Raw genomic sequence first — 72,089 nt, 5'->3', positions numbered from 1 at the left:
GATTTCCAATCCGAAATCTACAAAGTGTACCGCTTTTTTATTTAGCCTTTTATTGATTAACCACTACACTACTTGGGTTCCTGCAATTGATCCTCTGGCAGTGAAGCTGTTAAAGTAGCAGCAACAATTATAATGTACCTACCAATGTATCTAACTGGAAAACAGGATTTTAGCAGTGAAGAATAAGCTGATGTACATATTCCACGTGGGCCTATTTCATAAGAGAACACATGATGCAAAAAGTTTGGTAATCTATAGCAACCAATCAGGTTACAATTTTTCCCAAAGTGACAGAACATAATAAACCTGGGTGGTATAGTTACTTTACTGCATTCATCATGATGCCCATTTGCACTGCCCTAAAAATACAAAACCAAAGGATTGCAAGATCAAGTGGGGGGTTACGCTTGGGGAAAGAAAAAAATGTTATGAGGCATTAAAATAAATGATGTCACAGCAAATGTAAAAATGATGTTTTGGTAGTCTGACAGATTACAGTGAATCTCACAGCTGCATTAATGAGTACATTTATATGCCCATAGAGAACAGAGGATTTTAAAATGGTCAAGAAGCTGGTAGCAAGTGAGTTAAAGTTTATGGAGAGTTTCAAATTCTTCATACTGGAATGTTTGCTTTCCCAAACTTAAAACAAACTAAACATACACAGTCATGGAAAACGTTGCACATTTAAATGGTATTCCCAAACAAGTGTGAGTCATCCTTTGGGAAATGTTTCCATGTGTTTCATTGACCAGAATCCTCTCCTCTATACAGACACCTGAATACAAATATCAGGTTAAGGGCAAATTATAAATATAAAGAAACCTTTACTTTGAGATACAAGTAGCTTGCCATGTTTAAATCACCCTATCAAAATGCTTGTAAATATTACATTTGTCCCTTGGCTGTCATGCTGATCCAATGGCTTTAGCACCGAGTCAGTGACCTATGACATATGCAGTGAGATGTGTGGACTATAGTCTGACTTTCAAGGACTGGTCTGTTCTAGGACAGTGAATCAGATAGCACTGAATGAAAAGGGGACCTGACTATTGGCGGTTCCCATTGGTACAATGGCAAATCCACATTTCTCTCCGCAGAGGTTTCCATTACTACAGAAAGAGATGCAGTCTAATGCAGCAATAAATTGGCTACCTAGAGATGCCTTGAATGTCTGACATTCCCCAAACCAATGCACAACTAAGACTAAAAGCAAGTGCAAATAAATCCAACGATTCAAATTGGATTTCTGCACTAACATTATTTAACTGATGACTGTTCTATTGGAATCTTTTACCAGTATAAAGTTTGGCAACAGAAGGTTTACACCTGTAAACGTATTTAGCATTTTGTATATAATATGCTTTAACAACACATGGAGTTCATCTCCGGAAAAAACATACATATTGTTAAACACCTAAATCACAGCTCTTGATTACAGGTATGGAAGCGGCACAAAATCAGGCGCAGCACATCAGACCGGTCTCACTACCCTGTCCCAATATCCTGGTAAATCCAGATCCAGCCAACCCTGTATATAAGAAATGCATTCAGCTAATGGTCAGTTATTATTCCTGAAAAAAAAAGCTAGACCCTGTTCCAGAAAACATTACAAAATGCTTCAAGGAAAGATCAGAAGAGAATGTAAAAATACATGTAATGACAAAAAGCACCCCAGATCTGCAATCAATTCAGAGAATAGGGATAATATTTGGATATACCTACTGATAAAGCACAAAACCTGATTAATAAGGCATTGGGTCATCGACCTATTTGCAACCTCACTAAAAGGGTTGGGGCTTTAGAGCCTAATCATTATATCCACTAAAGCAGGAATGTTCAAATAACCACCAACTGCTGTTTTCTTGTGTGGCAGGTTTTTTAACATTGTTGAATGTTACGTACATTCATTTTAATTATAATAAAAAAAACAAAAAAAAATCCTTTTTTAAAATTGTTCTACATGGGACCACAAAAAACCCCAAAACCAACATGTTGTTACAAGGCCATGACTAGTGATGTGCGTAAAACCCTATTTTGGCATTTGGTTTGTGTATTTGGCCCCAAAGTTCTACTGTTATGCTTTGAAAACTTGATGTTAGCATGAAAAAGCATTAAGGTTTGAGCTATATACCTGCATTTGGAAAGTAAGATTATCTTAGAATCCACAATGTGCTCTATATGAATGATGGCAACAATACAGACAGCTTTGAGTAAAACAGAAAGGCTTCTTCATAGTAAATACATAATTACTAGACATGATCTATAGGTACAACCTTTTGTGCTGATTAACGGCTGTGGTGCAAAAAACAACTTTACAAAAAATGAACAATGTATTTCTATAATAAGTAAAAAAAATAAGTTTGAGCTTTTACCATTCTGATTGAAAGAAAAATGATTTTTAATAACAAAATACAAAAATGAATGCCACAAAAACAAAAAACAAAAAAGGACACACAGACCCTATAGCCCCCCAAGTATATTTTTATTGCCAGTGGGCAGATCTAAAAAACTGGCATATTTACACAGTTAAAACTGGCTGGTTTATACTAAAATAACCCAAAAATATAGAATTATTCAAAGATTTAATAAAGCACAAGTGTATAAGGCAAGTCTGATAAATCACATCTTTAATCCAGTTATAGATCAGTAAGTGACAAATATTATAAAGGTATAAAGAGGGTTTTCTATCAGTGCCAGCACCCCCTAGAGCACTGCTATGGTATTTAATAAGGCAAAAATATTTGTTAAAATGCAGGAACCCAACAAGTAAGGGAGACAATGTCCTTAAAACGTTTCTTTTAGCCACTGTGAATACTTAAAATACCCCAGGACTTCCAGGTATGGTGTAGCATATGATTGGTGCTTGGTCCTGTCATAAGGGCCTACTTAATGTACAGCGCTGCGTAATATGTTGGCGCTATATAAATCCTGTTTAAGAAAAATAATAATAATAATAATAATAATAAAAGGGCAGATAGAAAGTCGCCAGTACCATGCAACAGGGAGCTTACACAGAACTTTTTGTACAATCAGGGTGGCTAAACAGAGAAACCCATGTGTCAATTTAATTTTAGTAACCGCAGTTCTCTGCACTTAGTACTTTTAGCTACCGATCTTGAATACGTATGCAACTAGCGAGTCAGAATAAGGTTAAAACTCCAGCATTGTGTTGGGGTTTGGAGATAGTACTAAAGCCCAGAAAATGACCATACCAGCTAAGCAACAAGCATTTTTAAAGGGAGTGTTTAATACTACCGGTAGCAGACTACATTTTTAAATACAGCTTTTAGATTAAAAAATGCAGTCCCTAACATTATCATCTTTATTCTAGTTTTAACAGGGAAGACAACACAGCTACTTTAAATTGTCAACCTAAAAAACATGAAAATATTATCTGGTTCTTTTTTACCCTCAAGTTTCAAATTAGTGCATTAAGAAATGTCAGAGACCCAAATCTAAGTACATGTTCTTGGTCATTGATGCCATATACTATTGAATGCAGGGAACTAGCATTTTTAAAAATCAGAGCTTAATTGCTCCCTCCATTTTTTTCTCCAGCTATCAGACCCTGGATAAAATGGGTAACATGGACAGGACTATGCTACATAGCAAAGCCTAATTATCTTAAAAAGTGTATCCTCACGGTGTGTAGGGGACAGTGAAGATGAAGTTATATTTCAGCACTCGTACTAGTTATATTTTAAAACATATTCAATAATTCCATATTTGACTAAATCTGTCCTCCTCAAACACAGACAGATAGTCACATTACATGTACTAGCTCATTCCCCTGTTCACCTGTCAGAGCCCCAAGTATTCCCTTCTAAGCTTTGAGTTGGCTCAGGACAGAGCACTGCATCCTGGAAGGAAATCCCAATTTGCATGGTCTTGTTTTCGGGAAAGAAAAAGATTAGTTGCTCTGTAAGTATGTTGCCTCCACTGACAGAATATGTGATCAATGTCTGAACTATATGTTTCCATGGTATTTTATAATAAAACTAAAAACCATCATTTATAATATAATTGAGCCCTTACTAGGTATCAATGTCTTTATTAATCTCTCTCCATATTTAAAATAATTTTTAGGAACAAAACTAAGTTTCATGGATGATGGCATGAGATACTTTCATTAAACTTAGAAAACCTATTGCTGGTATTCTAACAGTAGGCCAGACACTCTACAAATGTTACAATAGCAGTGTTACAGTCTAAGAAGGCAACATGAATCTACCAAAAAACATATATAATAAAGGTCACATATCCATTTCATGTAAGGCAGCTTATATTATATAAAAATGTGAGCACCTTTCCACTCTGAATGAATGGATTCTCCCAAGGACAGCTGCTAGCACCATGATTACTGTAAACATTACAATAGTGCATGTTTGCAATGATTCAAGGGAGACACCACCACAAGCAGCATTGGATTCTTTACCAAATCCGTAAACAATACCTAGTAAGATACAGAGATAGATATATCAGCAACAAACACACTATTTTCACTATATAAAATGCAAAAAATATATCAATGGCTCTCCAAGAACTACAGAGCCCTGTGCACCCTAACAGACAGAGAAAGTAATGTACTAAAAAGCATAGAAAAGCCACACGCTATAACTGAGGAACATAAAAATACATCTTTAAAATGTGAACTATGAACAGTCAAACAAAGGAAATGCTGTTTGTTCACAAGAATTAGTAAACACTCCACTCAGAGCAGCTACTGGTCATTAGCAGTAATACTAGGTTTAAAGACAATTCCTGTTACCATCAAACACACAATGGCACATCTAATTATTTTGTAGCATCAGCCACATTGTTGCATTTATGTTGGGGAAACACAGTGAGATGAAAATGTTTGGCCTGAGCACCTGTGAAAAAGAAGTCTCACGGAGAGGGTGGGTAAATGATATAGTCTTATAGTTATTCTTTTCAATACATTCTGCGGTCATTTGAAACCCACCATCGGAAAATTTACCTACAGAGAATGCCAGATTCACTTAACATTGGCGTATCTTTAAAGTCTTTGTTAAAGGGACCTGGACAGCATATCCTAGACCTTTCATAAGTCATTAAGAAGTGTTAGGTTACTCTTCTGCAACGGACCATGTTTCTTCCACAAAAACACCCCATGTTTATCATAAATTTCTTTGACAAATCAAATACATGTTTCTTTAGAGTAACCACACAGAAATCCTTTCACATAGTCATAGACTTGCCTGTTTGAATTATAGAGCCAATTACGTAAACCGTGTGTGAAAGCAGGCACATTTTAAAATTTAGAGGGAATTTCCCAGCATTCTTGGCAAAGGTGAGCAAATTACCGAAATGCTTACATTGCATTGCTGTTTCTGCACCTTGCAACATTGGACAGGTTTCAAAAAAATAAATGCAGTCACACTAATTTTTACATTGATGCTATTTGTATTGGTTGTGGCTGCTAGAAGATGTACTCGTCTCTATGATATTAAATGTATAATTTTGGGGTGGACTCTGCCTTCTAGTTATGAGTACACAATATGGTAAGCTGAACAACTCCCAAGCTTCTTTTTATCATTGGAATCAGTGTTGAACTCTCACTTCCAGTACACTCTAATCTGCCCATATGTGATTGCATTGGGCATTACAAAGATGGTGTCACACTTTCTTCAATGAATTCTACATTACAAATAAACATTGGGGCGACCATCTGTAGGATACCAGTTAGTGCTAAGCCAGAATTCCATATGCATGGCCAATATATATTCCTCTCTTCCGCCACATAGCAATATTTTTTTTATTGTATAGTAGTAAAACTAAATTCCACAGGGTCTGCTTTTAGACCTCTAATTTCCCAAATTCTATGTTCCATCCAAACCAGACCAGGACCAAAACAAAATGTACATAAAATTTGTCTTGAGGAGCAATAGAAAAATATAAATGTATGCAGAATGAGGAAGAAAGGCAACTGATAACTAAGAGTAGGCTTTTATTTACCAAAATGTGAAAAGACCTTTTCAACCAGATTTCAGACTGACTGAAGACCATCAAATTATGTCAAAGTAAGAAACCAGAAATGCATGTGTGGCTATTCTAGTAGATGCTTTTATGACCTAAAACTATTGAATTTACCAATGACTTAGCTTTAACATTAACACACATGCCTATCAACAAAAACTAAACAGCAGCTTCAACTAAATCACATATAGGGTTATATAAAAATATATATATTAATGCCCATTATTAATAGCTATTACATTCCATTATTAATTACAAAATAGCTTTTTATTAAGAGGATAATTAAGCTTTTAAAGCACATTAGCTCCCTAATAAACAAAACAAGGTGACATTTTCTCCCCATACCCTTTTGTGAGCCACTTGAGGGGATCAATATAAATCAGTCTAGTAAACAGCCATGTATAAAATATGAGGATAATGTGGAATAGCATTACACCAAAAAGGCATAATGGTATCTTTTTGGATTAGAAAAAGCCTATTTAAATTTACCCAGCAGCAGTAACATCCCAACTGAAATGGCATAGGGGAAGCCTATTCTCAGTCCAAAACCTAAAACAGAGACGCTGTAGAGAAGAGTGCAGAAAAGATACGTCAGCAAGCCTTTGTTGATTCATAACCTAAAGACAGCAGCATGATAGGTGAAGATGAAGGTGCACGTATTTTTGAATTGCAGTATTTAAGGCTTGTGATTTAAAAAAGCCTTGAACTTAAAATACTTTGGAAAATTGAGTTTTGGTCAGTTTGTAAAATAATTGTGTGAAAGTAGTGGCCAATCACATAAATGCAGCAGACTGCAATTATAATTACAACACCTCAGTCAGTGCAATGTAGTGTAACCAACATTAACTAAATAGAGGCCCGATTAGTTAAAATTGTATAAGCTGCAGTCCACTTATTTAGGAATGAAGATGAAGTACAAGTAGGTGGTCTTGTGTGCAAAAGGGCACCTATTACTTTCAGAGGGCCACATATTGCAGAGATGAGTGGGATGGTGGTGCATTAAAAAATGTTAAAAACTGTGAATTCTATGTTTGAAGGGACATTACTGTAAAAACGACTAATAAGTTGTGACTACATTATAACACCTTTATTTTCAGCTTATGATTTTGTCTGGCAGACCGTATTCATTTCAGTTTTGCAACACCACAAAAGTTGACTATTTTTGAAGGAAGAAGTGGGGCATATCCAGTTTAAATGAAGGTCATTGGTAAATCCATTTATTGAGTTATACAGTACCATCTTACTGTAAATATAAAGTGCCTATATGTAGAATTTTTTACCTGTTATATGCCAGATGCCAGCCTCGTATAAAGCGAACAAGGCCAACATTAAACATGAAATCCACAGTTAATAGTTTTGACAAGTATCTTTCCTGAAACTTTTCCACTTATAAATCCAGTGGTGTCTGATATTAAAGCAACTCTTCCCAGGAGTAAAGCCATACCCAAATTGCCTATATGGGTAGAGATCAGTGTGGAGGAAAATGGATTTTTTGGCAGGCTGCATTTATAGCTTGCCTAAACGAAAATCCAATGAATTGGCATTGGGGGAGGGGGGAGTTGAGTCAGTGATTGTAAGGCTGGGAAGGAAAATACTAAATTATCATGGGCATTCTCAAGGCAGGAAGTAGGGTGAGCTCTATCAGACCTGATGCAACTTCTAATGTACACTGAGACTCATAATGTGCTCTTACCATGTGATAATATGCAGAGATGAATAAGGAGAGATGAACAAACAAACCGTTTTTAAAGCAGCATAGTTTAATACGTTTCAAGTTCTAGAAATTATTAATATACAAATGACATTGTGAATGTTAAGTATTTCAGGTTCTTTGAGCACATATTTGTCTGCGCATATGAAATGAGATTTAATCAAAATGCCTTAGCAGTACTGACTGAATAATAGATATAGTGCTTTTATTTGTTATATAAAATGTTTGTATTTTTTTATACATTAAATCAGGTGCTTTTTTGTAATAGGTTATAACTAAGATCTGTGACATGCTCCTATATAATCAACCTTTGAGATTTTACAAAATATTTTTTGGATAAATATACAAATAGGACAAAAAAAATAATAATAATACACCACAAGACAAAAAAAAAAAGTCTGGTTTACCCTCACACAAAATAGCTGTACTCCAGATCTTGTTCTGAAAACCACCAAGTCGTTTACATCCTACTGCTGGCTTTATTTATCCAAGCTTGCGGAGATCAGCGCTATTAACCTATTTGGAGTTGACAGACCAATCGTCTCCTACCTGTCTATGTCTCTAGCTCCATTGAAATGTAGATTTGGTGTTCCACCAAAGACAGCCATCTGTACTGGGAGCACTTGCTAACATATAGCCCAGTTCCTAATGTATCACAGAAGCAACTTTTTCCTGCTGCCCCCAAAAGCCACATTTGTTTTGGCCACAATAATTGAACGACACAAGGGGCAGGATTATACAATATATGGTAACTAAAAATGGCCCTGAAGACAGGTATCAGAGTAATAACACCTTTTGAAAATCAACCTTTGAGCTGTTTTGTTAAACATATGCAGAATGCGCAAACTAAAAGTGAATGCTACACAAACTCCATTTCAAATACCTTTTTTAATAGCTTAGCATATGGCCTCATACCTCAATATGTCCTTTTTACACGCTGATTGATAATGTTTGAAAAAAATGGTACGCCCCATGCAATATGACCATACAGACTACTCACATTCCCAACTAAATTATTCTACGAAGTCTGCAGGCATTGCTCCTGCCCTAAATAGGCTAAGATGCAAACGAGTTCCTCCTATAGCTATGTAGGAGAAAGACAGGATAACAAGTACAAAAAGCTGCAGTATTTTTTGCATTTCTATACATCTGCCTATTACATGCCCATGAAGTCAATGTCATATGGGCCTCAAAGTGCATCCAAAAAACCAATATGCTTTTGTTTGCTGCCAAAATGGTACATAATTTAATCAAAAGAATCTGGTTACTATGGACTATATGGTTCTTTAAGACTCACCAAACCATGTGTTCTTTATAGTTAAAGCAGGCGATAAAAGAAAGAAGAGAAAAATGAAAAAAAAAAAACAAAAAAAAAAACCCAAAAGATTCCTGTGTAAAACAGATTTAAATCTTAGTAGTTGATCTTCATAATATTGTACAGCCAAAACTGCTGACCGGCACCTAAACAGCCTTTCTCTAAACTGTCACATGACCTCAAAAGGAGGGAAACCAACAGGAAAGCAGCATTTAATGCAATATAATTTTTAGTTGGTAAACATGCAATTTAGTAAAACACTTGCATAGAAAGATAGAGCCATGTTCTTTGTACATCTATATATTTGGAATACAATATCTAAAGAAATAGTATTTAAAATATTTAACACATATATAAAAAGCTAAATATTGTGGGGCACTGTGACCACCTAAAGACAGACACCAGTACTAATGCCCAGGTATGTGCATGTATTTTTTCTTATAATTCACCTATAATCTACCTATACAAGGTTATCCAGATAGCAGCATGGATTAAACACTAAAAAAAGAACATACATTTTGCTACAGACTAGCAAATATAGCATGACTAATAATATTTGTAAAACAGTGCTCTAACTTTCCACAAAAGTTATATTCTCTTAAAAAAATAAACTTCTGTTATTTTAGGAGAAAATGTTATGCACCATTAGATCCAGGATTGGGTTTTATAAAGATATTGATATGATGCTGTGTAAGTCAAGGAAAGCCCATTTAGTTGGCAAAGTTCTATAGAATGATTAGGGAATTAGGAATGAATTTGCAACTGCATAAACAGAATGTGTGAGTTATTAAAAACCTTTTTCCTAACATAAAACATATACATACTACTTTCAATACAGTACATTTAGTGTTATTGCAAATTAATTTATTGCCAGGCTTGGTCAAGGTGTTCCTGATCTTATAGCAGAAGAAAACTAACTGTTATACAAGAGCCAGCCAAGACAATCAGAAAATATCTTATAGACCTAAAAAAAGAAATTACGGTAAATAGTCTTAGCAAAGGGCAAATCTCCTTCCTTGGTATACAGAATAAGAAACTAATATAACTAAACATGTAAAAAAAAAAGGTAGAATCCAGTTCAGGATGCAAGATATAGGTCTAAAATCTGCACTTAAACCTCGCTAACAAAACATTTTTTGTAGATTTTCTCCTGATACACGCGGACATTCACAAATATAGCGGTCTTGTTACAGAACAAGCAACCAAGTTTAAATTACTGTTAGGCACAAGAATTTAGGATCTAATTTTGCACACAAAAGAAAATCCCCGGAGTTTAAGCTACAGAATCTTTGCTTGTGTTATTCAATGGTTACTGCACAGTAAACTTGCTTCTAATATTTTAACCAGACCACACCAATATATTTATCTATATAACCACTTACATTTCCACCTGTTAATCTCTCCTAGAACCATACAGTTTCAGCTGACTGAACACAAACAATTTTTGTTCTGCTGAACAAAATGTGCCAGCGATTGTGAAATGTGAAAGCCTGCAAATCATTTTATTGATATGAAATATCAGGATCTGACTACAAGTTTAGCCTGGATTCAAAACAAGTGCTAACATGATACTTTTTATTCTAATTCAAACACAAAACAAACTGTTTTATTATTAAATTTGAACTAAAATTGCTAAAAATAGATTGATTAGCAAGTGGTGAAATGTAATTGTTTTTCCTACAATGCTCTGCTTGTATGCAAACTCATGGTAGGGTATTTACTTATTGATCCAAAGACTGTATTTAGACAGCACTGAGGTGTATCACACATGTATCAAACCACATGGTGGGCAACATTTGATGCTCTTCAGACCAAAAAGCCGCATACAAAAAGGGGTCCTAACTGCTCCCATTTATTTGAATAGGAAAGGTTGGGAGTGTGGTTGAGTCCACCCAAGAATGCCGTGATCTAAACGACCCTTACCATCTAGAATAGGGAAAATAAAAAAAAATAAAAAAAAAAACATCAAACACTTGCCTAAATTCTACAGTAAGCACTCACAATAACATGTGGGGTGACATGGTAGATCAGTGGCTTGCACTCATGCCTTTTACACATTAGGGACCCGGGTGTGAATCTTGGCCAGGTCAAGAGATGTGACTGTTACATGCGATTATGTTCTCATTTGTGTTTTTCCTCTGCTGTGCTCTCACATCCCAAATAACCCACTTCCCGAAAAAATTAGTCCTAGGCTACGTACACATCAGATGATTCATAATCAGGCTGATATCCGCCGAGAATCTGGGGTGTGAACGGAGCTCGTCACCCATCCTGGTTGAATCACCGACCACGAACGATCGTAATGAAAAAGAAGAAAGAGCACAACGAGTGCCGCTCTGTCGTTCTCCCCCCTTCATAGAACAGAATGGCGCTGTATGTTCAGCAGTCGTTCATGCATCGTTCAGTTCAGTTATTGAACACGTGTATGCAGCCTTAGACTGTTAATGACAGATGTCAATGGTGGAGACATTAGATTGTAAGCCCCTGTGAGTGACCATTACTGACATGACTATGTACTTTGCTACACAATATAAACACACTTACCTAAAAATACAAATTTAGCATTCCAGACAAAAGTGAAAGGGTGGTTCAAGAAATGCCTATAAAACATTCCTGCTGAACTTAAAGTTTTTTTTTTTCCTACTAGAGTGGAGTAGAGAGGAATGCATGCAGTGTGTATGGTGTGCATGTAGCCGAGGAACACAGCAGATTGTGATGTGTGCACTCTATACACAGGAATGCATTTTTTATGTTGTATTATTACCCTTATTATGTGTGCAAAGTCGAAGTCTACAATATATTTGATGATAAATTAATGTTATTTGAGATATTTGATGACAATGTTATTATTCACATTGATGGTCATGACATTTTTAGGTCAAAATATGGTTTTTAACCCAGAGTATACAGGCATTGTTTTTCTTGCTATAAAACTAAACAGAGGACAAAGCTCATCAGCCTCCATACCCATACCCACTTTTTGTGTGCTGCATTAACAGGAATTGTCTAAAGGTAGCCCTATTCATTTTAAATTAGATTGTAAGCTCTTCGGGGCAGGGTCCTCTCCTCCTGTATCACTGTCTGTATTAGTCTGTCATTTGCAATCCCTATTTAATGTACAGCGCTGCGTAATATGTTGGCGCTATATAAATCCTGTTTATTAATAATAATAATAATAATAAATGGGCTGCCAACACACAAGAATGGATGAAAAAAATGGACTGCTCCAGGGCATTGGGGTGAATTTAAATATATTGGTGTCTAACACACAAAATTAACACAACAGAGGTATTATTCAGCCCTGAAAGCTCCTGTTAATAGCATGACTATGCTGGAAACACTTCTCTGCATTTTTAGAGGCACGTGGTAGCATAATGCAGGTTACAGAACTAAAAGGTGATGTTTAATTTGGTGATATTTTGTCATTCCCAGTTTCTCATTTTTCTCCTCATTAATATTATTTGAGCACTTAATTAAAACTTTTATTTTGTACAGTAATAAAGACCTAGTAATGCAATCATACAATGCAGGGAGGCCATGGCTGGTAGAAGCAGCAGGCAGTATGCTATACATAATCTCATGAAATCTTTACAGCACTCCGACTCCTTATTCCCATCACTCTGAAAGCAGTGTCACAGCTCTGGGGAGAAATAATGCAAATATAAAAATGTCTTGACAGGTGGATGTCAATGTGGAGGAGTGGCCATTATTAGGCTGGCATTTGCATGTAAAAACCGGCCTGTGTAGCACATCCAGTGAATAAAAGCAGTTGCTCAGGGAAAAAGGGAAGGGAAGGGAAGGGAAGGGAAGGGAAGGAAAGGGATAGCTGATGCTGGATGTCCTAAAGTCAGGAAATCTCACTTTATGTTTATAATAGCATGCATTAGAAACTGCACGGTGTATTGTGAAATTGGAGCAATTATTATTATTATTATTATTATTATTAAACAGGATTTATATAGCGCCAACATATTACGCAGCGCTGTACATTAAATAGGGATGAACTTCAGTACAGAAAGAGAGCCTATACAACTGCAATACTGACTGCAGAGCCAGTATACAGAGCAACGGCCAGACAAAATGAATTTAAACTACATACTCAAAACCTCTTATATCCCAAATATAGCTTTTACATTTCCAGTCTTTTAAATAACACTTTCTTTTCTTACACCTGCAGGAACATTTAAACTTCCAAGCTTCCAAAATGTTGATTTGAGACATTCAAAACCAGAAAACCTCACATAACAGTGTGCTTTTACTAAAGATATCCATGTACTGGTATACTTTAATAGATTTACACATTACATTCGACAAAAACATAGAACTTTGTGTAAATCTATGGAAAACTAGGACATATCTGATTGATATACCAATCATAAATGCAAATGCTTTGTCTGAGCAGCAAACCAGTTAAGTGAATCACAGAAAGTACCTCTAACAACTAGAAGCCAATTGAAGAGTTGTCACTATCACTAAAAATGATCATTTAGCTCTGCTGGTTGGTAGGCCTTTACCTTTCAAAGTGGGCTTGGGCAGAGTGGAGAGGCACTCAAAACAGGGTGATTGATGGCTGCCTGGCAGTTACATCTTGTAAACAATATCAGGAAGATATGGTCTTGCATGCATTGAACCGTGTATGGCAACCTTTAAACAAAATAGACTTTTGAAGCAATTAGAACACATGCACCAATCTAGCTCAAACAGTAATGGCACTGAAAGGTTCCAATATTAAAGGGAAAATGATTCCATCAACATAAAGGACAGTCTATGACGTTTTTGTTTACGTTGTCCTATCTTTCAGTCAAAGATCTTCTGGCAACATACAAACTATACAAAATATCAAAAAGTACAGTGCAGCAATCAGCACTATACTCCTGTAAATACATTCAGAAGTCGGTTAGTTTCTGCCTACCATCCATTTTGTTTAAAGGTTACTTAATGTGAGCACAATTCATGCAGAAAACTAACCCCAATGAGCTGATTGGATTATTTTAGATCTATGTCTCATATGTAAGCATGTTTATACTATAAAATGGTCAGGAATTTTACTGTATGTAACAATACAGTAATGCCAATGTAACTGCATTGAATATGCTCACTTTATTACTAGTTTCCTAAGATTCAATCAAATTCACTGAAACTATTTTAACCAGCTAATATAAAATAGCGCAACATGTTGCTGAAAAAAAAAGGGTGCAGATTTATGGAAACGTTTCATTTTTTTTTTTTTTTAGGATAAGGTTAAAACCATCATAAGGCGTTTTTTTGCCATCTTTGTCTTATTAGGGAGATTTCCTGTACTACAGACTCAATATGAGGTAAGAGAAGATCTTGGTTTGCAAAAACTCAACATTTCTCATTTTGTGCTCGTGAGACATATTCACCAACTGTCCTGAACATCAAAGAAAGTTATACAAACCTAACCGTGGTTTTAACTCTTCAAGGGTACGTTTTGCCTTTACTTATATTTTAGGAAAGTATATTTGTAGGCCCCTTTCAGTGTTGCAGTAACCCTTAGTGTTGCACCTTATATGCTAAACTATGCTCCCACACAACTGTATGAAAGCAGATGAAGTCTACTCTGTGCAGCCATTTGCATGCAGTTGTGTTACTGTTCCTGGAAGCTCCCAGGTGTGTTAAGGAATTCCCAGGAGCACCTAACTACCTAGTCTTTTCAACCACAAGTGTGAAAGGGACCCAAGTACTAAATAATATCTAGTAGATTTTGGTCAGCAACAAACTTAAGTGCACCATAATAACGTTGTATTTTAACCTGATAAACCCTGGAGCAAATGAGAGAAACTTCCTCTAGAAATTTGAATCCCTTTAAAAAATGATGATCCTAAATCTGTCCCTAGCAGGGAGTGTAACAAATCCCTTTTAGTACTACAAAGTTCTAGGTTCACCCAACTGTACCTTACAATGCAGGGCATTATTGAAAAGCTATAATTGGTTACACTTCTGCTGAAAGAGAAACAAAAATTCTACTCGGCACTCAAAGATTTGGTGGATACAAAACCAAAATATGATTAATCATGAACCCAGGTATTATAGGATTATTACCCTAAGGTTGATGTCTGTCTTCAGTGGAGTAGATTTAAATTAACAGTCAACCTGTGGCTGCTTAACAGGATTCAGTTCCTAATCTTGACAAAAGGATCTGTACCACTAGAGAAAACCGCTACACCTACTGAAGCCAGCAAGTTAGCAAACTGGTTACTTCATGTTAGGATAAGTTGCAGTTTAGAACTATACTGAACAATAAAAAATATAGGCTTACATTGATGACCTTCCGAGAATTGTAGCTTCCTTGCTTTCATGCTGAATCAACAGCTTATTTAACATAGTAAATATTGTGGCAAACACCATTTTCTTACCCCCTCACCCCCCCCCCACAAAGCACAAACTAGTGTAAAATGTTGATGAACAAATAAATACTCAAACATATAAAGCTCTTCCAGTTGCAAAGAAACACCATAAGATTTTACATGATGATATAAAATAAACACCAATACACCTGCAATGGCTCTACTTGAGCATTAGAAATCAATCAAACTTTTGTCACCACACTGCTGGAAAAATTTATAGTCAAATGGGAAGGTATTGAATTTAAAATTAAAAGTTATAATAACCATATTCCTGTTAAAAAGGTAAGGCTGCCAAATGTGCAAACCCTAGTACCGTGTGGATGCCAGTGGACTAACCCATACATTTGTCATTGAAACCTTTAATAGATTCAACTTGCTAAGGCTCGTTGCTGGAATGGAAAGTTTAGCCACAACCACAGCCATTACAGGAGAAGCAAACTGTAATCTTACAAATTTTGTTGCCTTTTTAAAAACAGTGGAATTATCATGGAGACAACATTATCTTGTAATTGGTGTGAATTGTACAAAACTGAACATTCAGTTGCTGATGACCAACCATTAAAACCTTCAAATGATTTATAAAACTGGTATGATGCATACAGTAAATGCATACAAGTTTGCATAGACTTACGCCTAAAATTACAGAGAAACATCAGTAAACAAGATTGAGAGGGAAATATTGCAAGTGCTGGTTTTATAATTATAACTTATTCCCCTTCTCTCCATTGGGCATAAATTTCTGTACCTCCTTCATCCTCCAACTCTTCCTGCATGGTAAATGGTAAACCTATAAAAGTTTAGGGAAAACATGCAAGGTACAAGCAGGAAGAGCTTCAGTACGCCATTACAAAAAGCAAAAAGGGACTTTTTATACATGTGTGTGTGTGTGTGTGTGCATGCAAAGATCAACAAACCTGTAGGCTGGGCCTTTCCTTCAAACCAGCAAAACATAAAGTTATCTCCACAAAGACTCACACCAATCCAAAAATTGCAGTGACCAAGTAGCTTTCAAAATATATACGGCTGTATGCTGCCTTTATTAAAGAAGGTGACATATGAGAGAAAAAAAAAAGCCAAACAGAGAAGAGATTTTTAAAATATTCACGATACGGTCAAAAAAAAAAAAAAATACTTCAGCATTAGGCATACCAAGTGTTACAATTTATAATAAATTACCCAAAAAATTTATTTGGTCGTATATAGCACAAAAAAACTTATAAATAGGAAAATATCTATTGCTTTTTTTTGTTTTTACTTTAAATTCATTAATTTAAGAGGAAAAATACATTTGAACAATTATTGTCTAAAAACATTACCTCTTTAGGAACCTGCTGCACCTGCAATCACAGCCTACAGAACCAACCTGTATATCCCAGGCAAATGTGTGATAAAAAGCAGATATGCAAGCCAACTACACCATGACCATTTTTTGAAGCCTACAAATTCTCAAATACTTCACATATCAGATTAGTATACAACAGATGTGGGTGAACACACAAAGTCACTTTTTATACCTGGAACAAATAATAAATATTTTGACTTGAATTGAATGAACAGTCATTATTAGTCAGGTCATTGATCCTGAAAAAAGAAAACTGAATTATCACCAAAAGGCTCAAATAAGTGACATGATGCAAATTATACAATTGAAAAGTAGCACGGAACACCCAAAGATTAGATTTAATAAATATTTCTAGGGAGAGGCAGATATGGCCATGTCCAGGTCTATGCTGCATATTCCAACAGTGGAAGTTTTAGCAATAATTGCAGATTTAACAGGATATGAGGTGGTTGATTAAACACTTTATAAAAGTATCATGTAAATAATTTTTGTTGGATAATGTGGTTGGAAGCCTTGCAGTACCCACAGTCTTTAGGCAGTGCCAAAGCTCTTTGTGTGTGGGCACAATGAATCGTACTGAATGATATGAATCTCAGTTTACCATGTTTGCACCATGTGATTAAATAAACCAACAGGTTTTATACTGAATGCAACATATAAAAATGCCCTTCACAAACTAGAACACTAGCAGACAATGCAGTAAGGAAAGCCGATTGGTCCAAAATAAAATTAAAACCTTTGCGTTAGGTGTGTAAAGCATTAAGTACCAATCATTGCACAATTTTACCTCTAAAACACAATCCTCTGGCAAAATTCAGTGTTCAGTGATCTGTATTTTCACACCTTCCTTTCATAATTAAGGCCTTTATTATGGTTAAACCCAAACTTGCCAGAGGGGCCGACAATGTTCTGCGGGCATCTTTGGCATTAACGGGTTTAAATGTATTTATGCTTATTGCACTAAAAAGAGTAAAATAAAACATAAAATTTGTCAGATACACAGACGCACAGAGTTATTTTTTACAGATTAAAAAATATGGTTGCACAGAGTATGCTCTGAAACAATTAAATTAGTGTCATGACTAATAAATATAAAAAAAAAATAAAAGTATTAGAAAAGAATAACTTTCATGAAAATGAGTATTTTACATAGATGAAAAATGTTAATTTCCCCACCTTCCTGTAGCAGATTCCTACTTGATTCAGTAGGGTGCAAAATAATCTAGCTCCCCTGGAGTGCAGAGGTGGGGAAATTTGCAGCATACAGACTAATGTGATTCATAGATTTGATCAGACCATTTTGGTACAAGAATCATAAGCAGAGATTGGGATGTTAAAGTGGCAAAGGGATATTTGAGCTCTTTGAGGCCATTAGGCAAAAAAAAAAAAAATGCATGTAAAAGTATTGCCTCTATTTAAATTTTAAGTGCACTTTTGCACAACCCAACGCTTCTCATTCTAGCTAGTCATAAAAATCATAACTTACATGCCAACGTAGTGTCAAGCCAGCACATTGTGGTGTACTTTACAACTTTTACACTTGGAGGAACAACCCAGTACAAGCGTTGGCATATATTTCTCAGAGCTGGAAGAGCAGAAGAATAGCTCATGGCTAGCTAGCATAAGAAGACAGGGAGAAAGGATAAAATAAGTACAAAGTTTTTAAACTTTAAAGGATTAGTAAACCCAAAATTAGAGTTTTTTGTTATTGGTGAACATTGGTGGGCTGTATCACTGTTGTTACCCCCCAACATCCTAGGAGTGAGTATAGTTATCCAAAATACCTGGCCTAGCACCCTCTTCTGAATTATGACTTGTAATGTATATAACAAATTCCAACAAGATGAAAGAAACACCACTACAATGGGTAAGACAGGTGGTTGCACCATGGAATCAAGGGCTAATCTCACCATCAGAGTTCACTACAGCTTAAAAAAAAAGCTAGCGAGCAATTAAACTTACCAGCATTACCAAAATCTGAAATTGTTTAAAGTGTACTGACCCTTTTTAAAGTAAAACTAAACTTCAAAAACCCATAGCAGCCAGTAAAAAAACAACTTTTTTTAATTACACTAAGCAGCCAAAAGTATGGTTGCTATGGGTAAATAATCAGCCGTTTTTGTTGCAACATGTTATTAAATAGAGGCCTTTTAAGTAGTTATGCTAGTCTCTAGACTAAACACCATAGAGAACCTTGTGCTAGCTTTGGTTATCCTAAAGTGAATTAGAGTTCTGCCACCATACAGGTGATAAATGCCCAGTAACTTACATAAAAGGAAACTGCCAAGGCAGTTGACTCGTACGCCAAAGCTTCCACCCAGCACCCAAAGCTGTCACTTTTACCAACTTCCAGTTGAGCAATGGCAACCATAGCTGTGAAAATTACAACTATCTTATAAGTTCACTTTAGAAAACCAATTGCTTAGGCAGCTAAATGGGCTATCTAGGCACACACAACATTCTAGTACCAAATTAGATCTTGCTAAGTGGTGGTGAGGAGAGAATGAGCATGGACTACAAAGATGTGCTGTAAAAATAAAAAGCAAAAAAACAGCTGTGCCATAAATATAAACCCCATTTTTTTTGCACAACATCCTTATATTTTAGCTCTAATGTTCACTTGTACTCACAGACATACATATGTATACACATACATTTGTGTATACGGATACTAAATACCTGGGCACACAAGAGGCTGTTACCTCTGTACAGCTGGAGTGTTAAAAAACCACCAATTGGGCACAGAGGTTACATAGAACAGATATTAGTCTTTTCATAAATCACTTCCTGCTACAAGTACTATATTAAAAGCAATCAAAGAAATACAGCAGGTTAGGCCATACTGCTGTATCCCAAATACACAGTATTATACCTTTGTTGCCCATACAAAAGCCCCTGTGTGTACAGATATTCAGATATATTGTCACATAACCTTATAGTTTGCTTTGTCTTTTCATGATTTTTCTTCTTTTTTTTTGTAAGACAGCCAGTGCTGCAGAGCAATTTGAGGTAAAGGCATAAAAGGGTTAAATATTGGAAAGTAAAAGTAACACAAAACAATAGCAGTGCATCCAAGTGGAGGCTCCATTACAACAATCTAGCAGTTGGCTGGTTTCATATTGCATAATAGTGCTGTGTTCCTCAATGATCTTCCATTCCCAGGACTAGCCCGCCCCTCAATCATTGCGCTTGGGCTTCAGTGCAAGCCAGAAGAGAATGCTGGGGAGAGACGGGAGGTCTGGAGATGTCTGTGAAAGTGAACCACCCCATTGGGCCCTGGAAACCCACATGAGATCCTTCAGGTTCCTTGCAGTAATTCAAACCTTTGCATGTTTGGGGTCTACAGTTGCTCTCATGCAAAATACATGGTACGTAAGGTATCCTGGTGAATTTGCACCGCCTTGGCAAGGGCTTGTGGGTCCCGACCATTGCTTTGACCAGATACGTGGCTTCCTTCAGCACTGGAAATTATATGAATAAGTTTACATAAGAATATGTTTATGGCTATGGATCTTAAAGCAGACCTACCACTAAGAGATTATGTGAGTGGCCATTATTAAACTCCCAGTAAACCCGATAGTTTACTTTTAGTCATACACTTGAAACACACATGTAAATAACTGTGTGGCAATTAGATGAACGTGAGCAGCATACTAATTGTTGGTCAGTGATTTAGAAGGGATCCTAGGTAGAGGATCAGAACATCAACCAGGTAAGCAATAAATATTTAGAAACAAATTGGTAAATGTGGTTTACATTCTCTCAGCTAATGATCTGCTTTAAGATGGCCATACAAATTAGTGCAGATGGACGTGCAAGTATGATTCAACCATCTTGAAACTTCTTCCAGCACAGCATATATATATATATATATATATATATATATATATATATATATATATATATATATATAAATATATAAACATACATATTTACACATAGGGTTCTATTTTTACATTTTTTCCAATCAGTTCATTCTAGATACGCCTAAATGGATACAAGCTTTTCTTTTTATATACTATATGTGTGTAGCTGCTTGATGCAGTTTTCCTTTGAGTTTTACATTGTAGGATCTTTTAAAGTTATTTCTAAAAGGAAAGACAGTTCTTTTTACTAAAGCAATAATGTTGTGTATGTATGGGCATGCCAGTAAAGGTATGACATCCATTATTATATGGGGGTTCAGACTGTCATTTGAAACATGCTGCTAGAAGGCTTTTAACCCAAAATAATTGACGCTGGCTGGAAGATTTGCAAATGCCGTTAATACACCTTCTGTACACACTGTATTAGTCACACATCCATGTGAAAAACACTTTTTATGGAGCACAATGTTACATAGCCATAGCCTATATAGGCAAAACTAACAGAAGTCAACTCACCTGTCATGCTCTTTATCCACGAGATGGTACCTAGCTCTGAATGCCACAAGATGGGCATAGTATGCAGGAGCAGGGATGGAGACAGATCGAGTGCATCGCACGTATGTGTGGCACAACTGGTAAGTCAGCAGCTGGAGTTCATCAGCAGTGAAACAGTTGTCATCCCACAAGACATGATAGTGAGAAGGTCTGCTAGTACCCTAAAGGAGAAAAGCACTCTATTAAGGACATTTTCTATACACCGCTCTGTTGTGATTTGTCCATGGAGGTATTTATGGCTGACCAATAGCAAGGGGTTTATTGTTTGGCTATTAGGCATTTATTTTGTCATTCAAATTTGTGAAAGAATGAGAGATTAGCCAATTAAAAAATGTTAAGATCATCAACGACGGCCTGCATATTTCTCTTATGGGACAATACTCGTTAAAATGTGTGTAATGAGCAATTCCTTAATTTAAATTTACTGCCCAATGCACCACAACAGGCCAAAAATCATGTATGTAGCATTTTTACTTTCACACATTTAGAATAAATGTCACTAAACGTAACCAAAAAAGGTAATATTTATAGCAACAAGTTTTGTTTTGGACTGCATTGGTGTGCTAGTACAACTGCCCCTCACATGGGCCAATAAAGAACCACAGGTAGCAGAACAGTCAAACTACATTTAGCACCTACAGTTGTAGGTCTTTATTTGCAAAGCAGAGAGTTATGGTATCTGGGTCTATTTGGACAGATGAAAAACAAAGATGATATGCAGCCTGCTAGGATGTTTGTAATGTATGTGATACCAGTGTATGAGGATTTTTGCTAGCCAGTCATATGTTTGATTGATGTGATCACTGTTTCTCCCTGTTTACCCAGCTCAGGGCATATTTGCTTAGTAAAGCAAACTGTCTTTATTCCTTTAAGCAGATCAACCTCTATGTGTCAATATCAACCAGAAGTGTTCGCATGTACAACTATATCAAATGTAAAATCTCTTATATTTGATTTTTTATTGTTATTAATCATGATTAAAACAAACACAGGAAAGGCCTCTTACCTGTATTCCAGCATGACTGCAGAGGTAAAAGTCAAACTCATACGGATGAGTTATGTCTGTGTCTACCGTCGTCCCAGCTGGGATATTGCCACTTCTTCCAACCTGATGTAAATTAATGTACATAACAGAAAAATGAAATTGAAGTTTTTTTTTTTTATAATATTGGCATGCCAAACATAGTAATCCACAATCAGTGCATTGATTTTTGTATGACTAAATGTACATAACATAAAATGATTGTGAAACCAGACTTATTTCAGCAGAAATACTACATGTTCTTTTAAGAAAGTTAAAAATATTAATGAAATCTCTAATTTGCTAACTAGTGTAATATGTACTAGTAAAAAAGTAATTCAGAGGCACAAGTAGATAAAACCATCAGTGTTTTGATATCTTGTACCTTTGCATATTACCCAAACAAGGATTATGCACTGCACTAGGCTTTCACCACAGCTTGTTAGGAGATCCTGCACAGTTGTTTGGGAAGTAAGCACAAATATCACAGTGGTGGGAAAGTAATAAAATGTGAAGTAACCACCAACACCAGTGACCCTTCTAGCTCATCTGTAAGACAGGCAATGAATAAAAACTGTATTTCAAAAACCCCCGTAGAACCAGATATTTAGGCAGCTAGAAGTTGCACTTCAGCTTTACCTTCAAAAATCAGACTTCTTTCCGGCTTAATGTCCCCTAAACTGATTCTAGTGGTTCTTTAAAGCAGCTCACAGCCTCAGTGATCAATGGGGAGTTTTGGGAGAATGTAGGGCCAACAAAGATAAGATAGTAAAAATAAGGTTTACATCTGCTGCCAAGATCTCTCAAGTCTCTACTGACTATTTTGATGGTTTTCACAGAAGGCAACTTTTACTTTTGTATAGAAAGATGGAAATAAAGGATAAACCGTACAAAGGAACACATAGCTTTTTGACTTTGTCCCTTTTGCATCACCCGCTCAATATAATTTGTCCAGGCTTCCGACCATTTTACTTTAAATAAAATGTGTAACAGCCTTTATTACAACTTCAAAGAGTCATCTCCTTTGTATACTGTAAAAGGTTTTACACACATTTTACACTGGAAATGCTATTGGAAACAAAAGTATCCATTTAAGTCCTTAAACAATATCAACTAGAGCAACCACCAACATTTAAATATATTGTCTGGGATTATATTTTCCATATATTCCAATATATTGTCTGGGATTATATTTATCTTTATATAATACATAAAAAACACAAACACATAACATACTATCACAGTTCAAACAAAACATGCCCTATTACAAAACACATTTTTTGTGACCCACAAATTGCAACTATTACTATCCACCTTCTGGTAATAAAAAAAAAAACAAAACAAAAAAAAAAAAAAACCAAAATATTTTAAAGAAGGATATCAGATCAGAGGAGCATTACTGTTGATGCAAAACAGATGTATAAGAACTACAAACCTGTTTTAGGCTAAAGGTCACAAGGTCTTGCAACTTCTCTGCATGGTTACAATGAAACATGGGATTTTTGGCTGGAAACATTTTTCACTGGAGAGAATTTGGATGTTTATAGTCACAATTTGTAGACAGCATGGCTACACAAAATTCATTTTGTTAGGAGTACAATTAGTCAAAAGAATAAATTTTTTACTGTGATTGTATGTTATAAGTTGATTTGTGCACTTTGTAAACGTTTCAATAAAAAAATGCCATTTTGCTTGTATATAACACTTTTATGGTGTTTGGCATGCATGTGTATACCATACCTTTAGCTTTGCATTATGACTTGTTGCACTTTTGTGCAATAAATAAAAAAATGTAATAATAAAAAGTTTAATAGGTATATTATGCTCACCCTTTCAGTTCGGTCTGCGCAGAAAAGCCTTGTATGGTGTCTTTTCTGTACTACAATGTATGTGATTCCAGGCTGGTAGTCTTTCTCCAGACTAATGCAGGCTTCTCTGATTGCTAGCAGCTCATAGTACAACACCTGCTCACAAAACAAAATAGCGAGTACTTCAGTTCTAGCCAATGACCTTAATTTTACTAAAAAAATCTAACTTGAATTTAAACAGAAACATTGAGCATATGTAATACTCTGGGCCCCTCTTTTTCTCTCACAGCTCTCCAATCACATGCAATGGATGTAATTTTGACAACCAGGGTTCTATTTACAAAGTACAAGAGCTGCAGTGTTAGAATTGCTGTGTTGCAAATTATCTTGTTTATTCTTCATCATTGAAAGGGGTGACTTTCAAGTTGAAACACAATGTCAGTGAGGCGGACTATGCCATGTGTTTTGAAACCAAACATGCTTGGCTATTTGCATTGGCATGAATGGTGTTGAATTGGCTGTCCAACCCACCACATTGAACAGACATCATGCATGCTGTGCTTTTGAAACAGCACACTGCAACTTTAACCAGCCTTTCACATACTCGCCACAAAACAGTTTCTGAAGAGAACTTCTGCAAAAAAAAAAAAACACAGCAGCACTAACCTGTCTGAACTGTCCTTCTGACACTCCATCTCGGTAGAAGATTATTCTGGTGGGTTTGAACCTTGTAGATTTGTAGAACTGGATTAGAAGCTCCCTCACCATGGAAGCAAGATCGTGGATTATCTCCTGCCGGGGGCGCTGCACCCTAACTGTGGCGCAGTATCGGCTGGGGTGGGCATCCATACTGCCTACAACCTAACAAAGGTATGAAAATGTGAGGCATCTTTCAAAGTTGTAAAACAAATAAACTATTGACTAAGAACTTATTTGATCAAAAAATTTGATTTTATGAGTACTCCTTGTTCGGCAAACTCCATTTAAACGAAAAGAACAAATATGCTTCACTGAATGTAACAAAGCAATTCAGATCAATTCAGTGGGTCCGATTTATTAAAGCTCTCCAAGACTGGAGAAGATACACTTCCATCAGTAAACCTGAGTAATCCAGCAAACCTGGAATGGATCTGGTTCAGGATAACAAGGGGCTAACAGACCCCTTGGTAAAGCACTGTAATATACCGGCGCCAATTAAATATACATTAAAAATATTCATTCATTATGCATTCTACAAGGGAGTTCAGGATCTTCACCAGCCTTAGAGAGCTTTAATAAATCAGACCGACTCAGTGTGTTGAGTGATCATGTTTAAGGGACTGGAAGCATTAGTTTAGGTACACTTTATACAGTGTGTAGTGATAGACACACATCCGACCCCTTGCTATTGCACCCAACAATGCAATTTAAAAGCCACATAACTTTTGAAGTTTTTAGTAAAGACATGGGGGAAAAAAAGGGAAAGCTTATTATTTAAGGAAAAAGTGATATGAACAAGTGCACTGTACATCCTGTGATACACTTCAGCCGTTTTTCTTCATGTCTTCTACATTTCTGCTTAGTTTACAACATTGGTTTAATGAAACTCAATAGTTTTAAACTGATGCTATTGAAACAAGTCTACACTCTTTCATCACAGGCTTTCATGCATGTAAAATTTTTACTGAACAGCAAAAGCAACATAAGGTACACAAGTGTATATATCATCTAAGAATCAGCAATAATTCTTTTCATTACAAGAGCTAAAAAAAATAGGAATTAGACACTAACAGCAGCAATTGAAGGTTTTTTGCCATCACCAGCAGGTGGGTGAGTAACATCTGCTCCTAAGAAGATCACAGGTTGTTGGAAAACAGACGGTCTATGGAAATAAATAAAGACTCAATCAAGAAAAATATATACAAACTATTTCAAGTATAATCAAGTTTATGAACACAACATATGTTTATCAGTATGACGCAAACAATTAGAATAGATTTTATTTTCATCTTGCATCATGTCTATGAACTTTGTAAAGCACTGTAATATACCAGGCGCTATTTATACACGTTAAAAATAATCATACATTATGCAAAAACTTACCGTTGGTGTGGGACTAAGATATTGTTAATCCCTCCCAATTTTACATTAATTTTTAGGCACAAATTCGAGAGAGTTTGAGGAGATGTTTTTATTACATTCTTCACTTGGACACATTGAGTAGCCATACCCAGTAACGTGTCTCCAACACGCTTCACCTCCGCTGAAAGAAGAAAAAAAATTATTCATATTTTGTGATATAGTGAGAAACTCCATTATTCGAACTCAAACTTTGAAAAAGTGGAGGGATGCTTAAATCTGAATTGCAAATAAAAAAAAAAAAATTACAGAATTACTTAAACAAATTAAAGGAAGTTTAAGAACCAACTTGAAATAAACAAATAATTAAACAAAGTTTAACGAAAGTAATAAACAAAGTTTAAGGACCAACCTAAATTACTAGGAATCCAACATAAAACAGGAAAGTTACAATTGCAAAATGTGATAATATTGTTAGTGCTATCAAACACCTAAAAGGGCACAAGCAGAACTTTAAGGATTTTAGGGGTTGTATACCATTTTCATTCTTTAACCCCCCTAGCGGTAATCCCGAGTGTGACTTGGGGTGGGAAAACAATGCAAAAAGCAGTAACCCCGAGTCACACTTGGGGTAACTTTGGGGGTCCCCCTTACCTTAGCCCCACGCTCCAGTGGCGATCGCACGATCCCGCTGTGATGGCGGGGCGCTTCTCCGTCGGAGGGCGTGGCCGGGCGGGAAATTTAAAAGCAGATTACCGAGTATTTCTGCATGGTGCATCCCATCTAACTGCAGATGCGATCACCAATAGTAAATTCCAGGGTGATTTCCCGCTGGCAGCAACCCCTGAATCTACTGCAGCTGCTAGCATCACCCGGAGATCAGGGAGTTAATCCTAAGAATTACAGGCCCACAATATAAACAAAAATTTCTATGCAAAAAAAATAGGATCACTTTTTGCATCAAAAAACTGACAGAATTAGAACACTAGGGGGGTTAAGGGATGGATGGTATTTCAGAAAACTGTAGACAAAAATTCTGTGATTCCAAACCGTTAAAGAGGTCTATTAGTAATGCAAGTGTGCACTGCGCTGCCTGGTGAATGTGCAGCTGAAAAAGTTTCTATATCCTCTGAGCTGTAGTAAGAAAGAGTCACAATTGTACTAAAAGGGTAATGGGTCAGTTAAATTCCACATTAAAGGAGTTTTTTTCCTATGTATATTTGTATTTTGACAAAAATATGCTGAGCATAATTTGCATACTTAAAATTGTTTCTGAAATCAAAGTGAAAACCAAAAAGTAAAAAAAAAGTAACACAGGACACTTAGAAGGCTAATGTGCAAAGGTATTTAACCTCTATACATACTCTGCAATAATTAGCTAAATATTAAAATAGAACTAAACCTAGTTTAGGCTTACCCGAAAAGATCGCCAACAGATAGATGAAGCTGTTTTGTTGCAGAAGGGACATTGCTTGTCCTTTTCTGCAATAAAACTGTGTCAGAACGCAAATTTGTCCCTACACAACTACTTAAAGCCAGAAACCATAAAAAGTAATAATTCTTACCATAAACTGGTGTTTTTCCTGGCAGTATGACAATAATGAGCTGGAGCCCAGAGTAAGTGTTTTTGAGGTGCCTGAACATTGGCTCCACACTGTCCGCGCCCTGCGCGTATTTGCAGAAGCATGGCTGACCCTGGATGGGCATCCCTGCATCCTTTGAGATCTTCCTCAGCTGGTCTGTAAATCCCCTTTAAAAAAATAAATAAATACATTCAGTACATCATGGCTGGCATTTCTAGGATAAATATGAAAAGCAAAATGTAAACCACAGGTAATAATTACAGCTGAATATTCTGCACACATTATTTAGACAGCTCTTTATTATTTTAATCCAATAATAGAAGATCTTTACCATGAGGAGGCTTGTATGCTAAAGGGAGAAAGACAAACCCTGTTACATCCCATCCAAATAGGAAATATTACCATTGCCCCCAACCCCCCACCCCCACTGATTATTTAGTGATCTGCCAATACAGATTGCTAAACATCATTGAGCTGTACACACACTGTATTATTGTTCAAAATTATCATAAATTGATCACGCTGGGCATAAATTATTGGATAATCCATTTACAGAGTGGTACATCCACTCATTTACACAAATTTCTTACATATAGTATATTGATCATATGATGCCTTTAGGTACAAGCTACTAATTACATTATAATGGGCTTACAAGCAGGAATTTTGGTGGACAAACTACGGAAAGAGGGCAAAACATGTACAGGATGGCCACTTGATTGTTAAACCTAAGAATAAAATGCAAAAATCTTTTTATAAGCCTTTTGTCAGAATTAGTTACACATGAACTCTGGTAAAGTGTCAAGGAAAAATTAAACTGCATTCTTTAACAAAATAGTAATACATCATCGGAAACATTCTCTACATTATCATTGCCAGTTGGCAATTTTTAAAGCTTGAGTATGTAAATGTACATTTATTTATTTTTTAAGTATTTTACTGCATTTTTATGACTTACTTCAAGATTTCTTCTCTGCATTGCCTTTGTGTTGCAAAGCATGCAATAGCCCACATTTTGATCTCCACACCAGTGTGGAACTGTTTTCCCCGCATGTCCCAGACCCCATGACTTGGAGTTGCCACTGTGCGATTCTAAAGAATTAAAACATTTAAATAACAGAGAAGGGGATGGTTATAAACATATGTTATGAACACAGTTACACAAGAGTTTGCAAAACAAAAACAATCTGGCTTGTGAAATGAAGCAGAGTAAAGAAAAATGAAAAAGTCAGAAGTGCTGTGTGCCATAAGCAACTAAACTTCAATGCGGGCTATTTGACTATTTTAATGGTGTATGAGAAACAGGTTAGAAGGAGAAAAGAGAGGGGCTCTCTTGTAATTTATCAATCTCTTGTAATTTGTATATACAGTATATTACGCTTGTTATAAGCCCCTGAAGGCGAAACACGTCAGGTAACAAGACGTTGTTTTCATGTACACCTTCTTTCTAGCCTAGAATGCAACTGTTCAGCCTAGCCAACCACCACCCCATGATTCTACAATGGGGAATGGTCTTTTGTGATGCACTATTGTACTGATGAATGACACCAGACTGTTAAACTGCTTTTTGAAACAATACACAACTTAAAACAAGAGCCTGAAGCCCCTCTCTTTTATCCTTCTAACCGGTTTCTCATACATACACAAAGAGGAGCAACTCGCATATATTCCAATCATCTTTTAGGGCAAATGGAAAAGAAATTGCCCCGATACCCCTGAACTTCCTATTTTAATGATGTAATTTACTGCTACATCATGGTCTTACTGTGAGCATGTGTAGCTTTTGATTTTTTTTTAAAAAGCAGATAAACAATTGAAACAAGATAACGTGCAAGTTACTCAAATTAAAAAGGAAAAAATAATTAGGAGCACAATGTTCGTTCACATGTACAGCAGACAAATGCAATTATTTAATAGGGCAGTGCTAAATTAACATGCTTTCTACTTACCCTCCCACCATACTGTAACATTGGCGCTGGAAGTACTCTTCCTGTTACATGAGCCATTTCATCCCGAACCTTAAATTGGAATTCTTGAACAAAGGGATCTGCATCATAATTTGCACTTCTAACCTGAAAATTTTGAAAACATTTAGGTCACAAACGCAAAATCAGGAAAACTATCCATTCTTAAAGTTAGAAAGGTTTGTCAGCATACATTGTTACAGTTTTGGCCTACTGCACAATGTCTTCACTTCAGTTTTTAAACCTCAGCAAACAGTTAAAAACTAATTTCATATGGATATGGACTAGAAGTTTTATGTACCAAAGGAACAACATTTGCCCATTCATTCTTATTTGTATTATATTACACATGGCAAATTACAACTACCACTAACAGACTGATAAGGCATTTGTTCCCTTTTCTTATAAGCATGTGACTATCTTTCTACCAGCCTAAGTATTGCTGTAGAGGGGAACTTTATTCATGGGCACCTTCTGCCATTGATTGGGTACAGACATGCTCATTGAGGGATTTTCAGTGGAGGACAGGGGTTAGCATGGCACACAGCTGAAACACATTCCATGTGGCACATTACAATAATGGGCTTTCTGACCAACAGGAATGTGTGCGAGGCAGCTGAAAAAGGGAAAGCTCCACCACTTCCCAAAGTGTTGTAGCTTTGCTGATCAGCACACTCCTCGGAGTTTATGCAAACAGGGGGTCAATAAAAAGGACCACAGGTATGTGCAGACACCTCTAGCCTTCAAAACCTGTACAGAGGTTTCTTTTAGTGGTGGAATGTTCAAAAAAGCTGCTGCAGGGTTATTACAGTAAGGGCTTCCCAGTCCATCATAACAGCCCTACTTATTTCACTGCTGTTACACAGACAGAAAGTGAGGTCCGAAAGGAACAAAGAAAGCAAAACATATTTTAGGTAAATAAAACAGAATAGATACAAAAAAACATAAAAAAAAAAAATTGATGGAGCAAATTTTGATTTTTATAACTGGGCAAAATTTTATAACTCACCAGCCTGCTGATCTCCTCCTGTCTATCCGGAGCAGATCGAGCTGTTGCTTTGATCATAGTGGAGGTCTGATTGTCAGTAAGCTTCTTAATACATCGTTGGCCAGCTACAATGTTACAAACCTAGGTAGACAGAAAAAATAAATTCACTTGATTGTGTGATAAAGCAACGGAAAATTCACATATAAAGGACATTTTATTGGTCAAGGTAAAGAACAAGAATAATGTACGATTTGCTTCATCTGTGTGTGTGTAAGCGTGTGTATTTAAGCGTGTGTAAGTGTGTGTGTAGTCCCCGGGTTACAAACAGGATAGGGACTGTAGGTTTGTTCTTAAGTTGAATTTGTATGCAAGTTGGAACCGGTACATTATTTTATTTAATGGCAGCCTAGACATTTATTAACTTCTGGAGCAAGCCGTGCTTTGATATGCAAAAAGAAACAAATGCAGAGATTGTTCTGGTCCTTAAAGATTTACAAGAGGCTGCAGAAAGAGCTCACCCCCTAATATCACCCACAATCTCAGCTGTATTTAGCAAAAGATTTCTTCTGCAAGTCATGCAAACCGCCCCTCCCGCTTCCAAGCTCCCGCCCTGCACACAGCAAGCAGGGAAGCCCTCTTTGTATCTAGGAGGCGTCTGTATGTCGGATGTCTTTAACACAGGACAACCTGTAATGAGTATTTTTTTTTGGTAAATTGCCAGTTATTGCTGCTTACGTTTACTGCCCAAGACCACAAATAATTTTTTAAACAGTTTTACAATACAATTACTATACAATTTTCTACAATTTTACATGTGATGTTAAAAGGTATTATTAAAAAAAAAAAAAAAAAAAAAAAAAAAGAAGGCGGTAGCAAACAAAGTAAAACAAAAAGCTACTATAACACGGTGCAAGATTTTAGAATGGAAAAAAAAAAGGGTCAGTTTTAATAAATGTTATCAAAAATCAAAAATGTAAAACTTAAAATCTCTTCATCAAATTAACATCCACTTTCCTCAACTACCTAAACACTTGAATGGCTGGCATCAGGACCCTTCAAACTAAGGGTCTTCGTTTAGAAAAAATACAGTTTTCATTTCCCTTATCCTGGTGATCAATGTAGGATGCAAACCTTTGTTTCTTGAGACTTGAATAACATTTTGTAAAAGACAATATCAGCAATGCTTGCCTAATTTCAGAGGACAGACTTTTCTTTCAATACTTTTATTCTATTGATAATCGTTTTAGCTACTGTACAACAGTTATTTGGTGTAGTAAAAGATATGTACATCTTGTGAATTAGTGATTTTGAGAGTAATATCCATTCATAAAGCCAATAAAAAACAAACTAACCAAAAAAACATTTAAGCTGCTAGTGCTTACTTGGTTTTTAGGGATGCAAGTCCTTGGGTTGGCATACTAATCCTTACTGCACTATATGTTTAATTACCTCCAAGTAGACAGCTAGTGAAGTCAAAACAAATTTTACAATTGATCTAAAACTATGCAAATGTATGAAATGAGCAACAAAGGCCCAGTTTCTGTAATTGCCCCCCTTCCCATGGTTTTTGAAACCTATTAGGAATGTTTACAATAAACACTGGGGGCCTACATAGACCTTTGCAGAATGGTAATGTGCCTGGTAATGCACATGGTCACTTTAAATGGCAACCAACACACTACAATGTACCAATGTTAAGACTTACTGCAACTAACAGCAATGCACAGTAGTTCATTGTATTACCTTGGAAAAAGGGTTACATGCTACTTAAAGTGGAACTAAAGCCAAAAAATGCAAATGTAAAGGAGAAAGTACGGGCAATGTCCTTACAGCAACAGAATATCCTTCCTTGCCTGATCGCAAATTTTTAATTACACTGACCTGCCCTCACTTCACCATCTTCACCCAATCTTCCTGACGTTAAATCTTTTACCATCTTGATTGGCCAGGCCAATGACTCAACTCCCATGCAAGAGAGCAGAAATGTATTTACCCTCCCCCCCAGCAGCCTCAAGGGAAGCCAGAATGCTATCGCAGCATTCGGACAGAAGAAGACGACAGCAATCAGGCAGGCAAATGTGTTTTATAGCAGATGGGACACCATTTACCTTTTCCCTGCAATAAAGACCTGCTTGATCGCTCATTTTTTAGAATTTTAGTTTACCTTTAAGTACATTATGATGAATGATTAGTCAATTAATCTTGAATGGGCTACCTTATTGTAATGAACATAAAAACATATAGTGGAGCTGCACGAGTGGTATAACAAATACACTCTGTTTGCCTTTATCTACTATTATCTGTAAACCTTCATGGCAATTTTTTCTACAGAAGATAACCCACTAAAATATTGCTGACAAAACTCTGCTTGCCAACCAACAGAACACCAAAAAAATACACTGGGCACAAAGAACCCTTTTAGCATTATGGTATTTGCCCTAAATTTAAAGTCTTAAGAAAAGCTGAAAATAATGGATCTTATTAACATTTTGTCACCTGCAACCTGTAGATTAACATTCCTCTGCACAATGACAGCTAGAAGGCAACTATGTATGGCTGCTAGTCAGCAGACCAGGCTGCAGCCAAAAGCTCTGATCCCTAAATCACATAGTGGAGCCAGAGTGGTTTCTATTAATGAATTGTGACACGGATTTTATGCAAGCCAAAAACTCCTTTACAAAAAGAAAATAACCTTCAGCCTGCAGATACCACTGCAGCCAGAAGATGGCAGCAAGTCCATGTTTATTACAATACTAACAGATAACCCGTTGTTGGTATTTATTGCAATCCTTTTCTATATAGGAAAACAAATCAAATAAAGCTATAGTGATTTTCTTGTCTACGGTGTTGTTTCATTTTTTTTGCCTTTGATTGCACTCGGCCAATTGCCTTACGTTTTCTCGAAGGCATTATTACAGGCCAGAAATTAGTAAAAGAGTCCAAAAAAAAGTATGTAAAAATATAAGCAAAAGGCACACTGTCACTGAGCAATAATACAAACACACATACATGCAAAAATACCTCCGACATATACCACACCGCTGTACAAAGATCGGCGGTGCACTCACATGAGTGAGTCATATGTCTAGCAAGTTTGGTTTAAATGTCTCGATGCATTTCCAAGTGATGACATACACACATACATCCAATTTTATATATATATGGAGTTATATAGTTCTGACGCATACCATAGTGCTGTACAATGAAACACTGAGCTATACCTATCAGTCTCTGTACAGAGGAGCTGACATTCTAATGTCCTTCACAGTCACACACTGGTATACATTTATATACCTTTGACATATACCACAGCGCTGTACAAAGATCAGCGGTGTCATATGTCCAGTAAGTTTAGTTTAAATATCTCTATGCGTTTCCGAGTGATGGTGGAACATAGCAAGTTTGGTTGAAATGTCTCTATGCATTTCCTAGTGATCACCAAATCTACATATAACACATACATATATAACATATACCACAGCGCTGCATTAAGATCAGTGGTGAACTCACGAGTTTCAGTCATATGTCTAGCAAGTTTGGTTTAAATATCTTGATGTGTTTCCGAGTGATGACATACATACATCTAAATATAGCTCTGACATATAGCACAGCGCTGTACAAAGATGACTGGTGCACTCACATGAGTCTCAGGTCTTATATATGGCAAGTCATCTTTGTACAGCGCTGTGCTACATGTCAGAGATATATTTGGATGAAAGGCATGGACACATTTCAATCAAACTTACTAGACATTTGACTGAGACTCATGTGAGTACACCAGTCTTCTTTGTACAGCGCTGTGCTATATGTCAGAGCTGTATTTGGATGTGTGTATGTCATCACTAGGAAATTAATGGAGTCATTTAAACTAAACTTGCTAGACATATGACACTGCTGATCTTTGTACAGAGCTGTGGTATATGTCAGAGGTATATAAATGTATATTAATAGTGTGTGACTGTGGGGGGACATTAGAATGTCAGCTCCTCTGTACAAAGACTGATGGGTCCAGCTCAGTGTTTCATTGTATAGCGCTATGGTATATGTTAGAGCTATATAAATCTATATATATATATAAATTTGTATGTTTGTATGGCAAGTTTGGTTGAAATGTCTCCATGCGTTTTTGATTAATGGTGGTACATACACACACACACACACACATCCAATTTTATATATATATATATATATATATTGTATGACGGAATACTTACATATTTTTTTTTTTACACCCCTCCACCCTAAATTAAATAACAGCCCTAATATAGTTTGTTATATTTTGGAAAAGCACAGCAAAGGTGCAACACACGGCACCTACTGAGTTGGACCTACATAGCTCTGATCACAGCAAAATTCACGCTCCTTGCTAAAAAAATAATACAACTTCTCTCTAAAGTTTGAACACTTTATAATAAACTACATGGGGTTTAATTATAAAGTGAAAAAATGTTCTCACAGAGAATCAATTAATATCATTGAAATACATGAACCTATAAGATTCTCCACCACACCAAGGAAGGTTTCCGTAAATGTCAGATTTACTGCTTCATAAACATACCCACATATGTCCTGTTTATCTGCAAATATTCTGGCAAAAATGTTTAGCTGTACTTTAGGCACAAAACTTGGATGAAGTTACTACAAAGCACTTCCAAAAGCAAGTAGCAGTTTAACAGTTTGCTGATGCGCAATTACTTTGAAGGGAACAAAGCCGTGATATATGAATGATATATGTATTAAACTAATGTGACTAACTAATTCTGTTTTTTTTTTTTTGTTTTAGGCTCAACACCTTTTTTTTTTTAAAGGGTGCAACACTGCCTCCCTAATTCTCGATTGCCTAGGCAATCAAGAATGAATAGGAGCACAAAGCCTCCTGGGGTACCTCATCAGGCATCCCGGAAGGCTCTTGGGTGCTCCTTCTGCGCATGCCCGAGAATCTCAGTCATGCGGAGAAGCCTTTTCATGGGGTGAAAAAATGCAACAAAACCCCGGAGAGATCGGACTGCCCTGCGGGATTGAAGGTAAGTGTATTTTTTTTTTTAGCAGTTTTTAGTTTAGTTCCTCTTTAATATAAACCCTAATAAACTTTTATTTAAATTACAGGCTACTGCATGTAAAATGACTTGAACAAGTAAAACATTTTAAATAAATTTAAAACATGTAGACATATCCAGTAAACTTGTATACATTAAATAAAGGTAATAATTATCTCAGCATAAAATGAGGTGGTCCTTACTTCTAGAGGCAGGTATGTGTGTTTCTGTTCTTGTCCAACTTGCAGACAAGGCAAATGAGGATACTTCAGCTGGAGATTATACTTTTCTCTAAAGTACTGAGCGACTGTTCTTTCTACGGTCTGCCCATTTTCCAGCTGTAAAGGAAAGCTACAAAAGAAAAAAAAATAATTTAACCTATTTAGTTTAACAAACAAAGGTGGAGAGAAAGAAATGTTTTTTAAAGACTCAAATCTAAAAATATTTAGTATGCTTAATTTGTGTAGAGAACTTTTTGTGCAGAGTGCTAAAAACAAATGGAAAAGTTGCCCCACATATCCCTAACCTTAGAAAGTTTAAGAAATGTATTTCTGCTACCCCGGACTTTACTTTATTAAATGATTGTGCTGCAATACTCTGGTAGCATCTAATGTCATAGTGAGGGGACGCCTCTAATCTGCTGGGAAAAATGACAACCAGCATCCTAAACCAGTGGTCACTAACCTTTTCGGTCCCGCGGACCACTAAAATTACCAGACCCTGCATGCGCAGGGAGCCGGGTGTCACTCAAGGGGGAAGAAACTTACCCCATAGTGACGTCAAGATGCCATACCCCTACCTCACAGAGAAACACACCTGCCCGCTTCATTGAGCCTGCAATCCTTACAGGGGACATGGTCCCTGGCTCTGGCAGGTGCTCCCCCGCTGGGGGGTTCACCGGCCAGAACCACAGACCACCAAAACTTTCTCACGGACCACTGCGACTGCTGCTTCAAATCACTTTCTGAAACCCCACACAGCAATGGACTGAACGCTGCTCACTAAGCATTGCAAGAGTACTGGCCACTGGTACTACTTAGGAAGGAGGGGGGATTTATTAAAATGCAACCTATGTAACACTTACGTTTGATGGCTGGCAGGCCTCCTTGTCACATTACAAACACGGTATTTCCGTCTCATTGTTCCACAATGAGTCACTTCAACCTTCAGACCTGTACCAAAACATGAGTATTTGTAAAAAGTATTTGTCTAGTAGAAATAGCATTTATTTTGTAAAAAGATGTTTTTGTAAAAAAATTTTGTAAAAAAGAAAAACATGTTGAAATGTGAAAATTGTGATCACAGGCAATGTCCCTTCAGCAATAAAATATACTTACCTTCCTGATTGCTGTCAATCTGTGAAACACTGTGCTGTCAAGCATAGCGCATCCTGGCTTACCCTGCGAATGCCAGGACTGAATGAACTCCCATGACCATGCATTAGAGTTGCACCATCCCAGACAATAAAGATGGATGAAGATCAAAGGAAGAAAAGGAGAAAACAAAGATGGCGGCAATCACAACAGACAGGGACAAGGGAGTGTATTTAAAAGAATTGCAAATCACTCAAGTAAGGCCATATCCCTGTCTTACAATAAAGCTGGCAATATAGGAACTACCTGGTCACAATTTTTTTTTCCTCACTAGAGTTAAAAAGATCATGTTCACAGTTAACATAATTCTAAATAAACCACTTTTTGATTGGATAGTTTTGTTCTAGAAGTAGGGGAGTTAGCAGGTTTGGGAATTACCAACCTCAACTGTTATCAGTGTAACAACTTACTTGTGTCTTGCCAACCCACAAATAAATTGGTGTATTTTTTGTAGGTTATATTCAATTCATTTAACATACAGTATAAGCATAGCAAACTTCGGTAAAATAACAGACAATTTTGTCCCGAACCTCCCCACAAGCTGTCGGGGGGGGGCTAAGTGTTTTTCTGCTTCACTGCACATACACGATCTCAAGCGCAGTCTACATTTCGGGACACCAGTCCTTACCTTCTTAAAGCGCCATACTTGTCAGCCACAATCCAGCTTCCAGCTGCTCTATTTCCTAGACATCACCACCATATGGCACCCGTTCTCCACACTGGTACATGGTAAGCTCATTTCAATCATCTATAGATAAATTTACCTCCAGGCTTTTACTCATTATCCACTACACTTTACTCCCCCACTTTCCAGCTATTTAAAAAAGTTTCTTCTGAGCCTTCTCTCTTCCTTCAATCATAAATCCTGATGATTGCATGCTAAACTGTGAGTACTTACCCATACATGTGCATTACTATGTTTTACATGTATCAACTTTGTATTGCCATGCCTTATATACCTACCATTATCTTTATATTAATATACATTAATCTAGGATTAGAATATACTAGTTTCTATTTATAATAATTAAATGTATAGCTATGTATTAATTATTTATTACGCATATTGTATTGTGTTATTCCACCACCCGTACATATATATTTCTTACGTACTACACCTTAATGCACGGCCTTGTGTATGAATAGTGCATTATTGTGCAACTACCATTTTCTACCTTGAGAATCACACTTGCATGTTTCTATGTATATTTTCAACATTATTCTCATATGTAGCCTCTATCTTAACATAAATGGAAGCCCCGCTGTGGCTCCGACCCTAGTTTTACTATGTCCACAAATATGCATTTTTGAAACCGGACGGTAACTCATGACTTAACAGTTACCAACCTATATCTCCCTATTACTACAGAAATACGTGTACTTATCAATATAATCTGGTCATGAACATATTGTAATAATGACCTCATTTACACCATTTATATAAATATGTACATATTTTTATTATCACTTTGTGAAAGAGGCAAATACGGATTAGCTTATACTTACTAATATCATCCTTATATGCAGTAACTGTTCATGTAACTAAGTTTTAAAGTCCCCTGAAGAAGCCAATGCGGGTAAAACACATCGGGCCATCACATCATATCATGATTGTTTAAGCACCAATGCTTTAGGGTCAATAGTGTCTAGATCATTAGTCCCTTATCTACCTTGCCCCGCCCCCACAGTTTGTTGGGAGGTTCGGGACAAAATTGTCTTGTTATTTTACCAAAGTTTGCTATGTTTATATTGTATGTTTTATGAAGTGAATATAACCTACGTAAAATACACCAATTTATATTGCAAAAAAAACCCTGCTTTCTGTGCCCTTCTTTATACTTGTTCTAGAAGTAAACTAAAGGCATCTGTACCAGGTAGCAAACCCTGTGAAAACATACAAATGTCAAGATATGGTGGGGGGGGGGTGTTAAAAATGTCACCTTTACTGACTGAGCCAAATCCTCTTTCATGTACAGGAGGACTTTCATTAACAAAAGCAGTGGGCAGAACCAGGTGATCACTGCTAAGTCACAACCCTGTAGTTTGTCTATGTTATTTGCAAACTTTTTTATTTTTGCATCTAATTGTAGAGAAGCAAGCACAGCCTGAAAGTGACTACATTGTGATTAACTCTGAATTCAGAAACAGTACTGCATGGTAGCACACCACCACTGGAAGGTACCAATAGGTATTTATAAATGAACCCTGAACATTGTGCTGAAATAGACCTGGGTTTAAAACATTTTAGGCACTTACCCTTTATCTCTTTGGTGAATTTTACCCGGTGAGAATCGGTCAGAGGTCGTGGTTGTTCATCTATGTTATGAATATCTAGAACTTCACACATGAACTGGATAACTGGTTGTGCTTTGTAAAAGGCAGTGGCAGAAACTGCAATAAAACAGATCATAAATGAATTAGATGAGCATGATTTTGTATTGGAAATAATTTTCAGCTATTAAAAGCACATGACCATAAAGACATCTAAAAGCAAAAATACAAACTGAGGTTTAAGCATTTGACTATCTTTTCTGATTTTCAATATAATAGGAATCCTTGGGAAATCCCATTACATGCATTCATCTGTCAGGAAGTGATTTCTGTATTGTCCTTGATTAAGCATTAACTTCTTCCTGTAGTCTGTCAGCTTGATACAACAGACCTTCTCCTACACAAACCAAGAAGCTTTGGAAACAATTACAACTGTCAATGGCACAAAGGATTTTCTAGCTTAAATCACAAGAAAGGCATACATTAATTAGGATTGTAAATCTTGACAATATTCTGAACAAAAGTACCTTGGGTGCAACCACTCTAGAGCTTATTTCTAAATCAGCTGGGTGATTGAACTCAGCGGTAGCCAACCAGTAGACCGTGGCTCTGGCCAGTGCGCCCCCCCCCCAGCGGGGTCAGGAGAAGTAGGTGCACCCGCTGGGGGGAGAGGGGCGCGCACCAACCAGAGCCGTGGACCACGTCTCAATGGATTTTTTGTAGGCTCAGGGTGGCGGACAGGATGCGTCTCTGGACACAACCCACCCACTCTCTCATCTCAGGCTCAGACCTGCAATGGTAGAGTGGGGGGGTCCTGGCATTATTACGCCACTCTGGGGGGAGTTTCTTCACCATTTGAGTGACACGCGGCTCCCTAATGCATGTGTGGTCCGGAGTCTGTAGGTCTGAAAAGGTTGGCGACCACTGGTTGAGGCTACCGGGCTATGAATCTTCCCCTATGGAGGATGGTCTATGTCACAGACACAAAAAAATGTTGAAATACCGCAGATCATGTTGCGATTTTATCTAGCATGTATAACTGGTATGTAAAACCTAAAATACTGCTTTTTCTAGATAAAATTCTTTTCTATGAGACAACATGGGAAAAGTGAAAAAGATATCCCAGTTCAGGACTATTTTTTTTTTTTTTTAACAGAGCCCAGTTACCTTGAAAAAATCATGCAGGACTACAACATAAGATGGACAGTTTTTTTGTCCCTTCTGCCATAAAAGCTGAAAATGCTAAAATTGAATAACTCATTTTAGTGTACACTATTGCCCCCTTATCATATTTAATTGCCAACATTTCATACAGGCTATTCTAAATAACATTAAATGATTTGTTTAATTTTCTGAGATTTCTAAATACTGTCAATTCATGAGACACAGGTAGCTGGACAGTGATCAGAAATACAGGTGTACATTATAGAGTCCAAAAAAACAAAAACAAAAAAGGGTAGTTTTAATCTATGCTTGCGCTGAAATTAGAAGTGTCTGCATGGTTATGGTGACCATCATCAAGTGTGACTGCTTAAAGCAGAATTAAACTGAAAACAAAAACATTACATTTACCTTTAATCCCGCAGATCCCTTGATGGTGCTGGACCCTCCCTTTGATCTGGTCCCGCGTTGTCCCGGAATGCCTCTTAGTCCAGGCGCTACCATATTTTTTTCTCTTACGTCTATTTGTTTTCTTGGCATGTCACACGATTGCGCACTGCGCAGGTGCGAGATCAGATGATGTAACTGGTGTAAAGGGGAATGAGCCCAGAAGGAGTAACCAGGCTCTCCACTCCCATTCAGTCGCCGTGGCGATCAAGACTGAGATGGGGGTGCTGCACCCTTAAAAAAATAAAACCTATTTCACATTTTTGCTTTACATATAAGGGTTGTCTTCTTATGTAAAGTGAAATTGTTGAGTTTAGGTATGCTTTAGGTCAAGCAGGACTGACAGCTACCCTTTGATGTTTAAATAAAGCTAGTATTAACCTTTTAAGATTTTTCATGGGGGTGTGTGTATTTTGGCACCTCTGTATAACAACAATAAATCAGCAATATACCAAATACAAAAATGCAGTAATTTTTCAGTTACGGTTTTGTTTGTTTTTTTAATGAAATATATTACAAAAAATATCCATGAACACCTTCATGTCAATCCTAGTAGCCTTACTGCTTTTTGTGAAGAGGAAAAAGAAGTACTTCACAACCATATGTAAATGCAGCTGCCTATTAGATACTGAAAGACAACTTCTGACATATGTAGCATCCATTGGGGTGGTGGGTTGACAAATGTCTTCCAGCCATTTTTTAGAACCACCTCCAAATTCGTATTTGTTTTGAATGCACATGGCGATGGTAGCTGATCAGTTGCTGGAGAAAGCAGTTTAGGAAAAAAAACATTAGTCTGGGCCTTCATATCCCAGTAATCACAACTTTATTTCTTGGATAGTCATCCAAGGACTGAAAGTAAGGGTATTAAATTAAACACAAAAGTAAAGATTTAAACCTGCTAACCACTAAAATATTTTGCTAGGTCTCAGGGAACCTTTTAAAAAACTTTTTTTTTTTTTTTTTTTTAATCAAAGTCACTGTGCTGGGGCATTCTTTCTACTGACAACCAATCTCTCTCACTCCCTAGTATACATACCAGCTGTAAGATGCCTCTCCAATACCACACTAGCAGAGTATGTGCATTAATACCTGTCTGACACTAGTTTGAAGTGGATACTTCCAGTGGTCAGCCACACAGAAAGATTGTTTGCATCACTTACAACTAGCTTAAATACAATAAAAACCCCTTTCAGTACCCTCTCCCCAGCATACAAGCATTAACCACTTCATGCTGAAGGCACGGTTTATGTAAATTAACCTTTCTCAGGAAATGCAAAAACCCCTAAATGTCCATTCCTAAGTCCATGTGTGTTATCTTAAAATTTGTGTAATAATCCTTCAGCACCTGTTCTACTTTTGTGCATGAATTCCTTAGCAGTGTACCATGTGTACAGTATGTGGATTTTCCTCTCAGCTATATTTAGGCTCTGTACCTTATCTTCTCCTGAACACACTGTCTGCCGTCATACCCTCTTACTATCCTTTCCTGAACATACCACCTGCTTTCATACCCTCTACTACCCTTTCCTGAACACACCGCCTGCCGTCATACCCTCTACTACCCTTTCCTGAATACATCGCCTGCTGTCATACCTTCTACTCTCCTCTCCTGAACATACCGCCAGCCGTCATACCCTCTTACTACCCTCCCCTGAACATACCGCATGCGGTTATACCCTCTTACCACCCTTTCCTGAACATACCGCCTGCCTTCATACCCTCTACTATCCTCTCCTAAACACACCACCTGCTGTCGTACCCTCTCCTGAACATACCGCCTGCTGGTATACCCTCTTACTACCCTTTCCTAAACATACCGCCTGCCTCCATACCGTCCACAACCCTTTCCTGAACACATCGCCTGCTGTCATACCCTCTTACTCCCCTTTTCTGAACATACTACCCTCTCTTGAACATACTGTTCACAATTTTTTCCCAGCATACACTTTATGACTTTTTTATATACCTAACCTTTCTCGTTCCTGATGAGAAACGCTTTTGCCCAAATATCTCCATATATTTATGTATCTATATCCTCTTTCTACCTTCTATTAGCTTAGTGACTGTTGCTATGGAGACATTAGTATCGAATACAGAAAAATACAGTTTCTCTTTTACAAAACAAAAAAAAGCATATTTATCCTTTAACTGGGGGAGCAACTCATTTTCCCAACTGTACAATTCCACCTTGACGCAGGCATCCGTTGTTTGCAAGACAACAAACTCCAGATTAGAGACACCCACACAAGCTGATTACCGAATACATGAACACAGCTAACCTCTCACAATCTGCAGCAAAAGGGCCTTCCCGTCTCCTCGGAAACCAAAGAAAGGAAGAATATCATCTTCTAACTACACTGTGAAGGGTTGAAGGTGGTCACCAGCTTTGATGATGGCTATGACGAAGGCCTATTATCTATGAGCAAAATGGGTTATAAGTAATGCATTCCATGGTAATATAATTATATCTGGTGTATTTATAGATATGGCAAAAAGCCCTTTGGTACAAATCTGGGTTTGAGAAATAAAACTAGTACTAAAATACAGTGCAGGAAAAAAAAATATTTTGATGCAGGGTACTAAAAGAGGAAAAGCTAGTAATTCTTTACCTTGCAAAAGACAAAACTAAAACAAAGGGAAATAGAAAAAAATATTAAGGCAATTTTGCCTCCTCACATTCCAATTTGAATGAATAATAGATATTATCATTGATTACATCAATCACCACTCAGAAAAAAAACAAAAAAATGTACTTTTCCCAACGATATGCTGTAAACAAGGATATAGGCCATTAACAGTAAAGGACTTGCATCCTACAGATGCAAAAAACTACAAAGAAAAAAAAATCTGTAAGCAAAAAAGTATATTTCAAAAAAAAGTTTAACCAGTGTAAAGAAAGATAACATCATTCACAATCTACTTACCATCTATATTAAGCATCATTTTCCACATGGCAGGCCGAACAGATTGATGAAATCCAAACCAGACTTCTCTTCCACCTCCCAAGGGGTGATCATACCCTTCAGGTGCAGAAAAGAATGACCGCCCAACAGGGGTGTACCTGGGAAAGATGTAAAATTTGTATCAAATGATTATGCTGGAGACAGAAAATTCACAATCCTATCTGTAAGCCCAAATAGCAACACCAGCCGGTTTACCCAGAGGCATTGCATTTTACTAAAGGATAGTGGAAAAAAATGCAATAGGTAGCCTAAATCAAAAATGTTCTCCTTCAAGGCAGAGCAATAAAGTGTGAAAAAGACAGTCATTTCTGGTCATTTTCAAGGTACTGTGATCACACTAAATAAAAGCAGTAAATCTAGAAGAGAAAATAATGGCGCTACCTCCTTGGCTCTATAGAATGGCTTTTGAAATACAAAACTAGGTGTACAGAAATACAATTTGTTAAGCCAACTCCTTCACATGTAAATTCAACTACTGTGTTTTTTTTATACAATATTTTTACCGCATATGGCATCTCATTCAAAATATTTCAAGCATATCTTAAAAGAATCTATGTTCATTGTGTGCGCGCAAAAAAATGTTTTCATTTCTACACATTGACATTGTTTTCATTTCTGCACATTGAATTGCAACACTGAAGTTTAGAGAAGGGTGAAAAAAGCATAGCATTGCAATATGTTAACAAGCATTTTAGCACAATGGGGAGTTTGTGGTAGTGCAATTGGGCATTTACAATAGGCATCATAAATGCAAGGGTAAAATTTAGTTATTCAAGTAAAGAAAGAAATGGATTTCCACAGATTGTTTTAAAAGCTCAATTCGTACTTCATAGATGGCAGATGGCGTAACACTACATCAACTGCATGGACAGGGTTGGTGCTTATTGGCTTGTCCAGTTCCAATGGCTCAGGGAGGGACCGTCCAGTCAGTACTTCATGCAGCAGGTGCCAGCTTATTCTAGACACAAATTTTATTGAGACCTTAAAAGGACGATCTTTCCCTCCTTCTCCTGGTAATGTTACATCCAAATCCACCTAACACAACAAAAATTACAATATCTGTATGAGGAGATGGCATAGGAAACACATAAGCATAACTTATAAGGAGTATACATCACCGAAGCTGTGAAGTTGGAAGCTTTTATTATGTACCTTTAGTTAGCAAAATGCACAACTACATATTAAGTAATGCATCCTTGTGTTCACATACAGTGTTGAATGATTCACTTATCACTTAACAGAAAAATATACTTTCACCCTTTTATTACCCTTCATCTATAGCATGGAATGACAAAAATTAAGGAAACATATATTGTTCTAATGTTAAAAAAAATATATTTAAATTATTAAATAAATAAAAAAAACTTTGAAAGCCAAGCAGATGTAGAAAAATGGTTTTAAAATACATTCACTTTCAGGACCTATTTTACTTGCTTCCAAAACTGGTTAATATCAATGGGGTACATATTTTGATGGCAACCCTGGATTAATGACAGAGGCCTCTATCCTGGCAGCACTATGTTTATATTTTCTTTTTCTGCAGTAGCTGCTCAGGGGGACCTAAAGGGAAGAAAGCCTGAAATTCTGGCCTCTCTTCTTTCTCATACTCCCTCTAATGGAGACTGGATGCAGATGCTGTAATAACAGAATGATGAAGAAGTATTGCTAGCAGGCTGCAGAAACACATCTAAACTCCATGGTAATAATAAATCAGACAACCCTTGCAACTTACTTGCTTACCAGGTTTTTAAGAAGAAACTCTGCTAAAGTAGTGTTCAAGATTCTATTCCCATTTTTATTTAATGAAGAATACCCTCACATATGTATACAACAAAATGTGTTCAGTACAGTAAATGCTTGCAGCAGACATTTGTTAACTTAAGAAAACATGAGGATGTCCAGACTTTCAAGAACCAATGACCATCTGTTTTTTTTTTCTTAGTTCCCCTAGTAGAATTACAGACAAATGTATGCTTCTACCTTACATCTGGAAAATATGAGCACTCATGCACTGTCTTGGATTATGGATTCAGTACATTGACATGATCTCCATAGAGGTAAATAACGCAAGCTATATGCATGCACGTACCAAGAACACGTGTTTATTAACTACCAGAAGTGCACACCATAAACTTGCCTATGTGCAATTACTGTATGTAAAACATTGAGACTGCCATCGTATCTTTTTATTATAATTGTGTATGACTGCCAGATCCTCCAACAAAAGTATTAAACATAAAAAACAAGTAAATCAAACCTTGTCTAAATGGTGAACTATACAGTTATACAAATCGGATACCAATACATGCGAATTTAAAAAGACTTTATTGATAGGTATCCAACTTGTAATTGTACATGTAATCAGCCACTATCACGTTTCAGGAGGAAAATAAAAAATCCTTCTCTGAGCTCTCTCAAATCATTTACAGCTCAGGCAAAGATAAAATGGCCATTGACTAAACGTTTCACTGGGTATTTCTGGTAAAGTATTGTGTTCTGAAATACCTTAATGAATTTGAAAGGAGGTTTAGAAAGATTATCCTTAATAATTTAACTTTATTTTCAAGGTCATACAAATACTCTGTGTCATACAAAGGAATGTTTAATGAAAATTTATATTTTCTGTGGAAACTGAACAGTGGGCACATAATTTTCAATGCAGATAAGTAGCAAAAACAACTAAAGACTGTGCAAACTGGTTCTTAAAGATCTGCATGTAAGCAAATGTGACCAGTCACTTCTTGCAATAGAGACTGGTCAGCCCAATCATGTTACCGATATACTGGATGACCAGTCAACTCACCGCTCCACTGCAGTTCTATGCAGGCTGCTTTTGCCAGCCTCTCTCTGTTCCTCGTTGCCTAACAAGAGTCTGTAGTGCAATAGCACTTGAATGCTGTAGTAGGACAACACTGTCACTAGATTCATGAAGCAAAATAACAGGAGAAAAAAAAAAGGTTTGTTTAAAAAGGCGAGGAAGATGTGTTACGCTGTTTGCAGTGCCTGTACTGTGTAACAAGGTAACGCCACAGAATGATTCCCGTTATGACGACAGGAAGTAATTTCCCATTACTGCCTGCATAACCAAATAAGCCCAGAGCTCCATACTAAACCTTAATATTGTATCCTCAGCCTTTCTTTAACACTGGCAAGAAATTATGTACATTGCAGGTTTAGAAGATATCTTCCTGACCAAAATGATTTCCAAACTAAACATACATGCATAGCTCAACCTAGAAATTTACAGATGAACAAACTAGGGACCCATAAAATTAACATTTTAAGCACTCACCCCAGTAGATGCTACAGGCAGTGGATTTGCAGTATACAAGCTTCTTTTACCATCATAAACTGGTCGGCGGTCACCAAATATGGTGACTTTGAAATGCTGGACCATCGAATCAACAACCTCCCTGGTTAAATGAAATGTAACATGTTAGAGAAATTCAACTTTTGCGTTATATAATGCGTTATATAAAATGCAAAACAAAAATGTTTTAGGTCTGAAATAAACCTCTCCAAACAATCCTTTTTTTATATATAAAAAAAGAAATAAGTTACTATGTTTGAAAGCAAAAGTATAGCAACCTCAGATGATCCACTATTTAATATTATGGCTCTAACACACATGGCAAAGTGAGCGTTCATTGAGTGTAAATAAAACAAATCACTCGACAGGCTTTGATAGGTAAAGGAATCATGCTTTCATTCAGCTCCCTTGAATGTCTGTCTCATTGTGGAGAGAAGCAGTTATGAAGCAAACATTTTTGCATCGTCACTGGCCCTACTAGCATCATGGTCAGAAGGCAAAAAAATACAGACTTTTATATTAATTACAGATGGATTAGAAAACTGCCTAATACAAACACATCCTACACTGTGGTTTTCTCTCAGTTTTTTTTTAATAGAAACATTCTTTATAAAAATAAGTTAAACAAAGTTAAATAATCAAAAATGTGGAAAAAAAAAAACCTTCCCCAGGATATTAAGGGCTTACATTACAAAAAAAGGGGATTGTTAGAACTAAGTTGTCACTGACATCATGTGACAATTTGCTTAAACATAAAAAAACAAACAAAAAAAACCCTCTGTAGGAGCAAAAATGACATAGCAAGTAATACTGTATATTTATGCAGCAATACAATACAGATAGGAGGTACCAAACATACAAGAACAGATCATGTTAAAAAGAATAAAGGTAAGGCCCCCCCTGTGAAAAAGACTGAATGGGAGCATAGAGCCTCCCGGTGTACATATATTGCACATCCCAGGAGGCTTCTGGCTGCTTCTACTGCGAATGCCCAATCTTTACACCCCTTTCTTTACTAGGGGAAGAAAATGCTCATCGCACATATGCGCAGTGAGATTGGCACTCTTTACCCCCCCCCCATCAACTACCGCAGGCTCTATCACCTGATCTCGTTCCTACACAATGCATGATTGGGTGACCTAGGCAGAAGGCGGAGGAAGGGTAAAGAAGATGGCAACACCCAGCGTTTACTCCAGGCCAGGATGAAGGTGGTTTCCAGAACAACAACCTCTGGAGGGATTGACAGAAGTGCAAAAGTAATGACAAGAGCGTTTTTTTTTCTTTTTAGTTTACTTTCGCTTTAAATTTACCCTCTTATATAAATTTATGAGGCAACCTAAACAAGTTTACACTATGCATTTGCCTTGATATTACAAATATCAAAAAAAAAAATTTCAGTGTTGTAGGATTCACTCTTGCTGTCCTTAAAGATCACATGATTATGCCACTTGGTGCTGATGAATCTATCTGCAGTTGTTGATGTTCCAACTGTCTCATAACCTGGTAAGTCCTCCACTCACACCTGAATTGCACATTGATGGAGTAAATTAAATTAAAATAATGAACGTTAAAACTAAAAAAATCTACCTAAAAAGTAAAGTATGTAAAGATCGATGAAACATTGGTCAAAGTGAAAATCCCAGTAGCCAGAGCGTCAAATGAGAAAACGTTATTTTACTAGGTCCCGGTGTTACACATCAGACCAAAAATCCCTTAAGGAGAACCTGTCAGGTCTTACCTGTTAACTCGGCGAGGACATTTGTCTGGTTTAATGTCCACCTCATAGAGGTAGACGTCAATCTTTGGGATTTCCACTTGAAAGCAATTGGCCAACAGCTTGATGGGCTTTCCCATGGTGCCATAGCCAGGCCGTCTGGGCACCATAAAGAAGGGCTGTGCCCCCACGGGTCCTTCGGGAAAAAAAAAAAGCATAGGGTTAACCACTACCCAATAGTTTAAATATACCAACAAGAAATCAGCTGATTTTCCAAAGTATTACCTAAAGACTGAAAACCCAAGTGCACATTAAATAAGGTTGAAAACGGGTACCAAATTCTGGGCAAAAAACGAAACCAGCGATACTCACCTGTCCCTGTTACAGCGCCATCTTCTTACTTCCCTTTCTAGATATGATCTTCAGCCATCTTGCTTTGGCAAGACCAGGATGACTTAACCCTGAGGTCATTCATTCCCAGCAAAAACAGGGCAAATGGTTATTGCCAGGTATCCTGGCAAGCAAAGCTCAGCCTTTTTTTGGTTTTAATAATTAGAACAAAAAAATACAAAATTACAACAATACACAGAGATCAAACCATATTATATCATAGTGCAATAGTAAACTTTCAGACGTTATTCATCAACAGTTGGAAAAAATTAAAAAAAATAAAATTGCTCTGCTCCCTGATTGGCTGAGGAAAGGGAAATCCTGATGATGCTTGAGCTGTCATCAGGGTTTCCTATTTCTCAGCCAATCACAGAGCACTAGAGATGAATGGGCACAAGTCTCCCCATTCATGTCCAGTGCTGAATGGCTGAGAAACTTAAAACCTCAGCCAATCACAGAGCACTAGGGGCGAATGGAGAGGCTTGTCCTCATTTAACCCCTAGTGCCCTGCGATCCCTCACTGTCAGGAGGAGTCCCAGGGCTGTGCTCATTGCAGCCCTGGAAATCATCCTGCTATTGGGATAACCTGTAAAAAAAAAAAAAAAGTTTTGTTACACAAACACACATACATTTAAAAAAAATAGTTCAACATTAAAGCCTCCTCCAATTTTTTTTTTTTTTAACCCTTTCAGGTTTTTTAGAAAAGTTTTACTTTTAACCCTTTCAGGGAATGAGTAAGGGGTTTTATGTAAAGTTAAGCTTTAAAACGCTTGTAAAAGTGCATATAAAGGTGGTAGGAACGTTTATATGGATTTTTAAAACCGTTCATGTAGACCCAACCTAAAGAGACATTCAAGGTAGGCATGGAATAAAGAATCCAGGGTTCCCATATAAGTGCAAATTAAAGTTCAGCTTTTTTGACTATTTCCTGGAGCAATCAGGCAGGTGCGAGGGATTACTGCAGAATGGACATAGTTTGGCACTTTCTGAAATAATGACTTAAATAATGCCTGTTCCACTTCAGTGCAGCAATTATGTTTATTAGATTCCTTTACCTCATCCCACTTTATTCAGCAAGTTAAAACACCATAACCTAACATAGGCATTTAAAAAAAGTGTATGTAAGGCTTAGACGTTTTCCCCAGCGTTTAACCTGAGGCTTTAAAAGCCCATGTGTGAAATTCCCATGCATTCCAATGGGCTAATCAGGACATTTCCTTGAGGCACGTTTTTAGGCGTTATCTAGAACGCTGTTGCTTGCAATCTTTAAAAATTAAAACGTTGGAAAATGTCTGCCACTTTTTTTGTGTTTTCACCGTATTTATGTTTAAAGTGCTTATAAACTTGGGAAAAGCCCTATTGAAAACAATGGAAGCATTTACCCAGGTTTTCCATCGTTTTCCACGTTTTATAAAAGTGCATAAAAACGCATACGAACGCAGTAGAACGTTTACATGATTGATGTCCTTTGTGACAAAGTGCCTGGTTTTTGAGGGACACAGATGGGGTTCTTCTAAGTTATAATCACAAAGAACAAGATATTGTTATCAAAGGCCAATTCTTTTTCAGATTTAAAAGGTTACCCATGTCACTGCATTGGTATTTTCTGAAAGGGAAAAAAATCATAATAAAGAAAAAAAAAGTGTATATAAAATTTTGAACACATATATAGATACAAACAATGACTCATTTTTTTACTCATACACAGGAATGTCCCTTCACAGGAGGAAAAATAAAAACTTTCAAGAGGGGCCCCACATTTTCACATACAGATTTAAAAAGATTCAGCTTGAGTAAGGACACAGAGACATTACTGAAAAATGATCTCATGTAGGAAGGGGGGTCTTGTTGCACTTAAGCAAACTGGAATTTCCTCTGAATAGACCTGAGCCTACAACCTACAGTACCAATTCAAGAAGGCTTTTTCCACCCACATCTTTGAGGAACTTTAGACTGCACAGTAAAACATAAAATCATCTTAGAATTAAGACCAGCAGCAGGAATGTTTCAGATTTTTTCAATTACTGCCTGAAAACACCCACACTCTTACAAAAACTACATGAATGTGTTGTACTACTTCCCCCAAATTTGAATAAAAAAAAATGCTAGCAAGACTGTAAAATGTAGTTAAGATTTTCTTAGAGGAAGTGGTCATGGTTGATACAGAATAATGCAGCTCATGAAAAATATGGAGCGACCACTTTTTTTTTTTTTTTTTTTTATACAAACCTATTCGGTAACATTGAAACGGCTTTACTTTCCATTGCAGAAGAAACTATGAAGGCTTTTCTAACAGACCCGCTTACCTGCCCGTGTTTTTTTTTCTCCTTTAAGCCCATGTAAATTTAAGGCTGGCTCGGTGTTAGAGCCTACCTAGTGCTACAATTCTCTCCCCATTCCCAAATTGGCCCACAGTAGGTAAACAGAGAGGCAAATAAGCAGGAACCATATTTTGCCCAATAGATTGTAAACTTGTTGGTATGCCTTGAAGGCAAAGTAAAATTTTCTTTTATAGTAGTACTCCGCTATAACCTGAAGATTGAAATGATTAGCCCAGTAAAAGATAAACACCTTCAAAAATACCAGGTTGTCCTGGAATTGCCTCAGCCTGTGACCGGACAATGATAGTAGAGGCTCATCTTTAGATCTCTGTTTTCTCCTCCTATAAACATATTTCTTACTAGCACATGAATGCCAATCAGGTACTTTTTTAAAAAAGCATTCAAAAACAGCTTAATGGCAAATCTGTAATAGAGGCTTGCCAACGGGATGGTTACCTGGCGTGGATTGAAGGTGCAGCAACTGTAAATCTAAAACTTGTCCTGTGGGTTGTACAACTCCATGAGGAAGGTTATTGTGCGCACAAAGCAAGCAGACTGACATCACTCACTAGTTACATCACTGTCTATAAACACAGGATCCCTTTAAACATAATACAACTCACTTGAGATAGAATCCAAGGTAGGACAGGGGGGAAAAAAAGTACACTAAATTCACTAATGCTTTCCATCAGGTTCAGACACTTATTACATCTACATAGCAGATATTACAGCAACACTAAGGTTACTTTTACAAGCATTACTTAGAGTAAATAAACTTGTGTATGCCAAACACATAAATTATTTCTTCTATTAAGTGCTGGGTACTTTGTGCAAATAACCCATTCAAGGCCATGAGATTCCCCAAGTGCCTCAAGCAGAGTAATGGCAAGGCTTCCATTTCCTCCCCTCCTCCCACACCACACACAGTTCATTTCCCTATCCCTTTCATAAGCACACTGAACTTTCCCTGATCCTGGCCTCAAATGGCTTCTGTACAGAGAGAGTCAGTGAACTAGAATGAACCACTTGCACTGTAAAACTAGTGCCTTGCATAAGCAGGCCGGAGCTTTCAACAACACTGCTTTAAGACCGTGGCCAAGAGGTCCCCAACATATTAAGTGTCACTTTTACTTAAAAAACACATAAAAAGCTCAATACACAAAGCCAGCACATGGGCACAGGCAGCTTTGCTTTAAAAAATGTGAGTTATTTTTCTTTGTCCAGGAATATTTATTGACTACAGTCATGTGGCTGAAAAACAAGATCTTTGTGTACAGCTTTGTGAGTGTCATTTATTACTTATTGCCAAAACAAACTAAAAAACGTGAAAATACCAAGGAAATGATTGTATCATTGTCTAGGGTCAAGTCTTCCATCTTTGTCATCTAGATATTTTTAGACTCCTACCTACAGATAAGCAAACTGTTCTCATTATAGATATCATTTTTAATAGCCCAGAACATGAGAAACCAGAACAATGGAAGTGCTCAAAAACTGTGTGTTGAAAACCACAGTATGGCTAAAGAAAATTATGCAGAAAAAAGTTATTTTTTTACATTTGTCAATTTCCTAGGACTTTTTACTGAAATCGGTTACATATTTGGGAAAACAAATTTGCATGTAAATATTGTTTTCTTTCATCCTTTAACATACAGTTAGTGTTCTCCCCGGGTCCTTTTAGCTGGGAGCACCACATAGCACTTTTCAATAACCACCCGGCTGTTTTTAGTTTTCCTGAAGCGTTGGGTCACAATACAGGGGCTGACACCCACCTACAATCTCTTCCCACCTGGCTCTGGGTGGGAAGTCAGGTGCCTGGGTTGAACACCAAGTTAATATGCTATAAAACATTGTAAAAAAAAATTCTTTAAAAAAAAAAATAGTGTATACTGTAATGTACCGGTAACTGTACAGTAGCTTTTATATATATATATATATATATATATATATATATATATATATATACATATACACACACACACATACACACACACACACATACACAATTAATTATATATTTTATAAATTTTTCTTTGTATTGGACTCAATACAGCTTTTTTTGTATTGAGTTCAATACAAAGTGATTTGAATTTCCCGCCCTGACCCTCGCAGCGACGTCAGACCTGCACATGCCAGATGAAGACTGAAGAGAGAAGACGTCTCCGGAGGACCTGCGGGGACAAGGTAAGTATTTTTTTTCAGTTGTAATCCGATTGTCATACAATGTTGTATGACAATCGGATTGCACTGTAACGCGTGTTTATATTTTTAGCTACCGATTGTAGCAAGGCATAACTCACCGAAATAAGTCCAAAATTTAATAAATTATGCAGCTAATGATTGTAGCAAGTTTTCTTACCCCGAACCAGGTTCGGGCTAACCGCCCAGGTGGTTAATGGATCACTTTGCTTCGTTTTTTTGCTGTGTGTTTATTACTTTTGTGTACATTTGTTAAACTTTTAATCAATACTGTCACGTACTGTAATGTCTAGTTTACGCACAAACACAGAATTTAGCAGCCACAGGTTTATTTAAATGGCAGCTCAGTGCATTACTTGTATTTGATTATTCTTTCTTCTATCCTGATCCATTCAAATTCCATTCCAACAAAGAGAAGAAGTATTTTTTACTCCCTGGTTATAGCTTTCAGAGGGACTTAGGAGTCTGGTACTAATATTTCACTTTAAACCAGGGTGTTGAACAGAGCTGCCAGACTAAATGGGATGGAGAATGGAGATTATGTGCATGGATGGGTAATGGCTATTTAAGTGTTTCTGTTGCTTTCATTAAATTGAACAAACTAAACGTTCCGATAAAGTATATCTATTTTAGATTATCTATCTAGACTTTAGAACAGATTAAACCCTCCAAGATTTTTTCCTCCCCCAATCTTTGCCACAAGGGGGAGATTTTACATTACTTACTTTCTTGTAAATACAATATACTAAATAAAATCGTCCAAAATTAAATTATTTTCCCACAAACTGGTATAATTTATACTAATATTCCTATTAGGACAATTTCTCTCCATTCCTGTTCTAGTGATAAAAAGTGACCTTTTCCTAACTTCTAATCCCTGTGAGCAACTAAATAAAATGAAGACAATTTAAAACAGGTGGATTATGGTATGAAAGAGTAAATACATTTACACAACCATAATCTTACTAGTTTGTAAATAGTTAAAACAAATACCGCTAACTGGTAGGCTGATGAGTAAGGGTGATGAAGCAAATGACTAATTTTTAGCCATTTATTGATGAATCATTTTTTTTTTTTATAAAAATGACTCATTGTAATCACTTTGTAAGGGACATCCAAACAAAAGCTTTTTTTTTACCCAGAAACTTCCCTATACACACATTTAGAAATAGCTCGTTTTTTGAGTTCATGTTTTCCCTTAAATCATGTCATGTCTTAAATTCACCAATAATACTATAAAAATGTATACTAAGTAAAAAACAAATGGAACGTAATAAAAAGATACCCCCCCCCCCCATTAAACCAATTTGGTTTTACCTCTAAGAAAGCCATCACACCAAATTACAAAGCAAAAAGCACCCACAATAAAAAACACAAATAAAGAGATCTTACACTTCTAAATATGTATCTGGATTACCAAATCATATTCTCATTTTATTTTGCTCACAATCACCCATTCTTGCAAGGGATAAACACACACAGAAATACTAGTTTAGATTATAAAGCCTTGGTCCACCAACTCTCACTACTAATAAGAAAAAGAGAGAAGGATGAGAACTACATTCTTCTAATTCAACTTGTTCTTGTGTTAATAGCCAACCCCATATATTAACATGGAGGGTACGGAGAAAGAATCCAAAGTGGGGCTTTTTAGGCTTGAGTTTGAATTGGTTTTACCTAAACCATGTAGCATCCAAAAAAACAAGGTACATAATGCATATCAAAAACAGGTATTGATAATTTTAATTTCAGCCTATGGCTAAAGAAATTTACAAACAATTAAAGTGATCTTGTTAGTAACTATTAAACCGTTGTCTGGAGGTGACGCGTTTCGCCGACAGGCTTGCTCAGGGGACTTTATGAGAGACTTTAAATGGCAGGGAATCACAATAATTGTTGATCTCAACATATGGAGAGAGCAGTGAAGATACAGAAAGCTTATTAAAGGGTGAAGAATTGTAGACAAGGAGTACTAGAAGTTGTATCCAAAGAGGTGCCAGTTTTGAATGTAGGTTTACCATGTTTATCATTCAGCTAGCATAGACCGGTAGCCTGAATGGAAGGGCTACCAGCTAACCTCCATCTAATTACTAATAGTTCACAGAGATTTCAGAAAGGTTTAGAAAACATGAAGACATTTATAAAAGCTAAATTTAAATTCCAGACAAACGGGACAGAGGTGTCTTTTCCTGCCAAATGATTTGTATTTCTTTCCTTCTGGCCCTCTAATGCAGTTCCATATACATAGCTAAGCTCCTCTGTAGAAGGGCAGGAGACTTGTTCTTTTTCTCCTGTTCACCCCCTGCCTGTGACTGGACAGTGAAAGCAGTAGCAGACCATGAGCTCATCTTTATCAGTCCATCCACTTTAGCATACTCCTAGCACTGGACCATCCCCAAAGTGCTCCTTATCTTTTTCCTCTGAAATAGCCCAGAAAACTGGAATGCAAATGGCTGATGCCAGATTACATACAGGTACCTGCCTTGCTTATGTTTGAAAACTACATTTAAAAATATATTTACACAGCTACATTGACATGTGCCTTTTATATCTGCCTGGAGAAATGTCTTGCATCAACTTCTGCATTATTCCCTGAGCTTTATTGTCCATCACAATAGGCCCAGGTCACTTTAAACTCAGCCAACCTGTTTGTGTTTGAACTGCAGATAAGCAAAGGCATCTGCTACACATATATGTGTTAAGGCCTTCAGTGACCAGAACCACTAGTCATGTGCTGCAGGAATCTCATGCAATTAGTGGAAATCACCAAATCGTATAAGGAAGCAGTTCTTGTGTAAAACTTAAATAGAATGACAGGATGGGTATGGCCTGCAGGAATCAAGAAAACCAGCTAGAGAAGCAGAAGTACCATCATAGTGTGTTGTTCAAAAGGCGACCAGCAGGACCTAATTTTGCAGCCTCCAAGGAATTAGTGAAAACTTTACACCGCATGTCCTTCTTGTAGCCACCTGCCATTTGCAGAGTAACAGAAAAGTATGAAACACACACACACACATTTTTTTAAATGAACAGAAAGAAGAGCAAGACAATTAGGACGAGAAAGACCATTCCAGAGAGTTGGGGGTGGCTCTAGAAAAGTTCTGGAGCCGTGCATGTAATGAGGTTATGAGTGACGAAGTCAGTAGTAGGTACTTTGAGGAGTGAAGAGAGCGGCTAGGGGTGTATTTTTTTTATCAGGTCAGAAATGTAAGTGGGATAAGAACTGTGGAGGGATTTGAAGGCAAAGCACAGGAACTTGAATGTGATTATAAGGTGAAATGGAAGCCAAGGAAGAAAACCACAAATAGAGGCAGCAGAAGAGGAGCAGTGGGAAGTGAGTCTGGGGTGAATTGGGTTGAGTCTGGCTGCAGCATTCATAATAGATTTTTTGTTCTGTAGATCCTTGTTAGTGGAATACTAGAGAGGAGGATGTTACAGTAGTCCAGACAAGAGATGATAAGAGCATGTACAAGGAGTTTGGTGGTCTCTGTGGACACGTAGGGGTGGATTTTGGAGATGTTGTGTAGGTGAAAGTGACAGGACCTGGAAATGTTCTAAATATGGGGGGTATATGAGAGGGCAGAATCAAAGCAATGCCAAGACAATGTGCCTGTGGGGAGGGGTGAATACCAGTGTTTTTAACCGTTAGGAATATGTCAGGGGGAGATTTGGAGTTGTTTTATCCAGGTTGAGTTTCAGGAATGGGTCAGACATCCATGATGAGATGGCTGACAGGCAGCATGAGACCTTATCCAGGACTGAGGGAGACAGGTCAGGGGTGGACAGATAGATTTGAGTGTCATCAGCATAAAGATAGTACTGTAAACCAAAGAAGGATATGAGACTACCGAGAGAGGAGGTGTACAGGGAAAAGAGAACCGGACCAAGGACTGACCCTTGGGGAACACCAACAGGGAGAGTGGGAGAAAAGGAACTACCATTAAAAGAAACTTGAAAGGAGCGGTCGGATAAGAAGTAAAGCAAGAGAGAGCAGTGTCACTGATACCAATAGAGGGCATGATTTGTATTAGAAGGGGGTGATCAACAGTGTCAAAAGCAGAGGAAAGATCAAGGAGAAAAAGGAGGGAAAATCAGGTAATCTGTGGGAGTCTTTTGTAGACAAGGCACTCAAGAAGTTTGGACAAATGGGAGAAGGGAGATGGGACAGTAGCTAGAAGGTATGGAAGGGTCTAGTGATCCTGCCAGTCAGTAGTACATTATTATAGTAATGGCAGCCGATTCACTATCATCAGCTGCCATTACTGTGCATAGTCCTATTTCAAACCTGATCAACACTGCTCTAAATGGATAATAAATGAGCACTGCCTCAAGACTTTTCAGAATGCCTTGAGATGTGGCACAGTCTATTTACCTGAGCATGGCTTGTTCTGAGAACAAAGCACCAACAAGGGGCAAATTGGAAGTGTACATCTAACAGGTGACAGGCCTGAACACGGTCATGTGACTGGGGAATAGACATCCCTGTATCTAGCATTGTAAGGGGGGTAGAGTTGCAGCACCTCAGGGCTCTTGCAGTCTAAAAGAACTTCGTGAACATTTATGTTATCTTGTTTATAGTTTGAAATAAAGTTTAAGTGGGTGTATGCATCAATCAAATAGGCATGGAGACATTTCAACCAAACTTGCTAGACATATGACCGAGACTCATGTGAGTGCAACACTCTTTGTGCAGTGCTGTGGTATATGTCAGAGGTATAGTTGCATGTATGCTCAGCTCAGTGTGCCTTTTGCTATTATTTTTACATACTTTTTTTGGGGGGGGGATAACAAAAAATAAATACCCGGGCAACGCTGGGTAATCAGTGTATATATATATATATATATATATATATATATATATATATATTTTGCAGAACCTATTCTCAAACATGGATTTAACCATTTGCCAGTGAAAAACCTTAACTCAACTACAATGTTCTATAAGGATTGCCCTATTCCACCTGCATTACATTACACTTTCAGCTAGTCTAAAGTTATTTGTTTAACTTAATTTGCTTTAGGAATCTGGTCATGTTTAGGCCCCCTCTAAAAATTCACTCTGTCTTATTAAAATTAAAGGGTGGGGGAGATTTATAAATTAGGTGCTCCCGTATATGAATATTCCCCTGCCACCTAGGATCAGAGTTTGCCCCTCAGAGGTTTCAATCAGGGGTTTTATTTAGGTGCCATCTAGTGGTTTAAGTCAATACTACCCTTCCATGTTCCACTAGTACACACTTACGCCATCTACTGGTTTAGTTCATACTGCCCACTTGGAACCTAATTTCCCCATTTGAATGAGAAGTGCTCCGTTTTAGATGCTTAGCGTAAATGGCTCATTTTTTCCCCAACGCTTCTTTTGTATTAAAATAAAAATATTATTTTGATCATCTTCAATCGGGATAATCATTTTTAGTTTTCTTTTCTTTCTTGTGCACTTTGGGTTGATAGTTGATTGCTAAGAACATACTTACCGTGGAATATACTAAATCTTTATGATTAAAAACATTAAAGCTAGTCTCACAAAGTGCTTCTGTAACATCACAAAACTCCCTGTCAACGTAACTTAAATTGGTCAAGTGATAATTTCTAAAATAAATGACAGCAAAGGCTGGGCAAATATTACAGAAATCTAGCAGCTGGCAATGACACACACACACACACACATACACACACTACTCCCCTCATCCATCCCCCGTACCTAGGAGCAACTACACAATTTGCTTTTTCTTCCTCCTGAGCAGCAAATTTTTATAATACAGATATTTTGTATTTCAGTAGTAACTAATAAATACCAACTTTCTATCTAACACCTGAAGAAGCCAATTTTATTCTTCACCACAGCACACACATACAACATAAATGTTAGCATTATGCTGAGTTTTAGGCACTTTTGTGTGCCAAATAACCTATTACCATGCCAAACAACATTGAAACATACTTGAGGCTGAGTGCTATAAGCCGGCTCTTAAATCCTGAGCCGACACAAGCAAGCTACCGGATGAATGCAAGTGGTAAACCGCCATCGCCTAAAAAATACATCCTATGTCCACAGCAGTAGCTTCACTTTGATTGCAAACATGTTTGCTATAAAAATACAAATAGAATGCACTTAAGTAGCAAACATATCATTTAGGAATACCCATGGACAGTTACCCAAATAAGAATAAGTTGTATTTGTACATAGCCTAATGCCTCATGTATGCATGATCTTCCCTCTGTGACTAGTAAGTGAGATAACTTTAGGTAAAACACGCCATAAACTTTAAAGTTATAAATTTATTAAGCTTCAAATGTGTGGGGTTCTACTTAGATCAGAGGGTAAGGGTGGAGGAAAAATTACCATCCCTGTCTGCATATTTACTGCCAGGAAACCTACTCCGGTGGACTTAGTATATTATCTTAAAGGCTGTAAGATAAAAATTGATGAAGTTAAGCAGTCACAGGTAGGTGACCTCAGGTGACGCACAAAGGCGGAAGAAAGGGAAAGAAGATGGTGGCAGCAGGACGAAGGAGGACAACAGGAAAACGCAGGACCCAAATCAGGAAACCTCCAGAGGGATAAACAGATCTGCTAAGGTAAAGGTGAGGAAGTTTTTTTTTTAGTTTTCTGAAGCAAGCTCCACATGTGAAAGTACTATAAACTGCTGGGCTAGAGTGCCATATAGCATTAATAGCCATATTATAGGTCACCCAGTGTGAATTAGATGTGGTTTAATGTATACTGCTGCGTAATATGTTGGCACTTTATAAATACAGTTTATATATAAAATACTTATTTAAAACCTACTGATGTGCGTGTACCAATATATCAAAGAGAAACACAAATGGGAACACAAACCTCCAGTGCTCCTCTCCACCATGTAAAATATCACACCAATGTAATAAAACCGTAATTACTTTTAGTACACATAGCTTAGGTTTATCAAGACACCAACATTATGATTCTGGTCATACATATGGTAAAATTAACTTTTAAAAAAAATAAGTTTTGGGATTGTTTCAAAAACAATAAAAAATATAAAACAAAAAAATGAGGGCAATGGGTTAAACCCAAAAGCTTTTAATTCAGAGCAAATGATCTGTTTCTCATATAAGACCACCTACTGACCTTCATTGCCCTCCCCCAGAGCTCCATCAGACCTAGGCTTACCCCAGCATAGTAGCATTCCCCACTTTTGATGCAGAGACAATTTTGCATTATGGATTTTCTTTTTACAAAATGCAGCGGAGCAAATGGGAATCTCTACAGCGGTAACACAGAAAAGAAAGCTGATGGTTTGAAACCCTACTCAAAAACTAATCTGTTTAGGTCCTCTTTCAATATTTCAGGAACTGTTCACATTTTATTCCACATTTGGGGCAGCAGATCTGAAAGCTTTTACTTGGCTGGAAAGAAGACTTCAGCATGGCGGAGAGCTAAAGCGTCTTCTCTTGGGGAGAATTTCTACTCACTTGCTCTCAGAACAGGAAGAGATGAAAAACTTTCCTAGTCCAACAAACATTTTTTGCATTTGTGAATGTGCAGACATTCACTGTTAACACTTGTTGCATACATGATAAAGCCCCTTACTTTGGCACTGCATTGGACAACCCAGATGGTGAACAGTACAGCAGGAAGGGTTACAACTTATACCAATGTTGTGTCCTCCTGACAACCCTATATCAAGGTATGTTCCTTCCCGTCCTGGTGTAACCCCACTTTCTATTATCTGGGTGTCACAGAGACAAACAGTAAAAAAGTATTTGTTGCTGTCAGTATCTCCATTCAGTGGAGTCATTTTAATGGTCCTGACCACCAATGTCACCTGGTTTAAAGGCGAGGGTAAATCCCACAGCGTGAGTTGCCCTCAGAACAGAAAGAGAGGGAATCCAATAAAATGGACACTTGTAAATCTCCCTATTTCGGAATAACATTTCCTTTTACTTCCTGTTTAGTCCACAGGTCAGTAAGTGAGGGGAAATCTCAAAAGGACACAGGTAGCATAAAAACAACTGTCCGCATTTTACCCTTTCCTCATGCTACCTAGGCTTTAGATATTCTTTCCCACACTCTCAAATAAACCTTTGTGATTGTTAATAAGAAAACATTTTTATTATCGTTGAAGTGTGAGAACAGGCGGCAATCACCCCAGCAATGGCGAAGTCCTCAGAGTGGAATATTCCTAAAACATCAAAATTTATATCTGATAAAACAAAACTCCTAAATAATAAAATCTATACACGATCGTACAAAGAAACCAAACCCGCACTGCTAACATCTGCAATGTGTAGCACAGATACCTGCGGTGCCGATTTCCATTCATGGAGGTCAGTGTCTTGCTGTCCTGATACTGCGGATCCCAATCAGGGGTGGGGAGAAGGGCTGGCGGCTGTGGATGGTCCCCCGGGCACTTAGGGAAATCGGTCCACTTCTTAAGTGGGCTCCAAATATCCCACTCCACAAAATGGCACTCCTGCTCTAAACACAGGCACTGGAAAGACAGCTAATTGGCTACACAGTAGTTTGGAGATGTCTCTACTTATTGGTTGGCATATCCCAGTCTTCGCCCAGAACTGCAGAGCGGTGCCACTGATTGGTTGACTTGTATTCACACCTGTACTCCAAGCTGAAAGGTGTTATAAGAAGCAGCAATTGGCTGGAATGAGGGAGTGGTGAGTAAAAGAGGTCTAGCAGCTGACTGGCCCGTTGCCTTGGAGATGGCTGAGTCACCTCCTGGTCCTCATCTCTCCCCAGCTGTTCTGTGACAGGAATGTCGGGCAATGATTGGCTGTCCGATGATCCCGCCCCCGGCTCCTCGCTCCTACGTTCTCTCTGGCTATTGGTAGATAGTTTTAATAGTTCTAGATTCCAAGCAACTGTGACAATTAAGAGTCAGGATGAAAGTCAAGCTGTGATTGGCTGCTTTCCCCCTCCCCAACCTGAGAGAAGTGAGGAGAGCCGACCTGTGATTGGCCGTCACTTGCTGATGGTGGTCCTCTATCGAGGAGTGAAGACAACGTAAAAAGAACCGGAGAAGGAGCCGCTTCGATTCCACGTCAGCTCTTGTTCTCTTCAGTGTCAGAGATGGAACACAAGCCGCCGGCAGCGCCTGGTGCTCCAGCTTCCTTCACAACTGAGGAGGAGTTAGACTCTGACGGTTCCCACCCCCAAACCCCCTCCCCCGGAAACCGGACATAGCGTCAAAAAAATACCCTTTTCACTGCCAGGAAGACTCTTCTATCGGTAATAAAGATTTTAATACGCGTCACTTCCGGCCAAAGGAAATTTGGGAGTCCTGTGCCAGGCGCGTACCCGATACAAAACACGTCACGAACTATCTCTGACCGCGCATTTGCTTGACCCTGTGCGCTGGAGGCTTTACTACGCATGTGCGAGATCAGCTGGGTTCCTTGGGTTAACTGAGGATGTGTGTGACAATCCAGACTGCTGCACGCTCCCGTCTGTTCCAAGCAGGATTTTCTGACCCTATAGCATATCTGAAGTCAACTACTTTACTTTTTAGCTTTGACCGGAGAATGAAATGATTACAAAACTTTCTCAGAACAGGAATAGAGAGAAACTCCTGTTTATTATTAATAATAATAACTCTTGTGACTATTACTAATAAACAGGATTTAGATGGTGCCAACATATTACACAGCCCTGTATAATACATAAGGATAGCAAATGACAGACAGATACAAACAAAACAGGAGGAAGAGAGAACCCTGCCCAGAAGAGCTTACAATCTAAGGAGGATGGGCACACATCCTGGTGACAAACGAAAACTAATTATTTCACTTTAAAGACATTTTATTGCACTTCATTTGTGTTTTGGGGACAGGAAGTGACATTTTATTTGCACAAATTACTTCTTTTTTTCACCCCTAGAATGCACATTAAATGACCCAAAACACAAAAATAGTGCAAGAAAATATCTTTAAAGCGAAATTGTTAGTTGTTACCAGGGAAAGTGCACTCATTATAGGATTTTCCCTGTTCTGTGACAACAGTAAAACTTATTTCCAACCTTCCATCCTTCGATACAGTTTAGCAACACCTAGTTTTAATTAAAGGTGGAATACTGTGAACTTTGGTACTACATCCCCATAAATATCTATTATTATTAATAATAATATACAGGATTTAATATAGCAAAAGATTTCTTCTGCAAGTCATATAAACCGCCCCCTTCAAGCCTCCGTTCTACACAGAGCGAGCTGCAATCCGTTCGTATCTATAAGGCGTACGTTTGTTGGATGTCCTTAACCCGGGGAATACACATAATATATGTGTGATATACAATTTTTTAATAAGCAGAAACCAGGGACAATTATGTTAGCCATTAGACAAACTTGTGCAGTTATCTTAATTTTACCACCATATTGTGGGCCTTTTTTCAATGGTGGAACAGTAAATATAGACACCTGTCGTCTCCCTCTGTTCTGTGCTCTTTTCTTCTTTCCTTTGTCCTTTTCTGCTCTAAATACTTTTTCTTGGATTAAAACATATATATATATATATAGAGAGAGAGAGAGAGAGAGAGAGAGAGAGAGAGAGATCAAATTTATATATAAATATATATATATACACACATATAAGCTTTTTTGATAATGAGGTACGTTAAAAATCCAGTTGAAACAAACCCTTGTGGTGTTTAATAGTTTAGGATCAGATTTGCAGAAATTTACCAGAAGTGCAACTCTTTCTGTGGGTTTAGTCATCTCATTTACTTTGAATGGGCTCCCAGGGTACCTTAGGGTTCATACATGCTGCTGTGCTGCATTAGTGCAGACACATGTGTGTTCTGCAACACTGTAATGTGAATTGCATTCATTTGCATTGACTGCATAACACAACAAAACACTGCCCGTATTATTACACATGGCAGTGTGTTACCATGCAGCATGGATCACTGTAATGTGTGTCCATTGGCAAGGTGTGTTGGGAGTGCCATTCAAAATAAACCAGCATGCTTTACTCCACTGCAATAATGCGCAAAGGTCCCTCAACCACTCCCCCCTCCCAAAAAAATAACACTCACACCTTGTTTACACAATAGTAAGTAGGAGAATATTTTTAAAGCAAGGGAAATTCACCCACAGATTTCATTTGGGAGATTTGTCCTCTTTTCCTGTTCTAGTGGAAACTCACAATTTTTGGATTAACTCTTCCTCTGACATGCAGTATGCAATAAAAAAGTATATATTCTTCATATTAAGTGACTATATTGTACTATAGCAGGAAATATAATTCACAGCACAACAGTCTCTCTGAGCACTAATTTACACTGAGAAGGAATGACCATTCCAGCTTCATACCCTTTGCCGTTTTGCACCTGGATTAAAGCTGCTGGAGTCCAAAATATCTAAATTATCAAAATATCTATGGTCTAAGATTTATTGTTTCTCTATAGGACTAAGATTCTGCATTTTGTATTGTTGCAGTAAGAACTAAAATCGACTTGAAAAGCTTTTTTTTTTTTTCATTTTAATTGCTGAAAAGGTGGTAAAGTGTGCTACTTGTTAGTGGGCAAATTAACCCAGACATCTGTAATATGAGGTCACAGTCAGGTGAATGTTGCCCAGCAGCAGCCCAGTCAGTGATGTCAAACTGAAAGACTCAAGGCTCACTAGTTTCTGATGCTGTTGTGCAGTTCCTCCAGAGGTTGGAACTGGAGCTACATTGCTTCGGGGGGTAGAGGAGGTAATGGAATAAATCATTTAATGGCTAGTAATGGTTTCGCTAGTTTGGAACCCCAAAAGTACTAGAAAATGTGTGTAGCACAAAACATTTGTATAGGGCTGCATGAATAAAATGCTTAAAGATAAAGTTGCTCCTGCTTGTCAAATCACTTCCAGCAGTGCTTTAACCATTCTCCTCATGTAAACATGAGGCAGAAAAGGTCAAGAAAGGGGTGTATGGTGATGGATTATAAAACTGTGAGAGGGTCCTGAGACCTGATGAAACTATCCAACTACAGGTCTTCCATAGGGACCTGCCCAGGGTGGAACGTTAAACTAGTTAAAACCTGCAAATAGCCAGATGTATAATGCAAAAGAGACAACTATGTTTCTACTTCATATAAAGGATTCCTGGCTGCTTGTTTCAAACTTTTTTTACAATGTATGCTGAGCTTGGCATGCACAGTAAAATGTACAGTTTCAACATATGCCAAGATTAATAAATGTCAAGTTTAGGCGTGCCACTGCAGAGACAGCTTAGGCCCAAAACAAAGCTCAGTGAAGATGTTAGCACCAGGAAAGAAGTTCTGATTTTTATTTGGCTGTGAACTTGGATCAGAGATCCTGTTCAGTAGCATCCTCCAGCATGAACTAGAGTTGAGAAAGTCTGTTTTGCTTTTTGTACCTTCATACATTGCTGTTAAATGTGCCTCATTTGTTTCAATAGTATGCAAGTGATCAATGTTCCTGGAAAACATTTTGTATTACCTGCTGCCTGAGGACATCCACAACTTTCCACAGTGCTCTTTCAATTCTTGCTAACAAGGAACATTATTAAACCGCTAAGGCCTGTGAAGTAAAAAAAAAAAAAAAAAAAAAAAAAATAATAATAAAAGTCTGAGACCATTGGAGAATCTGGTGTGGCCAGTTCATCTAACATATTTGGATATCTTGGAGTGTCTTGTTTTTTGCTTCACTTAGAACCCATAAATATTTAGCTGCCCATGTGACACAGCTTGTAATTCCCCCCTCTTTTATGGTTAGCCATAAAAAAACAATGGTTTGGTACTATAATCACAAAGAGAGGATTCCTATTATAACATATTTCTTTGCTAACATCTCATCTCTCTTCATCTGGACTGAAAGGCAAATGTCTGGAAAAGTATCAGCTCCAAACACAAGTTTTGGCATGCCACCAAACAATCACTGTAATTATGCTTTCTGTTATTCTCCATCCAAGTCTTTATTGGACACATTTTTGGTGTTGACAATCTAAACAGACACACTAAATATAAGCTACAACATGCGTACTATACCAATACTTCTTCTGCAAGATAGGACTAACTTACCAAAAATGACAATTTGCAGTTCTGATCAATCAAAATGTTTGCCAAAGTTTTGTCATCCACAATCCTGAGTGAAGGTGGAATAAATAGCAGGGGTTCTCTTTACTGCTGGCACAGTGGTATTTTCATCATCTTCAACTGGTTTCTGCATGGACCTGCAATTACTTTGGGCTTCACAATATTTGTCAGTCATTAGTACTTGTTTGTCAAGTTTTAGAAAACATTTCATAAAAAACCTTAATTATGGAAGCAGAGTACAAATGCCTTTGTCATCTGTGTTGCCTGTAGGCTTATGTTAACTAATGTTTTCTCCCATTACTGACTTACCAAACCGTGTACCAAACTGTGGTTCTGTGTGAATGTGTCAATTTTGGTATAGCAGAAGGCTTTGCTTTCTTAAGTCAGATTACCCCCATGACTAGTAATCTGACGATTAATAGGAGAATAGTGAAGCAGCCATACCAATGGTGCAGAAAAGACATGTCCACGGATTTAATGAAGCAGAAGCATGAGAATGGTTATCTGCAAATGCTCAGGTACAGCTTTTTCTCCAGCAAGGGGAACACAAATCATCATAGTACTGACATCCCTAAATCTCATTCCATCTCTTCAGAGAGTAGCAGTAGGAGACAGTGCTCTAAAAAAACACTGGTTTATGTTTTAGGTTCATACAGATTCATACTGACAATTAATATTACACAAAGATTTTAGGTCAGGTCACAGAGTTCGGCAGACCCCCTTTTCGTATATTAGGAGTAAAAAATGTACTAAGATTAGACAAAATACTGCTAGTATCAAAAATTGTGATATTGATAAAATGCTTTACTATGTCAATTAGGATGGTATGTAGATGCAGTTGTTACAAATAACATGTCACAGGATAATTGTTAAAATACTCAACTTTATTTAAATGTGTGCATGGTTGGAAGTATTTACTTCTACCAGCAGAAAAGTTATTTCAACCAGTTTTGGCATATTACTAACAAATGCTAAATTGATCTTTCCAAAGGACCGGCTTGCCTACTGTTAAATAATATGCCCTAGTTCTCACCCGCAGTGCATAGGGGGCCTCACACAAAAGCAAAACCAGATCACAGATTTACAAGTCAGTCTGTCTTCCCAATGAGTGTGTACAACTCTAGTGGGACATTATGTTCCTTCTGGGTAAACCACAGCTGCTTGTGGTTTGTGAGGAACATCCAATAAATTTCAGATTAAAGCAAGATTCTTGTAGTGGAAAAGTTGACTTTCCAATGCCTACTGAAGTTATTGTAGCACCAGGCACTGCATTCCATATATAAATGTTAAACCATCCACTGATATGTGACTGAAAAGCACATCTGAATTAAAATGAAGAAGCGTCTTGTGCTGTCTTAACTGCAGTGTACTAAATAGCTCTACAGTGTAAAATTCTTATTTGAATGAATAGAATTGTAGTCCTTTTAGCAGGAGGGAGGACAATATGCAACCTACTCCAAATTGATCTTCAAGTAAAAGATTTTACATCTATCTATATACACATACATACATACGTACATACTGCAAAAATATTATTCAGCAGTCATTACTACTTAAAGTGGATTTAATCCCAAGAACAACAAGTTTAAACATAATCAAACCCTCTTAATATATTACAGTAATGCAGTATGATACATAACATGTGGCACAAAAAGTTAAAAAAAGAATCTTGAATGCTACCAAATCAACAGCATTGTTCATGAGTGCTATGGTCTGACATATTTTTAAACCTTGCTGGTGCACTTTACCAATACAAATAGGAGCCTAAAAGCTTAACAGTAATACACAAAGAACTCTTAATTGGGCTTTATTATAGTGCAGCATATTAGTGCTTGGTTAGTGACAATTCGTTTTCTTTTTCTCCATTTTTTTCCCATTTCATCTAGTTGTTTAGTTGTTGTCTGTACCACACTTTTCCTACTGGCACTGTATCTATGGAGGAGCAATGTTTTCACATTTCACAATTTTTGGAGATGAAAAGAGGGACAACTGATGAGAAAAGAACCAGGGACATATCAGGGAAACGTTGGGAGCTATGGCTAAACATTGGGCACAAAATGATGTCAAATAATGTAGTAATGCATTTTGCAGGAGTTTTGATTGGTGAAAAATGAATTATTTAATGGGCACAGATACTCTTTCTAAAAGCCCCTTTACTAATTCTGGTGGGCACTAGTGGGCCATCTGACAGCTGGGCCGCAAGAGCACGGAGACTAGAGGTGGTCTGTGGCTCAGGCCGGTGCACCCCTTAGCGGGGTCAGGAGAAGCACCCCGATGTGAGGGCGCACTGGCTCCCCACGCATGCACAACCCAGACTCCCATAGATTTAGTGGTCCGCGAGTTCCAAAACTAAACTAAAGCAGTGACACATACCGGGTAAGAATCTACTAATCTAGGCTAATCCAGGCTGCAGGAGGGCTATACTTTAGCTTCAAGACTTCAGGAAAGTATAAACAATTGCTCCAGGGAGTCACTGGTGTTCACCAGAGCACCATGTGATGGCTGTGGATAACTTCCAAGCTAACAGCCTTTAGGCACAATGGAGAAAGCATCCATGAAGCAAGGTAATAATAAATCCAGTGAAAGCAGAGAAAGAGAAAACAAGTAAGATCAAGCAGTAGTTTGTTACCTGTAAAAAAGCAAATATGACGAATGTCCTGACTGATTGCAGTGCAGGTGAAGTCCTCAGAATTCCAGATGGTCGCATAGGGGACCCAGAGCCCCTTTTAAGGGATCTCCCCACTTCTCCTGGCTCTGAAGAAAAGCAAAGGTAGAATTTCTTTACCAAGTGATACATTCAATGTAGTAATTTAAGATTATTTTTTATGGCCAAAAAGCCCTATAAGTCAATTAGGTACTAAAGATTTTCTTGAGAAGTCTTGGAATTCAGGATCTGGTAAACATACTCATTAGATAAATCAAATGAAGGACTAGGCCATGGGTGTTTAGAAAAATGATTTAGGACCAGATGTTTTGAGGAGTTAAGTAACAAGATGTGGAGCGTGTGGTCACCTAATGCCTGATATTACAGGGGGAAAACTTGATGGGGTTGTTGGGGTAAATGTCAAGCCTTACTAAATACCCAAAACTCACTTGGGTATTGTATCTAGAACTTGGGGCTCACTGAGAAGTCCTTCAGTGGGTGGTCAAGTCATGCAGTGTCAGTTCCCAGGTTCGGCACAGCCTGCTTGTCATCACCCACATTTATCATTTGGAGGGGGTGGCATTTCAGTTCACCAGAATGCCATTTGGTTTACAGGGGGCCTCAGTCACATTTTCTACATTCCTGGTTAAAGTCCAGAGACCATAAAAAAATTCCAGGATCTTGTGTAGATACATAAATGTCCTACCTAGGAATTGTGGGACATTTCAGGAAGTTTATCTGCAAATATGCCCATCTGGCCACATCCTTTATGGACCTAGCAAAAAGTAGGTATTAAACTATGGTACAGTGGAATCCTCAGGCAGAAGCAGTATTCTACCAGCTAAGGCAGGCCTTGTGTTGAGACTTTTAAAGGGAATTCCAGGTGCAGGTTGATGCCTCAAGGCCAATTTTATCCCAGATAGAAGGGAAGAAGAGCACACAATAGTATATTTTAGCTGAAAACGCACTCTACTTGAAAAAATTTTACTCGATCATAGTAAGAAATGTTTTATTAGGTCAGCCGTTAGAGATAATGTAATGGACCTCTAATCTGGACAAGAATGTCAGTATCAGAAAGTGGTTCCCAACACTAGTATTTTAAGTTCCCACAATATGGATGCCTTCTACCATTTTGGTCATCATTTTAAACAAGTGTCAAGCCCCCAGGTCCTAAAAGGGATAGGATGGGGCAGGTGAAAAGAAAACAAAGCAGTTCTGCCTGGAGAATGGCAGTGAAAGGGTTATTTGAAGCAAGCAGATACTATCCATACAGCCCCCTTATTAACAAAGGTGTGCAGATAGAAATAAATAGGTAGTTTTTTATGGGAGGAGAAATGCCAGCCTGTCAGTGAGTCAAAAATGTTATCTGTAATAGAGAAAATACCTTACCTGTGAGTGTTGTGCTTAAAAAAGACTTGGCATGTCTGTAGGTGAAGTAACATGCTTTGCTTTTCTCAGTTTATTAATTAAATAAGTTTTTAGATTAGATTTAGATAAACAAAATTTAAATAAGATTTAGATTATTAAATAAGATTTAGATAAAACTATTAAGATTAAATAAGACTATTAAATAACATTTAGATTAAATAAGTTTTTTCTTCTTTAAATGTTTGCACTTAAAAGATGAAAAAGTCATTTTTGTGATAACATTTAGATTGTGCGGGTGCATCTCTTCCTCTGATCCCAACTATCCGTTAAAAATTAAAAATGTATTTTCACATGTAACAGTTTTACTTTCAATAAAACAGTTTTGGTTGCTCTTTTAAGGTTGTGAACAGAACCGTGATCTAGCTGAATGGCTCTAACTGCAGTATAATAGAAACAGGTCACCAAGGCCTTTTGGTAGGACTTAGTTTATCTTAGGACTGGTGGGTCAGACAAATACAAGAAAAGTGTTGCCTGTATTTATATTTACCAGTAAACGTTAACTGTATTTAGCTGATCATTTTTCAACAATCCTTAGAGGGAGCCTTTTTTTTTGTTACAAATTTATAAAATTCATACAGACCTAATGTTATATACAGTTAGGTGCATGGCTACATACGATGGCTTTGATAGATTCTTCAATAGTCGTCAACTAGAATTAGGAATGCAGTTTTGCTTATTTCTACCTTAATATTGTTAATTCTATAGTTAAAGTATTATTTTAGAAACAAACTATGATGTATCATTGGTCCAAATAATGATACTTCCAGTTTTTGTTGGATTGTATGATCATTAAAAGTTTTACAGTTAAGTTCTATGTGGAAGTGATTTTTTTCACAGATTTTTGGAACATAACGTTAGATATTTAACAGCTGTGCTTGTTGATTATTGAGTGTTCCAGGCAATTCCAAGCATGCAGCCCTAGAAATCCATTGGGGCTGGTGTAAAAATAATTACGGAAATATTGTTTGTATGGCCAGAGCAACCAATCAGATTTCTCGTGTCTTTATCTAGTGCATATTAGAAAGATAAAGAAATCTGCCTTGGCAGCATGGTCACCAGTTTGATCCTTTACATGGTGATAAACAAAAACAAGTTATTGCTTGTGGCCTGGGAAAATATTATTGAAAATAGTTTTCTGTACTAGGTCTTTCAGGTCTTACCTGTATCTCAAGTTGTGCTGTAGACACTTTATCTTAAAAAGCAGAATATCTAAGCAGAC

At 37.4% G+C, this 72,089-nt stretch overlaps 1 protein-coding gene across 1 annotated transcript; it reads right to left on the bottom strand.

The window, feature by feature from the left end:
* Positions 1–17,221: 17,221 nt before the first annotated feature.
* On the bottom strand, positions 17,222–62,887 carry LOC140336978 (protein argonaute-3). Its single transcript, XM_072420460.1, has 19 exons — positions 62,051–62,887; positions 48,882–49,053; positions 47,126–47,246; positions 44,660–44,868; positions 43,795–43,931; positions 39,245–39,379; positions 36,700–36,787; positions 35,819–35,966; positions 30,601–30,720; positions 29,577–29,699; positions 28,586–28,719; positions 27,610–27,794; positions 26,069–26,228; positions 25,757–25,847; positions 24,653–24,847; positions 24,008–24,142; positions 22,164–22,265; positions 21,119–21,318; positions 17,222–20,197 (listed from the first exon to the last, which is right to left on the bottom strand). Exons 1-19 carry the CDS (start codon positions 62,067–62,069, stop codon positions 20,089–20,091), a joined length of 2,583 nt encoding a protein of 860 aa, XP_072276561.1. The 5' UTR covers positions 62,070–62,887; the 3' UTR covers positions 17,222–20,088.
* Positions 62,888–72,089: the final 9,202 nt, after the last annotated feature.

Source organism: Pyxicephalus adspersus, chromosome 1 (genome assembly GCF_032062135.1).
Source record: "Pyxicephalus adspersus chromosome 1, UCB_Pads_2.0, whole genome shotgun sequence".
Taxonomy (NCBI): Eukaryota; Metazoa; Chordata; class Amphibia; order Anura; family Pyxicephalidae; genus Pyxicephalus; species Pyxicephalus adspersus.
Note: the sequence above shows the minus strand (reverse complement) of the source record. Positions and strands in the feature narration are given on the sequence as shown.

Excerpts from the sequence above, each read along its gene's own strand:
- LOC140336978 (XM_072420460.1), bottom strand. Across the intron at positions 35,967-36,699 it reads AGGCCTGCCAGCCATCAAAC|CTTTCCTTTACAGCTGGAAA; the intron begins GTAAGTGTTACA and ends TTTCTTTTGTAG. Across the intron at positions 24,848-25,756 it reads AAAAACCTTCAATTGCTGCT|GTTGTAGGCAGTATGGATGC; the intron begins GTTAGTGTCTAA and ends TACCTTTGTTAG.